The sequence below is a fragment of the Mesocricetus auratus genome, unplaced genomic scaffold, assembly GCF_017639785.1.
Source record: "Mesocricetus auratus isolate SY011 unplaced genomic scaffold, BCM_Maur_2.0 Super-Scaffold_100003, whole genome shotgun sequence".
Classification (NCBI taxonomy): Eukaryota; Metazoa; Chordata; class Mammalia; order Rodentia; family Cricetidae; genus Mesocricetus; species Mesocricetus auratus.
Genome location: NW_024429188.1, coordinates 25,817,831 through 25,889,919, shown reverse-complemented (window position 1 = coordinate 25,889,919; position 72,089 = coordinate 25,817,831). Strand labels below are relative to the sequence as shown.

Sequence of the window (72,089 nt, the reverse complement as noted above, 5' to 3'; positions counted from 1 at the left end):
ACTCCTTTGACCAATGACTCAATGATGTTATTTACCATCCCTGGTAATAGAGGCTTGACTTTGTGGCATAAGATGTCTAGTTGGAGTATTATCTTCCTCATTATATGGTAATGTCATTTAAATTCCTTATCTCTATCATCTATCTATCTATCTATCTATCTGTATTTTTGCAAACTTCTACAACAATATGTTTCCATGTGGCTTTTCATATAGCCTTTAGTGTTAGTTTCCCCTACCCACATTTCCTCCTTTAAGTTGCACTCCAATCTCCATCCCTAACCTCCTGTACTGTTTCTCCTTTATCCTTTTAGAACACTGTGTTCTATTTTCTATTCTTTGGACAATACTCTCCTTCTCAACCTGGTCCCTTACTAACTACCTAATCTCTACAGTTATACTGATTATAACATACTTACGTAAAATTTAAAAGGTAACATCCCTATACAAGAACAAAATGCAATATTTGTCTTTTGGGATCTGGATTACTGCACTCAAAATGGTGGCTTATCAATACATGTACCTTCAAACTCCATCATGTCATACTTCTAAATAGCATAATTATATTGAATTGCTTAAATTTACTGCGTTTCCATTATCCACTCATCAGCTGATGAATATCTAAGCTGTTTCCAATTTCTAACTATTATGATTAGAGCAGCAATGAACATGGAGAAGGATCTCTGTAGAAAGCAGTGTGTCTTTGGATATATATATATATGTATATATATATATATATATATATATCCAAACACTGATTTTCATATTGGATATAGCATTTTGTACTCTTACTAGCAAGGAATAAGTATTCCCCTTTATGCTCATCCTCAACAGTAAGTGCTGCCATTTGTTTTATTAGTCTTGGCCATTATGACTGGGATGAGATGAAACCACAGAGTAGCGTTAATTTGCATTTCTCACATAGCTAAGAATGTTGAAAATTTTATCTGTTTCTCAGTCATTTGTGTGATATCTCTTGATACCTCTCTGTTTTACAGCCCTTTTTAATTGGGTTATTTGATTCTTTTTATGTTCAGATTTTTTAGTTCTTTGTGTTTTCTAGATACTAACCCTCTATCAGATGTATGATTGATAAAGGTATTTTTCTCATTCTGTAGGATGCTGTTTTACACAAGTGATGTTCCAGGAACTTTTCAGCTCCATAATGTCCCATTAACTGTTGGTCTTGATGCCTGTGCTGGTGGTAACCTGCTCAGAAAGTCATTTCCTGTGCCAATGAGTTCAGTCTTCCCCCTGATTTCTCTTCTGCCACAATCAGAGCAATTTTTTTCAATTATCTGTTGCTTTTTTTCACCTTTGAGAGAATGGCACCTAATCCAAGGATTTTGGGAGCACTTCAAGTGGGATATGTGCCTGAGGCATACTGGATGTATGTGGCTAGTAGGTTCCCAGCAATGAGGAGCATATATAAATGTCCTTCCTCAAGGTGAATCTATGTAGAGGCTAAGCAATTGTGCAATAACTGAATGGTTGTCAAAACGGCAACGTAGGAATGTGCCTCATAGCTTGGTTTTGCTCATCATCACTGTCTACATAACCTATTAGATGCAATAGTTAATTCATGCATTGCTTACAGCACATGGAGGTACCTCCTGCCTTGATCAACTTTTTTATGATCCTGAGATAACTGCCAGAGTCAAAATTATGGAAACCCTCCAGCCCTTCTCTGCTACGTAAAAGTGGCCCTCTGCCAAGCATGTTTGTGAACTTAGATGGAATAATGATCAGTATGTACATGGAAAAGGCTTGGGTTCAGCAGGCAGATATGTAGGGGGAGGGAAGGGCATGCATTCTGTGTGAGTTCCCTGCAGAGGAAGAAATGTTTTGGAGAATCCAGAAGCCATGGTAGAACATGCTGTGTGTATTAGGTGTTGAAAGGCTCTTGCCTGAGAAACTGAAAACCCAACAGGTAGACATACATGAATGACTTTTTTCCAGTGTCCATACTAGATCTATGTACCTTCTGTCAGGTTTGAACGCATCATTGGAGCTAGTACCATGTTTGGGTGGCTGCTAGTCTCTCCCATAGCAGCTGCCAGCATTATTCTATGATGTGTAGTCTCTAAAAGTATGTCAGGGTATGAATCTAAAGTGCAGGCATATCTTTTGTTAGCCCTGACCACCCTGTTTTACACTTGGGCATGGGGTCCTATGTAATAGCCTTATTCACAATGTCACTGTGCAGTGATAATACCAGTGTTCATCTATGAGGCCAGTGTTCATGGATTGGGTTTTGTTTTTGTATTTCAATGTGACTTTGAAATAATTTGAGCTGAGCATGTCATGTTGTATATGGTGGTTTCTTGCTGATACAGGATCAGCCCCTGTACCCAGCCAGTGTCCATGGTTTTGTTTCTGAGGTTTTGGACTTTTCTTTCATCTTGGGATCCAATTCCTTTAGGTTTCTTGTAAGTACTATTCTGTTACATGGAGCTATGCTATTTCTACCAGTAGTGTCTCAGTCTAATGAAATTAAACCTTGTGAGATCTTTGACCTACATGCCAAATCCTCTGATTAAGACTGGGAGGATATATGCGGCCAAAAGTTAAGGCAGGCAAAAGTTGAGGTGTGTATATGCAGCAAAGATCTTGGGGAGCGAACCAGGAATAAGGGTAACTTGGCATCATTGGTACAGAAATGCTTTGAAGCAGAATTGTCTTAATGATGCCCCCTTTACAATACATCTTTGTAGTTTTCTTGGCAGGACTTGTGGGAATGGATTCTCCGCTTCCTGCAAGACAGTGCAGCATGCTAATGCAAGGGGGCAAGACAGTGCAGCATGCTAATGCAAGGGGGCAAGACAATGCAGCATGCTAATGTAAGGGGCAAGACAGTGCAGCATGCTAATGCAAGGGGGCAAGTCAATGCAGCATGCTAATGTAAGGGGCAAGACAGTGCAGCATACTAATGCAAGGTTTGGAGCCTTGGCTTGAGTCAGAGTCCTATGAGCTATGGTGACTAGTGCCCTGCAGGACGACAGATATCTTGGCCTGGAAGACACTGAGAGATCCCCTCCTGTTCTCCTATCAGAAAGCAGAAGAGAGTTTGAGTGCAGAGGCATCCCACACAATCTGTAACTGGTTTTTGGGCTCCTTATCCCTACACAAAGCATATTTTCTGGAACCTGAAGTATGTGATGGTCATTGGTGTATGGTAGTCACTTAGGATTTCTGCCAAGTTCGTTTTGAGGGAAAGAACAAGAAGGGTATATTTTGGAAAGAGCTACTTGAAGAGGAAATTAAAGTATCAGCTAAACAGGCAGATCTCAGTGAGTTTGAGGCTAGCCTCCTGAATTACCAATAATGCTCTCTTTTCAGGATGTGTTAGACACTTTCCTATTGTGTGATAAGATCTTACAAAAAAGGTAATTATATATTTTGTACTTACAGATTAGAGTCTATGATAATCATGGTGGGAAGCGTAGCAGCAGGTAGGCCAGATTGGTGGGAGCAGTACCTGAGAGCACCTACATTAAGAGACAACTATTAGGCAGATAGAGAGACACTTGGTGTGGAGACACCAGACCTTGAGCAGAAACCCACTTCCCCTTCGGCCTGGGAGCAGGCAGCTGTGTAATGTTTACTGAAAACAATTCAGTGCTATAAAGCTCTTGATAGGGCTCAGATAAGGGCTAGCTCACTGAGATACCATGACTTTCACACCCCCTACGGCTAGATGCCGCTTCCTGTTCCCTATTCCCTGTTCTCTATTTCAGCTTTTTACCCTTGCACTGTTTTGTTTCTTGTAATTTTTGCTATGTCCTTTCCTCTCTTTCTTGCATTTGTTGAATTTTTGCCTTGTCTTTTCTTCCATTTCTTGCATTTTTTTATTGTTCTTTCCTCCATTTCTTGCAATTCTTGCATATTTCAGATTATTTTTCCTCCATTTCTTGTATTTTTTGTTTTTTTCTTCCATGTCTTTAAACGATTTTCTGATATCTTCTTTGAGGGCCTGTATCATTTTCATGAAGTTGTTTTTAAGGTCTTTCTTATTTGCTTCTTCCACAATGGACTGTTCAGGTCTTGTGGGTGTAGATTCTCTAGTTTCTGGTGGTGTCATATTGGTTTTTTTGTTGGTGGGTGTGTTTTTTTATTGTCTCCTTCCCATCATTTCTTCCTGTGGGTGAAGAAGGAGTCTCTTCCTCCCCTGGTGGGTATGTGACCACGGTTCCTTTCTAGTGGGTGGGAGCAGTTCCAATACCCTAGTGGCTTTCCTCTTGCATGGATGGAGGCCGTCCTATTACCGGGGCCTTGGCAAACTCTGGGTAGGCTGGACCCTTGCCTCACCTGTCCTGTAGCTGTAGATTAGGAATTGGAAGCTGGCAGTCTTTGGGTGGGCTGACTCTCGTTGGGGTGGGATCTAGATCTGCTGTGTGCAGTCCTCAGGTCTCTGGTGTTTCTGCTCAGGCCACCAGAAGTTAGGCTTCCATGGATTTATTTCTAATTATTCTGATCTTTGCTATGGGTGGTGTTCATTTAGCATTCCTGTATATGGTCCTGATCTCTTCAGGTTATACCATTCATGGAAATATTGGGGGTATTAGCAACACTTTCACTTCAGGAAATTGCACCAAGAATGCCAAACCATCCTGTGATGACTACAGAGTATGTATCACTCTGACCAGTTGCCTACCACCACACGTTGAGGTGGTGAACCACTCTTTGCCATTACAAGACATAAATGAGTCTTTCAACCTGAACTGAAGTATATAGCCTTGAGTTCAAAGGTTTCAAATGCGCCTTATGTTTACTTTACTGAATGGTGGGCTTATGTGCATCTACTGGTGCTAGTAGGCACCTCATTACTCTTCACATAACCAAGAGAAACACCCAGTTTTAAAGGTAGGAAAGCTCTCCAGACCAACTCCATTTCAAGGCAGCCCTCCCCCCCCCCCCCGTTACACACTGCTCTATGATCAGAGTGGAAGAATACGCAGGCAATGCCTAACTTTGGCGCATGGCATAGGCTTGTATCCTGTGTTCCAGTGAACAGGGGAGGCAGCATGTCTTCTATGTGTGTCCACTGGAAAGGAAGCAAGACATCAGATTGTCTAGAAGTCATTGGAGAACATGCTGAGCATGTAGCAGGGGTGGAAAGACAACCTAAAATTCACATAGGGAAGGATTGTTAATCAACAGTAGAAGCTCTTTAGGGACACAGACTTCAGCAGTACTGGCATGTAGTCCTAAATGAGGCATTTGCTCTTGTCAGAAAATGGTATGACTAAGCAGGCACAGGTAAGAGCTGTGTAGTCAAGTGATCTAGCCTAAAGGTGGAAGACCCCACAGGTTCTTCATTTCTCCTGCACTCACATACTGGAATGCTTTGAACAGAGTTCCCACACAGCATTGGGACTAGGCATACATGAATCCTAAAGAAACCCAAACAGTAGCTAGTAGAAAGTTCAGAAGCCTTGAAAATAAATCTATGGACATTTGGTCCTTGAGCTTTGCCCAGGTTTATTGACTTTGCTGTGGGAACTTTTTGACATAGGTGTTGGAATGTTATCATTTCTTTTGACTCCAGGACCAAGGGTAGCACACATGAGATTCAAACTTGTCAAGCTTGTGCTGACAATGTGAAGCTATTCTACAACAAATTAGCAAATACAGAGCACAAAAATCAAGTGTCTCTCATGTGACAGGCAAGCAACTATGTCAGTTAGAGCCTAAACCCAGAAATGATTTCAATCATAGGAGAGGGAGGTCAGTTGGTAGCCATAGGGAAAAACTTACTCATGTGTGGGCACCTGTGAGGGTTCCAGTTTCTCAACAAGAGGTCATAGTTCAAGGGTGTAGGAAGTAGCTGAAACAATCCATTGCCTTATCTATGGACACCAACAATTGCTGACAGGTATACTGATTGGAAGTTACAAGTGAAGCCTACTGGTTATCTTCCACAGGTCTGGCCATGACACAGCTGGGAACATCACCAACCAAAATTTTCTGAAATGACAGATTACACAGGACCATGAACTGGGGACAAGAAAAGATACAATGGAGGAAAGGAGGGATGTACTTTGGAACAAAGCAACAAGGACAAATAAAAGAATTTTGAGTGGAGGTTTGTGTTTTTTCAATACACAGGGTATGGGCCTTAATACCCATATAAGAGGGTAGCTACAGGAAACTAGCAGTAGATTCAAGAAGGAAGCCCACAGCACGGCTAGGGACACTGTGTGCAGCCCTCTGCATTTAAATATTTCCTTGCTTTCTGCTGGGAGAACAGGAATAGACACCAGTCATGTTTCCTGTATTCCTTAGGCCTACATGTAGACTCATGGGCAGTGAGTAGTTAGCATCATCACAGGACCCTGGAACACATGGTTCCTATGTTTTCCAGACCAATATCATTAGAGCACTGCCAGTATCAGGAGGTTGTGACAGCCCAGTCTTACATGGGTTATCAGAGCCCTGTATCACCCACAGGACCCCAATTAACATTTGCTGAAATGACATATTGTACAGGATCCTTGGGACAAGAAAATATGCAAAAAAAACCCACTTCATTTTCAGGCCTGTCTCCATGCCCCTGGGCATGGACATTGGCACTTAGTCATCCCCTTGGATTGCCATGCACTCATACTCTGTCACAACCTCTACTGTCTCCTGACTACCACCCCACCTCCTACACCCATGGTCTTCATTATATTTTTATTTCCTTTCATTAAAGAATCCCAAGTCATCCAGTGACAGAGAGGGAGAGCAAGGGGTCAAGACTGGGCTGGTTTAACCCACAGAATCAGTTGACCTGAACAACCGGGAACTCTTAGAACCCAGATGGATGGCTGGGAGGCCAGCATGGGACTGATCCAGACCCCCTGAATGTGGGTGTCAGTGAGGAGGCCTGGGTAATCTATGGGGCCTTGGGTATTAGATCAGTATTTATCCCTGGCATACAAATGGACTTGGTTGCCCATACCAGAGTGAGGGATGCTCTCTCAGACTGGACTCTTGGGGAGGGCCTAGGCCCTGCCCTGAACGAAATGACAGACTCTGGAGATGCCCCATGGAGGGCCTCACCCTCCCTGGGAAAAAGAGTGGGGATTGGGTGGGGAGCTGGGGGGCCGGGCGGGGAGCCAGGGGAGGACAGGAGGAAGAGAGAGCTGGGATTGACATGTGAAACAAGCTTGTTTCTAATTTAAATTTTAAAAAGGAAAAAATTTAAATTAAAAAAGAGCCCCAGATCACTCTGGGACTTGTAACATTCTTTTTGTTTTGTTTTGTTTTTGTTTTTGTTTTTATTTCACCAGCATTTTTTAAATGGAATGGGCTCCCAAAGGGACTTGTAACATTCTTTTTTCTCTGTTGCCATGTTGCAACCCATGCACACTTTCAAGAGAAAGCAGCCTGATGCCATTCCATTATGCTGATGGGCACCTAGACAAACTCCAGAGACCCAGTTCCTCATGACTCCCCTAAGCAGGGCAGTACCACACCAATACCCTTACCTTATTCAGTCTCTTTCTGCTTGAGTTTTGGAATTCTCAAAAGAAACTCATAATTTGGCTTCATTCCAGTGTCTCTCACAAAACTCAATCCTATAGGCAAGGGACAAAGAATGGATGCTTTGATAGAACAAATATGTTTGCCACACATCCATATGTATTCACACAGAGGCATACACACACACACACACACACACACACACACACACACACACACACACACACTCACACTCACATAGATTCCCTGCCACTGGTTTCCAGGGATCATATGTCTTTCTGAATTAGTAGGGAATGGCAGTTTTTATTTGGAAAATACTTTTTGCTGTTAAACAGGAGGTTTTCGTCTCATAATGGTTTGAGCCACCAGAAGCCAAGCGCTCCTTGTTGACACATTTTATGCTACCCAGAGGAAAAGGAATGCTCTCCTGTGACTTGGAGACAGCTCTGTCTTCCCTTTTCCTCTATCCATCTCCACACAGCACAGTCAAGGGAACCCTTCTGAAAATAGCAACTAAGTTCTTGGGAGCCAGCCTTCCCTGAGTTCTCACCAGCTTCTGGCCACACTTCAATAGGCTACCTGCCACAGTCCACAGAATTATTATCAAGTGTCTTGGTTGCCTAGTCACAAGCATAGACACCAATCCGTGAAGGCCCATATCCCTGTCCTGTAGGATCCTAGTACTGCTTTGTATCAGAGCTAACCTGGGTTCCTGCTGAAGGAAGAGTCCCCAAGATTCTTACACTAAAGGTCTACCACCATTACTGAATGAACTTTTGGCTCATCTTTCACATCTTTTACACTAGCAGCTTGTATTGCCATGAGTCCTGGACTCTGAGGTTTTGCTTCTTCTCCAAGGCATGTATAAAGATTTCCTTTTCCCTCCTCTGCTCACTGGTACACTGAATCCCAGCCAATTCCATATGCCAAATTTGTGATCATTTGCTACCCAATTCACCACATATGGTCACAGAGAAACTTGCCACCAAGTTCACTTTACATCACAGAGGAAGACTGAAGGAGATTTTACACCTTGACACCCCTCGATGGTCTTCTGAGTAAAGCAAGGTAACCCAGTAAGGACTTGTTTCCAAGTGCAACCACCAAATTATGCATCAGGTGTTATAGATGGTGTATTTGCTAGGTGAGCCTCTAGCAGAGAATTGGCACATGGACCTGTTCCTGTCTTAGCTCTTGTAGTTACCCTTCCATCCATAGCAACTTTTGCTGTCTTGAAAGAATTGCCAGGGAAACTTTCTCTGGTGTTTGCCACCATTCTCCTTAACATAGAAATTATTACAAAATAGCCAGCAGACAGAAAAGACTCTCCAAGGGGTACAGAATCAATGAGGGAGAATAGGATTTCAGTAGTTGGGAATGGCCCCAAGAGCCTATAATATATCAGATTCAGAGCCCCAGGGCATTGACTCCCTAAGGGAAGGCCTTCCCATTCCCTTGATGTTTGTTCTCATGATGTTTTTCTACTTTTCTCTCTTTGGAGAATCTTTGTTTTGTGTTCAGGACTGGAAGGAATCTCTTTTATATTGAAGGAGTAGAGGCTGATTAGCATTCATGTCTGATATCTACAACTGTTACTTTTGTGTCCAGGACCCTCAGCAGTTTTACTTTCACTCTCCAGGGCCTGCCATTTTGGTTTCCACCCAGTCAGGCAAGTAACTATTAGTTACTGCAGAGATTCTCATGATCTCAGCTGCTCTCTCCCTCCCTTACTCCCTCCCTCCCTCCCCTTCTCTCTGGGGTTATTATTATCATGTCCCCTGCCCCAGAGCACCCTGAAATACCCTGAAATCATACTGTAATTGAGCCCCCACTCTCTCTCCAACTGACACTTGACTTTTCTTTCTGAGAGGTCTTCTTTCCAGTATTTTAATAGTTTGTCCCATAGAATTAACTCAGTTTGATGTCTAGAATTCCTCTCATTTCCAAATTCCTGTAAAATTCTACTCAGATTCATCCTGAGGATGGACAGTGCCTTGCACTCTATTCTCTTGCATATCAAAAGCCTACATACACCCAGGATGCATCTTTAAGTTCTTTCAAACATTCCAGGCTTGAGTTAGGAATGGGATAGCTCTCATAAAGAAGAAAAGCAAAACTAAAAGGAAAGTAAAAACAACAACTAAAGATGTAGAAAAGAGAAAGAGAAGGAAAGTAGATTCGAAATAGGTAGGGAGGTAGGCTGAGAAGAAGCGGGGAAGGAGTGAAGGAAGGACAGATAAAAGAGCTTTGGTTGGAGGGTTTCTGTGATTCAAACACAAAGGACAGAAGCCAGACTGTGTAGGGTAGGGTGTAGCTCTAGTAAATTAGCAGTAGTGGAGGGAGCCCAGAAAAGTGGTAGGACATTATGGGATACCCTGAGCACTTGAGTATTCTGTTTTCTGGTGGAAATACAGGATAGAATTAGAGCAAATGTCCCACATGACTGAGCCCCAGAAGAGGACTTCTGTATCCTGAGTACCAGACCCCTCCATCTCAGTACCTTGGAGTTTGTTCATCTTGTGTCAGCCAGGGCAAAATCTAGTAAGCCACACATCTTAGAAGCCTGGAAGTTATGTGCTACCTGTGCTCACTACAGTCCCCTCCTGAGTCTTCTCAGGACTGTAGACGCCTCCTTGCCTGTCTGTCATGGAGCAGTGTTCCTTGCTCAAAAATGATTCAGGGAAACTAGCATGATAATTCTTGTTCTAGTGAGAGTTTTGAACCAAAAGTGCCAAACTACCCCTAACTCAGGTCCACTCCATGCCACCTTGTCTGAGCAAAACTCCCCAACTGGTTGCCTGCCACCAGACTCCCAGGTTCTGACCCCACTATCTAGGTCACTTCCTGTCAGAGATCACTTCTCAGTTTGAATCAAATGATCCAACTTGGGTGTAGATGGCCACACAGTGCCCTCAAGAATGGCCTCCAGAAGCCGGGCGTTGGTGGCGCACACCTTTAATCCCAGCACTCGGGAGGCAGAGGCAGGCGGATCTCTGTGAGTTCGAGGCCAGCCTGGTCTACAAAGTGAGTTACAGGACAGTCTCCAAAGCTACAGAGAAACCCTGTCTCGAAAAAAAAAAAAAAGAATGGCCTCCAGAAAGAATGTCACTCCCTCAAGGTACTAGAATACACATACAAGAACCCTATGAGAAAACCATCTCTTGCTCAAAGACAGGCTAGTAGTATCACAAACAAAACCATGGGCACTGGGCACTGGGCTCTGGGCACTGGGCACTGGGGCACACTCCAAATACTCTATCAGCAATGGAATTCTGATGTGAGCATTGGTTCAGGACCTTGAGGTCTTATCTTGACCCCAGAGTCAAGGGTGAATGACAGAGAGGTGTCCCTGCAGAAAGCATGCGAACTATTTGGATATAGGGCACAACTAAGTTACTAGAGACCATAAGGTGTGCAAAAATATGTCTCTCAGCTACTCTAGAGAGATAAGCACCTTCCTCAACCAAAGTATAGGCCTAGACCTTGCTTCAGTTCGTGATGAACACAGCAAAACTCACCCTGGTGTGCACCTCCAGTCTCTCAAGCCAGAGCCCAGACTTTGAGGTGAGAAAGTAGCCCACTGCCAAAGCCCTTTGGTCATTTTTCCATAGAAACAAGCCAGGGACGTTTGGTATCCTGTCCTGGGTTCGAGTGTAAGCTTCTGGCCATCTTCCACAACTCAGGCCATGTTGTGGCTGGATGTATTCCCCCAAAACATCTGCTTAAACAGTACATTATTCAGGACTCTGGTCTGGTGACATGGAAATATTCAAAGAAGAAAAATTGCATCCCATTTGCTTCCTGCCTGGATGGCAATGGCATGCACATGGACCTCCAACCATCTCCTTGTGATAACCAGGAAATCACTATGAACTCACTTTCCGTTATAACCTCCTTGCACTACTACCCAACCTCCCTTACTCAGAAGTCTTTAGCATATTTTTACTTCCTTTCCCTAAGGACCAGATGCCCTTCTGGGACTTGAACTATTCTTTTTTCTTCAAAGATAACAGTTACCCATGGCTACAGCCTAACACATACAACAGAAAGCAATTTGATGACAGAAAGTATCGAGAATGACTCCTAGACAAATTACATAGATTCTATTCAACTTGTCTCTATTCAGGATGTCGGTATCACACACCCCTGCTATACTCATTTCCTTCTGTGTCCAGAACCATTGTTTCCTTATATTCATTAATCACCTGTGACTATTAAAATCTTTCTGCCCCCACTCTAAATGTCTCCTGGATCTGGGTAGAAGGGGTATGGTATAGATGTCTTATTTATGGTGGAACATTCTGCAGTCATTGTTAGGAATACAGCGGTGCAGGCTGGAATCGCGAGTGGCAAGACTGCGGTCCAGCGGCACAGCTAGTGATGGACAACAGGCAGATGGGAAACAGAGACCTGCCTTCTGTCACCTGCTGTTCGTGGACCACGTTCCTGCAACCTGTGGTCCCAGCCAGCACAACTGTATTCCTAACAGTCACGGAGAGAGTGGACAAACTTGTCCTGTTCCTGACTATAGCATAGTCATCTGGCTGTGGGGTTTTCTTTTCTTTTCCCTTGGGAGACATTTAATGAGTGCTTCTATTTCACTAGGAGTTATAAGTATATTTAAATTGTTTATTTCAAGTTTAATAAGGGGTACCCATCGAGAAGATTATTCTTTCCAATTAGATTTTCCAATTTGGTAGAGCAGAGACCTTATGATTCTCTGGATTCCCTTAGTGTCTGTTGTCATGAGTCCCTTTTTGTTTCTTTTTACTAATTTGGATTTTCTCACTCCATCTTTTAGTTTGGCAACAGACTCATAAATCTTATTGATATTCTCAAAGAACTGATTCTTCATTTAATTGATTCTTTGTATTGTTTTTCCTTGTTTCTATTTTGATTTCAGCCCTGAGTTTGACTATTTCTTGCTGTCTACTTTTGTGTATAATTTCATTTTATAGAGATTCTAAGTGTGCTGATGAACTGCTAGAACATGATCTCTCCAGTTTTTATTTTTAATGTGAGACTAAGTGCTATGAACTTGCCTCCAAGAACTGCCTTCATTGTACCCAATAATTTTGGGAATGCTGTCTATTCATTTTCAATGGATTATAGACCCTCTTTATTTCTTTCTAATATATCTTGACCCATTTTTCGTTTAGTAGAGTTTTTTTTCATTTTCCATGAGCTTGTAAGATTTCTGTTGTCTCTGTTGTTGCTGTCTTCTGACTTTAATCCTTGATGGCCTGATAGGATGCAGTGTATCATTTGCATTTTCATGTACATTTTAAAAATAAATTTTTCAAAATTTATCTGTATGTGGTCAATATTGAAAAAAGTTCCATGAGCGACTGAGAAGAAGGACTTTTTAGTGTTTGGGTGAAATTTTCTGTAAATATCTGTTAGGTCCATTTGAGTCATGAACTTATTTACCTCCATCAGTTCCCTGGTTGTCCTGTCTAATGGCAAGAGTGAGTGAGATACTGAAGTCTTCCACCATCATTGTGTGAAGGTCAATATATGATTTAAGCTGTAGTAGTGTTTCTTTCATGAACTTGAGTGTCTATTGCAATGTCATCCTGGTAGATTTTTCCTTTGATGAATATGTAGTGCCCTTAACTATCTCTTCTGATTAGAATTGGTTTGAAGTCTATTTTTGTTGGATATTAAAATGACTACACTGGCTTCCATCTCCAATCCTTTTATCCTGAAACAATGTCTGTCCTTGATGTTAAGGTGTGTTTCTTGGATACAGCAGAAGGATGTATTCTGTTTTTGAATGCAATCTGTTAGTCTTTGTCTTTTTATCAGGGTAATTGAGCCCATTGATATTGAGAGATGTTAATGCATATGTGTTGATTTCTGCTATTTTCTTGTTATTTTGTGAGGTCCTTCCCTTTTGATTTGCTGGTCTGGTATTATTTATTTATTATATTTTCTTGAGTGTGGTTAACTACTAATATTAGTGAATTTTTCACTTGCTGTTTAAGTTCACTAACAAGCTGGCTCTGGCAAAGGGATTTGGCCCTCACTTCTGTTCCAAGCATGCTTGACCCAAACCTGTTCTCCAAAGTACTGTTTTGGGTCATGTTTCAAGGTCAGAGCTCCTAGAAGCCATTCAGTTTTATATTCTTGCCAGCACCATACCACACATGACAATGAATTAAACTGTCAGAGTTTAGAGAGTTGATCTGAGCTGAACAGCTGTAAGCATAGATACTCACACCCAGACAAAACCTGTTGCCTCTTCTCTGGCATGCCAGCACAATGTATAACCTGATTCCACCTTGGTTTTTGGTGATGATTTGGTCCTTGAAGACCTTTCACTACAGACAAAACTTCTTACCTTTGGGAAATTGGTTCTGTCCTTCCATACTTGACAAACTCAAAGCATCCCTGAGTGCTTTTCTCACTTATGGCTACATGCTCACCTTCTCTGCTTTATGTTCTCTAGAAGCTTGATTGTGGAAGAGCTCATCAATGTTAGCACATCATTGGCATGCTTGTCTTCTCTGATGTTCAATTTTGACCATGGGGTCAGCATGACTCTTGAGGGTCCTCTTCCAGTGCCCAAATCAGAATATTTTTGTTGCACAGTGAAAGGACCTTGGGTCAACCCCCAGGCCCACTATCAATGGTTTTGTTTCTGATGTCACTAACATTTTTCTAGCAAGGAATATTGTAACTTTAATATTATATTATATATGGCCTCAGAGTTTTGCAGGGTCCAATCCCACCAGTGGAAATGAAGAACGTGAAGAATCTTTTTGCTTTAAATTCAGAAATCCCAAATCAGTTTGGAAGCCTCATCTCTGGCATGAAATGAACAAAGCAACTGATTGCCAAGTGGGAATTTGGCAGCAGTCAATTAGTTTGTGTGTTTTGCTCATCAGAAGGGGGTGGAACTGTGTCAAAGATAACTTGGCATTCTTAGTGTAATTCTGTCCTGAGGTAAACTTATTTTGAAAATACCCTCAATATGTTCCTGTGTTTTTACAGCAAAACTTGAAGTTCCCTCTGGTCACAGTAAGATAGTAAAAGGGATCCTGTACACAAGAGAAGCACGTGGAATCCAGAGTTCAGGTGACTCATGATAACTTGGGTAACTGCAAGCTTCTGAGTTAAGTAGGGTTCCAGACTTCTTGGGCTGGTATTCAGAGAAAACTTATGTCCCCAAGTCCTGTGGCAGCAATTCCTGGCAGGGAAAGTAGGTGCTCAGTTTCCAGAAGTCAGAATTTGGGGCTCCAGAATGCTGGCTACTTCCTAGTCTTCTCTTTCTTTCGGCCTAACAGAAAACTGGGCTGATCAAAATTCCTCTCAATGTGAAGCAGAAGTGTTCTATATTGGGCATTGGAAAAGGCCCCTCACAAGTGGGAGCCAGGCATATCAAAGATGTGCTGACACTGCCTGGCCACAGGGTCCCTACCTGTTTTCTAGATTTCTCCATCTACAATATTTGCACATTAAATTGGGGGGCACACAGAAATTCCACCAAAATGCCTATCTGGCTTTCCTTAATTACTCTTCCCTTCCTCCCTGCCTCTCATACTGAATCCTTACCTATTCCACATCCCGTCTTTCCTTCTCTTTATCCTTTCTAGCATACTTTGTTCTTTACTTTCTTTTGTTCCCCCTCTATTCTTTTCTGAGAGAATTACAATGGAGTTCAGAGAGAACTCCCATATCATAAAATAATTCTATAATAGAATATACCACCAGCACAACCCAAAGGTGTTGGGAAGCATTCCAAGGATAGAAGGCAGTTGGGGCATCTGGAAAGTAGAACAGCAAGGAGCAGAAAGGTAGTGCCATTCCTTCCTCAGGGTAAAACAGAGAAGAAGCACTGACAGTGGTGCATGTGTGGAAGCTAGGCAGGTTTCATTGCCTATGGCTTCCCTAGCAGTATTACCTCCTACGGCAGCTTAGCCAAATTTAGCTGATGACATTTGGAGGCTCTCCCTCACACAAATATCTGGCTTATGATTCTTGGTGAATCTCCATGATGAAGGTTAGGGAATAACTTCAACACCCATCATGCATCAGGTCAGCCCTTAATGCCAATCTGCTGTTTGATTACAGGTGGAAGAAGCCATGGACAGGGACCACAGTCACTAAAAACAAGCCATACCAAAAAAGACCCAGGATATCCACCAAAACAAACTTATTCAACAAAGCAACATCTGGAGGCATCACCACCCCTGATTTCAAGCTCTATTATAGAGCTGTAGTCCTGAAAACAGCTTGGTATTGGTACTAAAATAGACATGCAGACAAATGGAATCGAATTGAACACCCTGATATTAATCCATACATGTATGAACACCTGATCATTGAGAAAGAAGCTGAAAATATACAATGGAAAAAAGAAAGCATCTTCAACAACTGGTGGTGGCATAACTGGATGCTGGCATGAACAAGAATGGGGATAGATCCATGTCTATCACCATGCACAAAACTTAAGTTCAAATGGATCAAAGACCTCAACACAAATCCAGCCACACAGAACCTCTTAGAAGAGAAAGTGGGTAGTACCCTTGAACGAATTGGTACAGGAGACCACTTTCTGAACGTAACACCAGTGGCACAGACTCTGAAGTTAACAAATAATACATGGGACCTCCTGAAACTGAGAAGCTTCCATAAGGCAAAGGACACACTCAACAAGACAAAAAGGCAGCCCACAGAATGGGAAAAGATATTCACTAACCCCACATCTGACAGAGGGCTGATCTCCAAAATTTACAAAGAACACAAGAAGCAAGTCTCAAAAACACAAAAGGATGCAATTAGAAAGTGGGCTATAGAACTAAATAGAGAATTCTCAGTAGAGGAGTCTGAAATGGGCGAGAGGCACTTGAGAAAGAGTTCAACATCCCTAGCCATCAGGGAAATGCAAATCGAAACAACTCTGAGATAGCATCTCACTCCTGTCAGAATGGCTAAAATCAAAACATCAATGACAGTTTATGCTGGAGAGGGTGTAGAGAAAGGGGAACACTCCTCCACTGCTGGTGGGAGTGCCAACTTGTACAGCCACTTTGGAAATCAGTATGGAGATTACTCGGGAAAATGGGAATCTGTCTACCACAAGACCCAGCAATTCCACTCTTAGGTATACACCCCAAAAATGCACATTCAAACAACAAGGACATCTGTTCCACTATGTTTATAGCAGCATTATTTGTAATAGCCAGAACTTGGAAGCAGCCTAGATGCCTCTCAACTGAAGGAGTGGATAGAGAAAATGTGGTACCTTTACATAATGGAGTACTATTCAGCAGAAAAAAAAACAATGTCATCCTGAAATTTGCAGGCAAATGGATGGCACTAGAAGAAACCTTGCTGAGTGAGGTAACCCAGTCACAAAAAAGACAAACATGGTATGCACTCTCTCATATATGGATTTTAGACACAGATCTGGGGAGTGCCAGCCTACAATCCCATAGCCAGACAGTCTGGGAAAGAGAACCTTCATCCAATGACTGATGGAAGCAGAGGCAGACTCCCACAGATAAACACTGAGCTGAACTCAAGTAACCCAGTGACAGAGAGAGAAGATTGATGAGCAAAGGGGTTAAGACTGCGCTGGTTTAGCCCCCAGAAACAGCTGACCTGAACAAGGTGTAGCTCTTGAATCCCAGACTGGTGGCTGGGAACCCATCATGGGACTGATCAAGACCCCATGAATGGGGGTGTCAGTAAGGAGGCCTAGGCAATCTATGGGGCCTTGGGTAGTAGATCAGTATTTATCCCTGGGATACAAATGGACTGTGGGTGTCCATCCCACAATGAGAGATGCACTCTCACCCTGGAATCTTGGGGGAGGGTCTGGGTCCTGCCCTAGATGAAATGTCAGACTATGGACACCCCCATGTAGGGCCTTACCCTCTCTGGGGAAAGGAGAGGGTGTGGGGTTAGTTGGTGGGAGGGCATGGGAGGAGGGGAGGTAAAGGGAGAGGGACCTGGGATTCACATGTGAAACAACCTTGTTTCTAATTTAAATTTAAATTTAAAAATAAAAATTAGAAAAAGAAGAAGAAAGGGAGAACTGTGTGTTGCACCAGACGAGGCTTGTTTCTTCATCTGTGACTTGCACATTGTAGCAAATAGATGAGAGAGAGAGAGAGAGAGAGAGAGAGAGAGAGAGAGAGAGAGAGAGAGAGAGAGAGAAGGCAGACATAAACAGGTCCTTAGAGCAAAGAAAAAAGCAAGAAATTATAGAATCAAAGCCACCAGTAACGAGAAAGCAGATTTGTTGTAGGTGGGAAAGGGCAGGGCTATTGCAGGCTGAGCAGCCAGGTATCATTTCTGCATGAAATAGGTACCCTAGTGGGCCCTGCCAAAGCACGCCACTAAGCAAACATGCCACATGCTAAAGAGTTAGTGTAAAGAAATTAGAGACAAATAAGTAAACGGTAATGAGACTGCATGAACTCTGCCTAGCAGGTGCTTTTAAAGGCAGAGGCTGGGCTCATTAGGACTAAGAAATGCACTCTTTAAGCTTAGTAATGTTGGCTACCAGTCTACATGGTGTGGTCACAGATAGTAGTGATGTTGCATAATTTTGAGCAGGTACCCAGTTAGCAAAGCATTCACACAGAGCACAGTCATTCAGAATCACATGGGTGTGACTACACCATAACACATCTTTTTCATGCATATGAAACAGACAGAAAACAAAAACTCTGAGTCATATGCTGCTTGTCTTGGGCCAGGCCACAGTGGGAGGGGTGCTGGGCTTTGTCAGGAATGGAGTGAACAGAGACAGAAACAGCAGGTCAGAGAAATGTGGATCAGTATCACAAGCTGCCTAGCAAGGAGGGGAGGCATAGAGAGATAGGGAGGAGCAGGACACCCCTCCAACTATTAGATCACTGGCAAAAGTTGCAAAGGTCCTATGAAGTATCAGGACATGGAAGAGGTATCTGGGAAGGTGCAGTTCCCACAAATGAGATATAGAAGATCCAAAGCCTGTAATCTCCAGCATTCCAGAGATTAAGGGAGGATTGGGTTTGAGAGGGCACAGGGTACTTCTGTGATTCTTCAAGTACAGAACAGGGGCAAGGGCTCTGAGCCTGGGGATCATGGCTGCCCAGTGCTGGAGCTTTCCTAGGAAAACCAAAATATGAAACGCTGTGTTGGAAAGACAAATCCTTAGTCACCAGAAACATGACCAGAAAAGGGGAGCTTACTAGATGTAGCATTCCAGTGATCCTTAGTTGGAAAAGGGACCAGGTTGGAAGTTTCAGGGTCCCGGTGCACCTCAAACTGCTGGTGAGCAGGAGGAATTGTCAGGAGACTCTGCTGAGATTCATGGTAACAAATGTCATGATATATGGTCAAAGTGGAACCTTGGTACATCCCATAATTGGTGAGGAACTTATATACCATGTAGGCAGAACTTACATGGGAAGTTTTATTGGGGGGAAGGAAAGGAAGTGAGGGAAGGAAAGGGAGAAAAGAGAGAGAGGTGGGGGGAATGACCTGCTCATCTTTTTAGAGGAACTGGGAAAGAAGGACTGAGTGGAGCCTGTCTCTTACAAGGATCATTTGCAGCTGCATACAGAGCCAGGGTACTGCTTGCCATCTGGGAATGGGTAACACACTCTGCCAGGCCCCCATGGAGCAGGGCCAAGGTATGCCTGGATGCTAACATTTGGAGTTATGTTTCCATAGAGATAAGTGTTCATGACAGCAGAGCAAAAGCACAGAAGCAGGATTGAGGAAAGGATCAGGAAATTGAGGTCTCATATCTTGAAGTGAATGCACAACGGAGAGAGAGAGAGAAACTAGAAATGGCATGAGTTTTTAAATTTTCAGTTGACATGCAGCCAAAATTTCTAAACCTCTCTAAACAGTGAAAACTGATGATTATCAAGTATTTAAATATAAGATCCCATGGTGATCATTCTCATTCAGACCAACATGATGAGATGATGAGTACTTTTGTTTTATATATATTTATAATTTAACACTCAGCATTCATGAATTTTTCTTGCAGTGCTGGCTAAGGAACTCCAGGGTTTTGCCATGCTAGGCAAGCACTATACCCTGAAGTCACATCACCAAAGCACATTGTAAAGTGCTTAGCAATTTGGAGTCAAACACATTCCTACCGCTGTAGACTCATCATCAAGAATGATTTCCAGATATTTATCTTTCCAGAAGGACTAGGAAGCATTTACTTTATACCTCCTCCACACAAGAATGTTGTCAAGGGCAGAATTTAATTTTTTATAATTTTATATTCACATGTGAGTCCTTACAAGTCAGAATATGCACTGTCTGCAAGCCCACATGGTCCAGAAAAGTAGGGAGTTTTAAGGGAATGTAGGACTACTGGGAAAACAAGAATAGGCCTCATGAATGTGGAGCTTATTCTTACTCCCATAGCCGTGACCCCAGCCTATGACTGGGTACTGTTCAGGGAAAGAGGAAAAGAGTTGGGCATTTATCCCAAGTAGAACCAATCTAAGATAAGGAGAGGGAGCCAAGAGAGAGGAGAGTAACTGGGAGGCCTATAACATTTCTGAGTAAGAACTCCTAGGCAGACTCCAAGCTCTCTGGCCCCTCCATTGATGATAGATAACTGTTTGATTGTTCCAATAAAGTTTCTATTTTTTATGAGTGATTAATACTGATAGGTTTGTCAAAAAAGTTATTCAAATTTTTTGTTTCACTGTATTTTGGTCATATTCTGTCCTCTCCTCTCTGATCTTCCCAACATCCTTACCCACCCTGATTTATGATATTTTTCTGTCAATCTTTCTGTCTGCTTGTCTCTTTTATCTCTTCCTATCTCTCTAAAAACAAAGAAAATGACAGAAAGAAAAAACAAAGTGAAAAAAACTATGAACACCTGATCTTTGACAAAGAAGCTAAAACTATACAATGGAGAAAAGAAAGCATCTTCAAGAAATGGTACTGATATAACTGGATGTTGGCATGTAGGTTATCTATTACCATGCACAAAACTTTAGTCCAAATGGATTAAAGACCTCAACATCAATCCAGACACATTGAACTTCTTAGAAGAGAAAGTGGGACGTACTCTTGAATGAATTGGTAGAGGAGACTACTTCCTGAACGTAATACCAGTAGCACAGACACTGAGATCGACAATTAATAAATGGGACATCCTGAAACTGAGAAGCTTCTGTAAGGTAAAGGACACAGTCAAGAAGACAAAACAGCAGCCGACAGAATGGGAAAAAATATTCACCAACTCCACATCTGACAGAGAGCTGATCTCCAAAATTTATAAAAAACTCAAGAAGCTAGACTCCAAAACACCAAATAATTGAATTAAGCAGTGGGCTACAGAACCAAATAGAGAATTCTCAATAGAGGAGTCTAAAATTGCTGATAGACACTTGTGAAAGTGCTCAACAACCTTAGCCATCAGAAAAATGCAAATCAAAACAACTCTGAGATAGCATCTCACTCCTGTCAGAATGGCTAAAATCAAAAACACTAATGACAGTTTATGCTGGAGAGGATGTGGAGAAAGGGGAACACTTTTCCACTGCTGGTGGGAGTGCCAACTCATATAATCACTTTGGAGATCAGTATGGAGATTCCTCGGGAAAATAGAAATCTGTCTACCACAAGATAGGTATATACCCCCCAAAAATGCACAGTTGAACAACAAGTACATCTATTCTACTATGTTCAGAGCAGCATTATTTGTAGTAGCCAGAACCTTGAAGCAACCTGGATGCCCTCAACTGAAGAGTGGATAGGGAAAATGTGGTACATTTACACAATGGAGTACTATTCAGCAGAAAAAAACAATGGAATCCTGAGATTCGCAGGCAAATGGATGGCACTAGAATAAACCTTCCTGAGTGAGGTAACCCAGTCACAAAAGACAAACATGGTATGTACTCACTCATATATGGATTTTAGACATGAACCAGGGGATTGTCAGCCTATAATCCCATTGCCAGAGATTTTGGGAAGACAGGGAGGACCGTAAGAGAGATACACAGGATCTTCTGAGGGGAATGGGAACATGGGGGTAGTGGAGGGGGGAGGGAGCTGGGAGAAAGACAGGGGAGAAGAGGATGGAAGAGGAGGACATGGGAGAGCAGGAAGGTTGAGTCAGAGGAAGAATAGAGAAGAGCAGGATGAGAGATACCATAATAGAGGGAGCCATTATAGGTTTGACATGAGATCTGGCACTAGTGAGATTTCCAGAGATCTACAAGGATGGCACCAACTGGCATTAAGGCTGCCTCAAATGCCCTCCCCCAATAATGAGATTGATGACTACCTTATATGCCATCCTAGAGCCTTCATCCAGTGCTTGATAGAAACAGAGGCAGACACCCACAGCTAAACACTGAACTGAACTCCTGAAACCTAGTTGCAAAGAGGATGGAGTGATGAACAAAGGAGTCAAGACCCGGCTGATGAAACCCACAGAGGCAGATTACCTGAACAAGGGGGAGCTCATGGCTCCCAGACTGGTGACTAAGAGGCCAGGATGGGACTGATCTAGACCCTCTGAATGTGGGTATCAGTGAAGAGGCCTCAGCAATCTATTGGGCCTTAGATAGTAGTTCAGTATTTATCCCTGGCATACAAATGGACTTTGGGAGCCCATTCCTCATGGAGGGATGCTGTCTCAGCCTGCCTAGGATGATATGACAGACTTTGAGGATCTCTCATGGAAGGCCTCACCCTCCCTGGGAAGCTGAGGGGGCATGGGGTGGGAGATTGGTGGGGGACTGGGAAGGAGGGGAGGGAGAGGAAACTGGGATTGACATGTCAAAAAGTTTGTTTCCAATTTAAATTAAAAAAAAGAAAAACAGTAAGAAAGTAAAACAAGAAGCACAAAGATAAACAAATAAGAAAATCACACCATAGATTCTACTTTGTGTGGCCTACTACTTCTTGGCCTGGGGCCTGCTCTGGAGTGTGGATAATATACACAGTGACAGTCTATTAGAGAAAAGTGATAATCCCTTTCCTAGCAAATATCAATTGCAAAGTACATTTTTGTTAGTGGTAGAATTTCTGTCCACTTCCCGTTCTCAGTGTTAGAATCTTGTCTGATTTAGACCTGTGTCAGATTTGTTTCCTCTCACAGTCTCTGTATGTTCATGAGTATCATCCTGATTATGTTTGGAAGATACTGTTTCCTATGGGCCATCTAATGCCTTTGGCTCTTACAGTCTTTTCAATTCCTTTTCTACATAAATACCTGAGGGGATGAGACATTCAGAGAGGGTCGTAATAAAGATATCCCTCTTATGGTCAATTGCGCCAATGTCTCACTCTCTGTATGTTGTTCAGTTTTGGATCTCTTTGATAGTTAACATATATTGCAAGAAGAAGCTTCTCGGCTGAGGGCTGAGTAATTCCCTACTCTGTGGACATAGCAAAATGTCATTAGCGATCATTATATTGCTATATATATATTTATCAGAATGGTGGTAGTATGTTTTCCCTGACCTCATGACTGACCTGATCTCAGGTTTTTAATCACTTTAGCCTTGATACAATTAAAAAACAATTGATTACTCCCCTGACATTTGTGCCGCCATTGCACAAGTACATCAAGAGAGCAGGGTAGTATGTCACAGAATGACCTAGCTGTGTGAAATAACTTATTTTACCCTCTGGTAGCATGCAAATTACTTTCTAGTACCTTGAAAACTAGTCAGTAGGATTGAAGCTTCTAGCTGGGCACCAATTTGATTTCTCCATGTTCAAAATTATAACTAAATTTGAAATCAGGTTTTGAATAGTAGCCAAGACTTGTCATAGATTATGATATTTTGAGAGGTTTATGGAACCCTTTTGGCCCATACTCAACAATGTATAAGCCATTCCTGGCAGTAGAGGTTTTACTTGATGGCATAAGATGTTTAGTTGGGTCTCTGTCTTCCCATAATATGGTGACTCTACATAACTTCCTTTCATATATGTACGTATCTTAAGAGGCTTCTACAATAGTCAACTTCTGTATGGCTTTTCAAATGGACTTTTGTTTTTGTTGTACCTCTCTAGAATGCCTGCTTTACCCCACCCTCCCATCCACATCTATATTTAATACTCCTGTTCTAGTTGTCCCTTTATCTGTTTATAACACTATACTCCTCGTCCCTTTCCTTGAAAGATCTGCTACCCCTGGGTCACTTAATAGCTACCTAACATAGAAAAATCATATATCTAATGTTCAGAAGCTAGCATTGAAATATAAGAGAAAACATGTAATATTTGTCTTTCTGGGACTGGGTTATCTTACTAAGACCAATTGTTTCTAACTCAATCTATGCATCTGAAAATTCCATAACTTCATTTTTAAACAGCTCAATAAGATTCTATTGTACAAGTGTGTCATATATTCATTATCTGTTCATCAGTCATTAGGCATGTAGCTGGTTCCAATTTCTGGCTATTATGAATAGAACATCAATGAACATAGATGATCAAGTATCTCTATTGTAAGATGTAGATGTTCTAGATGGGTATTCCTGGATCTTGCAGTAGGTTGATTTTAAACTTTTTGTGGAAACCTCAGTATCATTTACAGAAGATCTATATCTGTTTGCACTCCCACAAACAATGTATAACATTTCCCCCTATCACTCATCATTGAGAACATGTGCTGTCATTTATCTTATTGATCTTGACTATTTTTGACTAATGTGCAGTATTGGTAAAACAAGTGCTACATTCTTTTTTGTTGCATTTGCTTAACTCTAAAGCTGTGCTACTTTGCCGGTCTAAAACATCTGATGGATATAATAAAGAACTGAACAGCTAATAATAAGATAAGAGAGGGATAGGTGGGGCTGCTAGGCAGAGAGAATAAATAAAAGAAAGAGAAGAAATGGGATAAGACAAGAAGGAAAGAAGATACCAGGTGTCAGCCACCCAGATATACAGCAAGCCACAGAAAAAGTAAAGATATACAGAAATAGAGAAAGGTAAAAGCCCAGCGGTAAAAGGTAGATGGGATACTTTAAGAACAATTGACTATAAATAAGATAAGCTAGGGCTGAGCATTTGTAAGTAATAGTAAGTCTCCATGTGATTAATTGGGAGCTGGGTGGTGACCCCACACACAAAGAGCAAAGAATAACAGAAAACAAAAACAAAAAACAAAAATAAAAGCCAAAAAACCCTACAGACTGAGATGAAATGAAATTTTAAAGTTATTTTGTTTTGTATTTCCTTGATGGCTAAGGATGTGGACCATTTTAAAAATGTTTCTCAGCAATTTGTGTTTCATATTTTGAGAACTCTGTTTAGTTCCATACTACATCTTAATTGGATTTTGTATTATTTATATTTGGTGGTTTTAGTTCTTCATATTCTAGATACCAAACTTCTATGAGATATAAATTGGTAAATATTTTTCCCATTTTGTAGGCTTTTGCTTTACATGAACAATGGTATCCTTGTTGCACTTCAGTGGTTCATTTAACCAGATCCTATTCATCAGTTTTTAGTATTAATATCTGTAACACCAGTGTCTTGTTCATATTGTCCTTTCCTGCACAAATGAATTCAACACTATTCTCCAGTTTCTTTTACATCAGGTTTAGGGTATTTGATATTATTCTGAGGTCTTTGATCTATTTGGAGTTAAGTTTTGTGCAAGGTGGTAGACATAAATAAATTTCATTCTTCTATACCCAGCTATCCAGTTGTATCAGCACCATTTGTTGAAGAAGCTATCTTTTCTCCAATGTGTACTTTAGGTTTCTTTGTCAAATTCAGATGTCTGCAGGTATGTGGAATTGTTTCTGAGTCTTAATTTCTTTTTCATTGAGCAATGTGCCTGTCCTATACCAATAACATGCTCATTTTATTGCTTTATTTTTCTAATAGAAATCTAAGGATGATGATACCTGAAGTAGTTCTTTTATCCTTCTGGCTTTTGTTATTTATCCTGTTTTGTGTGTGTGTGTGTGTGTGTGTGTGTGTGATTTCCATATAATGTTGATGCTTGCTTTTATTCAATTTCTGTAAAGACTTGTGTAGGAATTTTCATGGGTATTGCATTGAATCTGTAGATTGGTTATGGTAGGGTGCCCACTTTTACAATATTCATCAGTATGTTAAATAGTTCCATCTTCTGGAGTGTTTTTCAATTTCTATCTTCAGTGCCTTCCAGTTTTTATTACAAAACTCTTTCATTTGCATAGCTAGAGTTATCTCTGTATATTTGCATATAGGAAGGCTATTGATTTTTTTGTGTGTTCGCTTTATATTCTGATAATTTTCTCACAGTATTTACAAGCTATTGAAGTTTCCTCTGGTGTCTATACTGTTTTGTTATGTATTTAATCAAATAACCTTTGGTCAAGGACACTTTGACTTCTCCTAAGCTCCATGATTTTCTTAAGTTTTTAAGTATCTTATTGAATGGAGATGGAGAGAATGGAAAACAGTTATTCCTGATCTTGTAGGAAATGCTTTAAATATCTCTCTATTTATGTTTGTGGCTGTGGGCTTTCTGTAATTTGCCTTTATTGTGCTGTGATGTCCCTTGTATCTTTGGTCTTTCTAGGATTTTTATCATGAGTGCATATGGGATTTTGTTTAAATCTTTTCATTCCTCCAATGAGATGATCATTAAGTCTTTTAGTCTGTTTATGTGTAGATTCATATTTATTGATTTTCATATGTTCAACCATGCCTGTATCTCTAGGATGAATTCAACTTGATCTTAATGAATAATCTTTAGGATATGTTTTTAATTGGTTTGCAATCATTTCCCTGAAAATTTTTCTATCAATGTACAGAATGGATATTATTCTCTAATTTTTTTCCGGGTCATTGTGTAGTTTTCCTACCAGGGTAATAGTGGCTTTGTTCTCTTTTGTAGAATGTTTTGAGGTGTGCTGGTGTTACTTCTTTGATTATTAGAAAGAATTCTGTATTGAATCCATGTGGCATTAAGTTTTTTTTTTGTTTGTTTGTTTAAGAGATTTTCATTTACTAGTTATACGTCACTAGGGGATAAGGGTCTGCTTTAACTATTTAATTTATCTTGATTTAACTTTGATAGGTTATGTATATGAATAAATTAATATATTTATTTTAGGTTTCCAATTTGGAGGTATACAAACTTTTAATGTATGTTCTTATGATTCTCTGTATTTCTTTGGCGTCTCTTGTAATGTCTCCCTTTTCACCTCTAATTTTATTAGCTTAGATCATATTTGTAATTGATGCTTCTGGGAATGGAAAAATCAGTGCCTTCAACAGAGTGACATTGGATTTATTAACCACACTCCTACGCAAACCTCATGCTCAAAAGTAGCTGGCCAACACAAATTGAACTCCATGGTTTTCTTTTGTGTTTTGAAAATACATTTTGTTTTGTTTTTAGGGAGAAAAAGACAGGAAATCACTGAACAGTCTGGTTGTAGAGGATGGGGGAGGGAAAATAATATGATCAAATATAGTATATGAAATTCTCAAAAACTGAAAAAAATGCAACAAATGAGATATTTTAATTAATCCTATATTTTAATGTTCTTCATGGGTAGGTTATAAAAGAAAAACAGTGGATGGTTACCCAATTTGAGTTAACTATGAGAATTTTCTCAGTCTCTTGAGAAACCAATGACTTTCCCATGTGTATGTTTTACAATAGAAAATGATGACTGTAACTGGGTTTCTATGACTGCCTGCTCCCAAATCATGACATAGAGACCTCTTATTAGTTATGAATTCTCAGCCTTATCTTATGCTCATTTCTAGATACCTCTTTTAAATTAATTTAACCTGTTTCTCTTCATCTGTCTTGTGTCTCAGGACTTTTTACCTTTCTTTCATTCTGTGTGTCCTACTTTTCCTGCTTCCTCTGTGTCTTACTAACTAGCTCTGAGAATCTCCCTCTATTTCTTCCCCATTCTCTCTCTCTCTCTCTCTCTCTCTCTCTCTCTCTCTCTCTGCCACTCTCTCTCTCTCTCTCTCTCTCTCTCTCTCTCTCTCTCTCTCTCTCTCTCTCTCTCTCTCTCTCTCTGTCCTCTCTCTGAACTAGATTCCTCCTACTGCTTATTCTTTCTTCCTGCCAGCCTTGCCTATTCCTGTACCTACTGGCCATTCAACTTTTTATTAGACCTATCAGTTACCTTAGGCAGGCAAGGTAAAACAAACACAACACATCTTTACATAGTTAAAGAATTATTCTATTCCATAACTGATGGCAAGGAAATATTCCACCTTTGTTGACATACATGACTAATCTTGGAGAGGGTATTTTGGATGATTTTGTGTATGTTCTCATTCTCTAATAAGGGAAAAGAGGCATTAATTTTATTTTAATCACATTTTCAATGGGGCTGCTAGTCCCTCTAACTCTGTGTTATAGATGATACCTCACCTATATAGTACACTATTGTTGAAGGGTTATCTGGCAACCCAGTTGGGCATAACAAATGAGTTTTATTGTGATATTCAGGGTCCTATGGGCCCACTCATGTGAACCTTTCTCTCTATGACTGACATCATAAAACACCAATCTAAGTAGTGAGTGATGACAGTGATTCTTGGCCAATCCCTAAGAGTAACTAATGTGCATTTCAGAGAGATGGAACTGAAGGAGGGTCCGATGAAATTGGGCTGATCTGGGAAAGAAGGATGGGCCTCTTTTAAGAGGGGCTTATTCTTGCTCCCAGAATTATTAATGCCCTGAATTTTGTTACAGTTACATGCTGCTAAATTCAAGGAGGGAGGAAGTTGACATAGGACATATAATAGTAAAGAGTAAACTAGAAAGAGGGATGACCTCATTATCAAAATCTAATAGACATTCTGTTAAACTAAGACTACCCTAGGCAATAAAAATATATAAGGGTGGGTGGAATTCATGCTTGGAGATAGCTAAATACATGTTTTACCAATGAACTATACTGTAGCCTCTCAGATAGATATCAGTGTTGTCATTCTTGAGCAGTTAATGTAATTAAAGTTTCACACCAGGACCTGGAAATCTCCCTTCTTAATCAATGTCAATTGTGCTTCTTAAAACACTCATATTAGAGGCAAATTTAAACTACACAATAAGATGTTCTTTCAAAGAACAGAAAATAAGCAGTATGTCAGTTGGAGTCCTCTGAAACTGGGCACCCAGAAGTGGTTCTAACTTTATAACTTTGTTCCTGTTCCTCATTCAAATTTTTATTAAAGTATTTTCTTGTTTTGGTTTGATTTAAATACTATGCTGATACATAGCCCAAGCTGGTCTGGGACTTACTATATAACTGAGATAGCATTAAAGACACAGTGATCTTCCTTCTATTACAGCCTCCCAAATACTGACATTCCAATTTTGAACTGACCTTCCAAATTAGAAATAAGTATTAATGTGTGTTCTGCATGAATCACTATGATTCATCCTGAGTAAGGTTGTTTACTGTATCTTGAAAGCCCAAATGCCCTACCTTTGCTCCTCAATGCCATAAGAACACAAAACACAAAAACCACTAAAGAGTTCCCAAAGAGTTTAGGTAGCCCCAAAATATGTCTCTAGATGTGTGGCAGAGACTGAATTAGCCTAATAGGCAACTGGAGACCATGTGAGGGGTGAAATGATTTAAAGAACTCAAGGAGTTGAGAGAAATACTGAGGCTAACTTTCCTTGGGGTAAGACAATTCTTACTGTATCACAGAAAGACAGCAATGCAATAGTGCTTAGGGAAATTTAGGAACACATGCTCTATTTTTGTAGGTATAAGAGGAATGTGGAGTTTCCATGCCACATGTATGATGTGTCATATATACTAGATGTTCGTGATCATGCTATTTGGTTCTTGTGTAGGAGGAGAGTAAGGGATCTTGCATTTTAAGGGTGAAAGATAAGTTTTTGATAACATAGGGAAAGGGCTTACAAGGAAGCCAGGTCATTACTGTGTATCTGTCATGAAAAATATGTAATGGTTCCCTCCTCATAGTTTGAATTCCAGGAGCCTGGGGCTGGTACGCATTATTTGCTATGACATAAGAGATAGGAGTGCCTGGGGACTGCCTAGGGATTGCTACAGAGCCTCCCTTCCTGGCAAGAGCAGAGTACCCCAGATACCTGGCCTTCTCTTCCACCAACAGGACAAGGGGACCAGGTAAACCTGGCCCTGTAACCGGGCCTGCTTTCCAGTGACTGGAGACTGCCTGGGGACTGCTACAGAGCTTCCACTCCCAGCAGGAGCCAAGCATCCCAGATAATTAGCCTTCTGTTCCAACAACAGGACCAAGGGACCAGGTAAACCAGGCCCTGTATCTGGGCCTGCTTTCCAGCAACTGGGGACTGCCTGGGGACTGCTACAGAGCCTCCCCTCCCAGTGGTAGCCACACACCGCACCCCAGATTCCTAGTCTTCTCTTCCACCAATGGGTCCAGGGGACCAGTACCTGCAGACCGCCAGTGGGAGCCTACCCACCCCAGATTCCCAGTGTTCTTCACCCACGAGACCAGGACTAGGGATCAGGAAGAGGAGAACTACCAGAGTATTGGACTTGCTTGCACCCACCAAAAGGGAACTCTATTCTTCTAACCACTAGACCAATAAGGGGCTCTTTCTGCACCTACTAGAAGAGGAGATGGGAAAGAGACAATACAAAAACGCACTCAGCAACAGAAAAACAAATATGACACTGCCAGATTCTAGAGACTCCATACCAGCAAGACTCCAACATTCCAATGCAAATGAAGGAGAAGAGAACGACCTTAAAAACAACTTCATGAAAATGATAGAGGACCTAAAGGAGGATATAGGAAAATCCCTCAAAGAAATGGACGAAAAAACAAAGTAAAATTGCAAGCAATTGAAAACCAGCAAACCAAAAACTGCAAGAAATGGAAGATAAAGCAAACAAAAATTCGAGAAATGTAAGAAAAACAAACCAAAAAATGCAAGAAAATGGAAGAAGAAACAAACCAAAAAATTCAAAAAATGCATCAAACGGATGAAAACACAAAGCAAAAACTGCAAGAAACAATTCAAACAGTGCAAGGTTTGAAAACTGAAATAGAGACAATAAAAAAATACAATATGAAGGAAGGCTGGAAATAGAAAAACAGGACAAATGGCCAGGTACTACAGATGCAAGTATAACTGTAGGGGTGAGCCCACAAAGCTATCCACCCTAGGAGCAGATATAAGGAAATTTAGGATAAAAGGAAGTGAAGGAGAAACGAATCTCTCTTCTTCTTCTTCTTCCTCTGGAAGATGGACATGCTTCTGACTCTCCATCCTTTGTGGGTAAGTTCTTATTTTGGTAAATAAAACTATTATATTGCCTATTGTATTGGCCTCTCTCATCAGCTGGTGGCTGAAGTGATTTAAATTCTACACCTCTGTGGCAGGCCAGCCAGCCAGCTGGCTCAGCCCCGAGGTGAGTGCCACCCCCCTCACCTGCACTCCCAAGCACCCACCATGCCAAATTCACCACGATCAAGTAGGTTTCATCCCAGGGATGCAGGAATGGTTCAACATACAAAAATCCATCAGTGTAATCCACCATATAAATAAGCTGAGAAAAAAATCACATGATCATCTCACTAGATGCAGAAAAAGCCTTTGACAAAATCCAACATCCATTCATGATAAAGGTTGTAGAGAGATCAGGGATAACAGGAACATACCTAAACTTAATAAAAGCTATATATAGCAAACCAACAGCCAACATCAAACTAAATGGACATAAACTCAAGGTGATTCTGCTAATATCAGGAACAAGACAAGGCTGTCCACTCTCTCCATATCTTTTCAATGTTGTACTTGAAGTTCTAGCTAGAGCAATACAACAACAAAAGGAGATCAAGGGGGTACAATTTGGAAAGGAAGAGGTCAAACTTTCACTATTTGGAGATGTTATGATAGTTTACATAAGTGATCCAAAAAACCCTACCAGGGAACTCCTACAGCTGATAAATACTTTCAGGAATGTTGCAGGATACAAGATCAACTTAAGGAAATCTGTAGCCTTACTATATTCAGACGATAAAAGGGCTGAGGAAGAAGTCAGAGAAGCATCACCCTTTACAATTGCCACAAACAACATAAAATACCTTGGGGTAATGCTAACTAAACAAGTGAAAGACATGTATTACAAGAACGTTGAGTCTTTAAAGAAGGAAATTAAAGAAGACACCAGAAAAATGCAAAGATCTCTCATGCTATTGGATAGGTAGGATAAATGTAGTAATAATGGCAATCCTGCCTAAAGCAATCTACAGATTCATTGCAATCACCACTAAAATACCAGCAAAATTCTTCACAGACCTCGAAAGGACAATAATTAATTTTGTATGAAAAAATAAAAGACCCAGGATTACCAAAACAACTTTACTCAACAAAGTAATATCTGGAGGAATCACCATCCCTGACTTCAAAGCTGTAGTCCTGAAAACAGCTTGGTATTGGCACAAAAATAGACAGGTAGACTAATGGAATCGAATTGAAAACCCTAATATTAACCTACACATGTAGGAACATCTGATCTTCAACAAAGAAGCTAAAAATATACAATGGAAAAAAGAAAGCATCTTCAACAAATGGTGCTGCCAAAACTGGATGCTGGCATGTAGAAGAATGTGGATAGATCCATGTCTATTGCCATTCACAAAACTTAAGTCCAAATGGATCAAACACCTCAACATAAATCCAGCCACACTGAACTTCTTAGAAGAGAAAGTGGGTGGTACCCTTGAACGAATTGGTACAGGAGACTGTTTCCTGAAAATAACCCCAGTGGCACAGACAGTGAGGTTAACAATTAGTACATGGGACCTCCTGAAACTGAGAAGCTTCTGTAAGGCAAAGGACCCAGTCAGTAAGAAAAAAGGCAGCCCACAGAATGGGAAAATATATTCGCTAACCCCACATGTGACAGAGGGCTGATTTCCAAAATTTATAAACAACTCAAGAAGCAAGTCTCTAAAATACCGAAAGATCCAATTCAAAATTGGGGTGCACACCTAATTAGAGAATTCTCATAACAGGAGTCTAAAATGGCCGAGAAACAATGGAAAGTTCTCAACATTCTTAGCTATCAGGGAAATGCAAATCAAAACAACTCTAAAATACCATCTCACTCCTGTCAGAGTGGCTAAAATAAAAAACACCAATGACAGTTTATGCTGGAGAGGTTGTGGAGAAAGGGGAACACTCCTCCACTGCTGATGGGAGTGCCAACTCATACACCCACTTTGAAAATCAATATGGAGATTTCCCTGGAAAATGGGAATCAATCTACCACAAGACCAGCAATTCCACTCTTAGGCATAAGCCCCAAAGATATCTGTTGTACTATGTTCATAGCAGCATTATTTGTAGTAGCCAGAACTTGGAAGCAACCTAGATGCCCCTCAACCGAAGAGTGGATAGAGAAAATGTGGTACATTTATACAATGGAGTACTATTAAGCAAAAAACAAAAAACAAACAAACAAAAAAAACCAATAGAATCCTGAGATTTGCAGGCAAATGGATGGCACTAAAAGAAACTATCCTGAGCGAGGTAACCCAGTCACCAAAAGAAAAACATGGCATGTACTCTCTCATATATGGATTTTAGACATAGATCTGGGGAGTGCCAGCCTACAATCTTATTGCCAGAGAGTCTGGGAAACAAAACTTTCATTCAATGGCTTATGGAATCAGAGGCAGACTACTACAGCTAATCACTCACCTGAACTCAAGGAATCCAGTGACAGAGCGGGAGGACTGATGAGCAAAGGGATTAAGACTGGGCTGGTTTAACCCCCAGAAATAGCTGACCTTACAAGGGTTACTTCTCGAATCCCAGACTGATGGTTGGGAATCCAGCATGAGACTGATCAAGAACCCCTGAATATGGGTGTCAGTGAATTTCTAGGCCTTGCCCTGGGTGAAACAACAGACTATGGACACCTCATGGAGGGCCTCACCCTCCCTGGGAATTGAGGAAGTACTGGGGGGTGGTTGGTGGGAGGGCGTGGGAGGATTTGAGGGGAAGGAAGAGGGACCTGGGATTGACATGTGAAGCAACCTTATTTCTAATTTAAATTTTAATTTAAAATTAGACCCAGCAATTGCACTCTTGGGCATATATCCAAATGAGGCAAATTCATACAACAAGGGCTTCTGATCCACTATGTTCATAGCAGCATTATTTGTAATAGCCAGAACCTGGAAGCAACCTAGATGCCCCTCAACTGAAGAGTGGGTGGAGAAACTGTGGTACATTTACACAATGGAGTATTACTCAGCAGAAAAAACAATGGAATCTCGAAATTCGCAGGTAAATGGATGGCACTGGAGGAAGCCATCCTGAGTGAGGTAACCCAGTCACAAAAAGACAGACATGGTATGTACTCACTCATATATGGTTTCTAGTCATGGATAAGAATAGTGCCAGTCTGCACTTCCACTGATAGAGAGTCTGGGAAACAGGAAATAACCTAAAAGATATGCATATATGCATAGTACCAAAGAGAAGAGGATTGAGACAAGATCCTCTGAATGGATGGGGAACACGGTGAGGGGCAGGGGGGGAGTGGGAGCTGGGAAGAAGAGAGGGGGAGAAGAGAAAGAGAGAGTAGGTCATGGGGGAACAGGAAGTTGAGTGGGTGGGGGTAGAATAGGGGGAAGAGGGAATCATAGGTTAGAAGACAGATCAGGCACCAGAGTGACCTCTAGTGATCTACAAGCTAAGCAATAGTGGAGAGACTACCTAGAATGCCCATTCCTGCTAATGAACTTGATGTCTATAACCATCTGGGAGCCTTCATCCAGTGACTGATGGAAGCAGAGGCAAACACACAATTAAGCACTGAACTGAAACCAAGGAACCCAGTGGCAGAGAGAAAGGAGTGATGAGCAAATTGGCAAAGAATGGGCTGGCAAAACCAGCAGAGACAGCTGATCTGAACAGGGGAGAGATCTTGGACCCCAGACCGACAGCGGGGAGGCTAACATGGGACTGATCTGGACCCCCCAAATGTGAGAGTCAGTGAGAAGGCCTGGGCAACCTATGGGGCCTTGAGCAGTGGATCAGTGTTTATCCCTGGAATACAAACAGACATCGTGCGCCCATAGCACAAAGAGGGTTGCTCTCTCAGCCTGGACTCTTAGGGGAGTGCCTGGACCCTACCCTGAGTGAAATGACAGACTCTAGATATCCCCTATGTGGAAGGAATTGGCAATAGGGTGGGAGGCTGGGAGGGAAGGGGATTGTGGGAGGAGGGGAGGGAGAGGGAACTGGGATTGACATGTAAAACAAGGTATTTAAAATTAAAATAAAAAATGATAAAAATATGAAAATAAAAAAAATTTAAAAATATTTAAAAAAGAAATTAGAGATAGGCACAGCATCAGACAAGCATGATCTAATGAAAAATTTGTGTGGTTCATACAAAGGAGGATAATTTTTATGGGTTCTGAAACCTTTTTCTGACTTCAATTGGCATCAAGCACACATATGTTGAACATACATACATGCAGGCTAAAATAATCAATTTAAAAATGGAATAAATAGAAAATATGTGTTTTCAGATAAAAAGAATAAAAATAAAAAGTACACAAAAGAGAGGATGAAAAACAAACTCCAGATTCACATGTCCCAGAAGAAAAACAAAACCATGAACAATAATGATAATTAATATATCATCAGTAGCACTAATTATGATTACTAATCCTTGTGATTGCAACTGGTCAATGACGATGGAGTTTCTTCTGTCCCACCAGGTCATGCAGCCCTTTAGTCCTAAATAAACACACAGAGGGTTATATTAATTATAAACTGTTTGGCCAATGTTTGAGGCTTCTTACTGACTAGTCCTTAATTACTAACCCATTTATATTAAACTGTGTATTGCCACAAGTCTGTGGCTTACCCATAATGCTCCAACATATTACTCCTTCAGTGCTTCCCCATGACTCACACCCTGAGTTCATCTTCCAAGAATTCTCTTAGTTTGGTAGCCTACCTATACTTCTAGACTGGCTATATTTTGCCTGTTCATTGATCAAAACAGCTTTATTCATTAACCAATAAGAGAAACATATACAGAGAGCCATCATCCATTATATGAGAATGATTTAGAAGAATTTAGAGATAATGAATTTAAAATAAGAATTATAACTATCTTTAAACAACTTAAAGAAAATAAGACCTGAATGCAATAAGATATTAAACCCAAGATATAAAAATTGAAATCAATAAAGAGATGAAACTGATGAATAAATTCTAAATGAAATTGTGCTTGAAATTAAAAACTCAATAATACAAATTAAAATCTCAGTGGAAAAACTCATTAACAGAATGCATCACAGAAAACAGAGTGTGAGTGCTAGAATAATTGGTGTACAAATTGCATAATTTAAGAAAGGTAAAAATAAAGGAAAATATGAATGCAATATTTGAGAACGTTGGAACTCCAGAACAAGTCTACAGCTTTCAATGATGGCATAGAAATATGGTATCAAAGGCATAGAAAATATTTTAGTAAAATCATACAAGAAACTTCATAAACCTAGAATTGACTGCCTAACAGAAGAACAACAAAATCAAACTCCAAAATGGTAGATGGGAAGAGATGAAATAATCAGGTCAAAATTTAGTGATATAGAAAACAAACAAAACCATAAAAATTTATTTCAATAAAGAGCAGGATATTTTTTTACAAAGATAAAAAATTGAATCCTTTAGCAAAAGTATTCAAAAATGAAAAAGAAATTTCATTTTAATAAAAATAAAAATGAAAAAAGACAGTAACTTCTCCCAGGTCTAGCCTGGTAAGTGTAGTTCTCAGCTTTCATCAAGGAAACTTCCACTTGTAACAGGTTGAGACACTACCATAAAAACACAAACAATAAAAATTTAGAGTTGTGGAGCCCAGTCCAAATGGATAAATCTATCCAAGCAGACAAAACTAACAGACAATGATAAACGCAAAAGATCCTGCACCTAAGGCTCAAGAAACACTGCAGAAGATGGGTGGAGAGATTGTAAGAGTCAAAGGGTCAGGGAGTTTGCTATGAGATCCTGTCTCCTTTTATGTTAGAAGCTACACTCATAAGTGCTCACCAACATGATTTAAAACATGAGTTGAATAAAAACAACAGCAACAGACATTCTAAAGTAGATGGGAGAAAGTACATGAGGTCTTGACCCTAAACAAAGAACTACAGGCAATTAAGGAATACTGAGAAAATAAAAGGTCTTCCCAGAGCAGAGCACACCAATTGATTATCTAATACTGAGTGGTCAGCCCTAAAAAACATTTCACAAATTGACATTATATACTGATCAGGTCATATTTACATATTACGAATATATATACATGTATATGTATGCAAAAATTACTGAAAATTAGAGGCCATGAATTTGAAAGTGAACAAGGAGGGATATATGAGACTTGAGTTGCTATGGTGACTTTCCTCCATTATGTACTGCAAGCTCTAAGATCAAACATAGTTACTCTTTACTAAGTGACTTTTGTTCAGTGTTTTATCCCAGAGTGAACTAGCAAGCACATAAAATTATTAGGAATGAGGTTCTTGCATCAATGGCCTCAAGGATGAAAAGAGGAAAAAATGGGAGCAAGCATCTTCTGCAATGGACTTATACATAAGCTGCTTCCAGTTGTAGGCTGGAGCTGTCTCTCTAAGGTAGATTAAAGAGTGTGTACTGCCACACTGGGGTGGGACTTGAGAGGCCATCTTTATTCCCACCCTATCTTCATTCACTGGGGATTCCATCAACCTTGCTACAGACTCAGTTTTCCTTCTTCTTGTGAGACTTCTCAGCCCTCTCTTCTAATTTGCCCCATTCTTTTGTTTCCAAAAGATCAATCATTTCTTTTAGGTTTTCTAGATTAATAGAGTATGGGTTTTTTAAATATTCCCTTATGAAATGTCCAGAGATCTACAAGGATGACCCCAGTTAATAATCTAAGCAATAGTGGAGAGGCTACCTTAAATGCCCTTCCCCTTTAATGAAATTGGTGGCTACCTTAAATGCCATCCTAGAGCCATCATCCAGTAGCTGATGGAAGGGCAACTAAGAGAACAATACAAAAAATTAAATGAAACAGGGTTAGTTCTTTAAAATCTCCACAGGATAGACCAACCTTCTTGAAAACAAACTGAAAGGAGAGAGAGAAGACCCAAATAAACAGAATCATAAACTAAAAGGTAAAACGAACAGCAGACAGTGAGCAAATTCAGATAATCATAAGAGCATAGTTTAAAGACCAGTACTCCAGCAAATTGGAAAATCTAAAAAGAAATACATCATTTTCTCAATAGGTACCACTTACAAAAGCTAAATAAAAACAAGTAAAACAACTTAAGTAGACCCATAACATCTATGGAAATAGAAGAAGTCATTAAAGCCTGCCATTCACAAAATAACAACAAAAATGTTGGCTGTTTTTTTATTTTAATTTTAAATAGCTTGTTTTACATGTCAATCCCAGTTCCCTCTCCCTCCCCTCCTCCCTCACTCCCTTTCCCCCCAGCCTCCCACCCTATTGCCAATTCCTTCCATATAGGGGATATCTAGAGTCTGTCATTTCACTCAGGGTAGGGTCCAGGCACTCCCCTAAGAGTCCAGGCTGAGAGAGCATCCCTCTTTGTGCTATGGGCACACGATGTCTGTTTGTATTCCAGGGTTAAACACTGATCCACTGCTCAGGGCCCCATAGGTTGCCCAGGCCTCCTCACTGACACTCACATTCTGGGAGTCTGGATCAGTCCCATGCTGGCCTCCCAGCTGTCTGTCTGGGGTCCAAGAGCTCTCCCCTGTTCAGATCAGCTGTCTCTGCTGGTTTTCCCAGCCCATTCTTTGCCGATTTGCTCATCGCTCCTCTCTCTGTCTTACTGGGTTCCTTGGGTTCACTTCAGTGCTTAAATGTGGGTGTTTGCCTCTGCTTCTATCAGTCACTAGATGAAGGCTCCTGGATGGTTATAGACATCAAGTTCATTATCAGGAATGGGCATTCGAGGTAGTCTCTCCACTATTGCTTAGCTTGCCAATTGGTGTCATTTCTTTAGATCACTAGAGGTCACACTGGTGCCTGATCTGTCTTCTAACCTATGATTCCCTCTTCCCCCTATTCTACTCCCCCACTCTACCTTCCTGTTGCCCCATGACCTACTCTCTCTTCCTCTTCTCTCCCTCTCTTTTTACCAGCTCCCACGCCCCCCACCCGTTGCCGTGTTCCCCATCTGTTCAGAGGACCATGCTCATTCCTCTTCTCTTGGGTACTATGCATAACTTTTAGGTTCTTTCCTGTTTCCCAGACTCTCTATCAGTGGAAGTGCAGACTGGCACTTTTGTGTTTGGATGGAATGTTCTATAGATGTTTGTTAACCCTGATTGGATCATAACTTCTGTTAGTTTCTTCGTTTGTTTGTTAAGTTTCTGGTCCTGTCTAGTGGTGAGAGTGGGGTGTTAAAATCTCCCAATGTAAGTGTGTAGGGTTTAATGTGTGATTTGAGTTTTAGTAATGTTTCTTTTAGAGTGTGTATACCTTTCTATTTGTGTCATAGATGTTCAGAAATGAGACTTCATCTTGATGGACTATTCCTGTGATGAGTATAAAATGTCCTTCATCATCTGTATTGATTGATTTTAGTTTGAAGTCTAAGTTGTTAGATATTAAGATTGCCACACTAACTTGTTTCTTGTGTCCATTTGATTGGAAAATCTTTTTACTCTGTGGTAACATCTGTCTTTGATTTAACACTGAGATGTGTTCCTTGTATGCTGCATGGCTGGATTCTGTCTTCGTATACATTCTGTTAGCCTGTGTCTTTCTATATGCAAGTTGAGACCATTGACTTTGAGAGATATTGCTGACCACTCATTGTTGATTCTTGTTTGTTTTGGAATTATCGGTGGTGGTGTTATTTTGTGTGGGTTTCCCCCTCTTTTTTTCTTTTGATTTTTGTTAAAGTGGGGTTATCTATTGCCCATATTTCTGTGAGTATAGTTATCTTCATCAGATTGGAGTTTTCCTTATCGTACTTTCTGTAGGGTTGGATTCCATGCTTTTTGTCATGGAATATCTTGTTTTTTCCAACTGTAGTAATTGAAAGATTTTCTGGATATAGAAGTCAGAGCTGACATCCATGTTTCCTTAGAGTTTGTAGAACATCTGTCCAGAACCTTCTGGCTTTCATAGTTTCCACTTAGAAGTTGGGTGTAATTCGGATAGGTCTGAATTTTTATGTTACTTGGCCTTTTCTTTTCCTCAATGTATGTTTTATTTAAATTAGAAACATGCATGCTTCACATATCAATCCAAGTTCCCTCTCCCACACCTCCTCCCTTGTCCCTGCACCAGCTCCCAAACCAGGCCCCCACCCAATCCCCACTTCTTTCCCCAGGGAGCGTGAGGCCATCCTTAGGGGGATTTCCAGAGTTTGTCATTTCATCCAGGGCAGGACCTAGGCCCTTCCCAGTGTGTCCAGGCTTAGAGAGTATCCCTCCATGTGGAAAGGGCTCCCAGAGTTCATTCGTATACCATGGTAAACACTGATCTACTACCCAACGCCCAAGAGATTTTTGAGGCTTTTTCACTGACACTGCATTCATGGAGTCTGGATCAGACCCTGTTGGCCTCTCAGCCACAAGTCTGGGGTACAAGAACTCCCCTTATCCAGTCAGCTGTCTTTGTGTGTTTTACCAGCACGGTCTTGACCCCTTTCCTCATCACTCCTCTATCTCTGTCACTGGGCTCCAGGAGTTCAGTTGAGGGTTTAGCTGTGGGAATTTGTCTCTGCATACATCAGTCACTGGATGAAGGTTCTAGGATGGCATATAAGGTAGTATTTAAACTTATCATCAGGGAAGGGCTATTAATGTAGTCTCTCCACTATTGCTTAGTTTGCCAGTTGGAGTTATCCTTGTAGATATCTGGAAATCTCACTGTCAGCTCTCACCTCAAACCTATAATGATTCCATCTATTATGGTATCTCTCATCCTGGTCAACCTTCAAGCTACCGCATGCATACTTCTCCCCTCCTCTTATCCCCCTCTCTTTTTCCTGGTTCCCTGTCTCCTATCCCATGTTTCCAATCTGCTCAGAAGTTCTTGCCTCATTCCACTTCTCTGTGGTATCATGCATATCTCTTGGGGACCTCCCTGTTTCCCAGACTCACTGGCACTGGGATTGTTGGCTGGCACTCCTCTGATCAATGTCTAAAATCCATATATGAGTGACTACATACCATGTTTGCCTTTTTGTGACTGGGTTACCTCACTCAGGGTGGTTTCTTCTAGTGCCATCCATTTGTCTGTGAATTTCAACATTCAATTGTGTTTTTTTTCCATTGAGTTGTACTCCATTGTGTAAATGTACCATATTTTCTCTATCCAATCTTCAGTTGAGGGGCATCTAGGTTGCTTCCAGGTTCTGGCTATTACAAATAATGCTGCTATGAACATAGTTGAGCAGATGTCCTTATTGTATGAGTGTACATCTTTTGGGTATATATGTAAGAGTAAATTGCTGGATCATGTGGAAGACTGATTTCCATTTTCCTGAGGAATCTCCATAATGATCTCCCAATTGGCTGCACAAGTTGGCATTCCCACCAGCAGTGGAGGATTGTTCCCCTTTCTCCACATCCTCTCCAGCATAAACTGTCATTAGTGTTTTTTATTTTATCCATTCTGACAGGAGTGAGATGATATCTCAGAGTTGTTTTAATTTACATTTCCCTGAAGGCTAAGGATGTTGAGAACTTTCTCAAGTGTCTCTCAGCCATTTTAGACTCCTCTATTGAGAATTCTCTATTTAGGTGTGCACCCCAATTTTTAATTGGATCCTTTGGTGTTTTGAAGACTTACTTCTTGAGTTCTATGTAAATTTTGGAGATCAGCCAAAATGTGGGGTTTGTGAATATGTTTTCTCATTCTGTGGGCAGTCGTTTTGTCTTGTTGACAGTGTCCTTTGCCTTACAGAAGCTTCTCAGTTTCAGGAGGTTCCCTTTATTAATTGTTGATTTTAGTGTCTATGCTATTGGTGTTATGTTCAAGAAGCTGACTCCTGTACCAATTTGTTCAAGGGTATTTCCAACTTTCTCTTCTAAGACGTTCAGTGTGGCTGGCTGGAAGTTCAGGTCTTTGACCCATTTGGACTTAAGTTTTGTGCATTGTGATAGATATGGCTCTATATGCTGTCTTTTACATGCAAGCATCCAGTTACTCCACCACCATTTGTTGAAGATGCTTTCTTTTTTCCGTTGTATAGTTTAAGCTTCTTTGTCAAAGATCAGACATTCAAAGGTATGTGGATTGATATCATGGTCTTCAATTTGATTCCATTATTATACCTTTCTGTTTTTTGCCAATACCAAGCTGTTTTCAGGCCTATAGCTCTATAATAGAGCTTCAAGGAAGTGATGGTGATGCGTCCTGAAGTTCCTTCATTGTACAGGGTTGTTTTTGCTATCCTGGGTGTTTTGTTTTTCCATATGAATTTGAGGATTGTGCCTTCGATATCTGTGAAACATTGTGTTGGTATTTTGGTAGGGATTTCATTGAATCTGTAGATTGCTTTTGGTAAGGTTGTCATTTTTACTATGTTGATCCTACCTATCCAAGAGCATGGGAGATCTTTGCATTTTCTGGTATCTTCTTTAATATCTTTCGTTAAAGACTGAAAGTCCTTGTTATACAGATCTTATACCTGTTTGTTTAAAGCTACCCCAAGATATTTTATTTTGTTTGTGGCAATTGTAAAGGGTGATTTTTCTCTTATTTCTTTCTCATCCCTTTCATCATATATATATATACATATATATATATGGGCTACTGATTTTTTTCAGTTAATTTTGTATCCTGCCACTTTGCTGAAGGTGTTTATCAGCTGTAGAAATTCCCTGGTAGTATTCTTTGGTTCACTTATGTAGACTGTCATATCATCTGCAAATAGTGAAAGTTTGACTTCTTCCTTTCCTTTTGATGTCTCATTGCTCTAGCAAGAACTTCAAGTACAGTTTTGAAGATATATGGAGAGAGTGAAAAACCTTGTCTTGTTCCTGATTTTATAGGAATCACCTTGAGATTCTCTCCATTTAGTTTGATGTTGGCTGTGGCTTTTCTGTATATTGCCTTTATTATATTTGGGTATGTTCATGTTATCCCTGATCTCTCCAAGACCTTCATCATGAAGGGGCGCTGAATTTTTTCAAAGGCTTTTTCAGCATCTTATGCGAGGATGATGTGTTTTTTCTTTTTCAGATTGTTTATATGGTAGATCACATTGATGGATTTTCCTATGTGAGCCATCACTTCATCCCTGGGATAAAGCCTACTTGGTCATAGTGTATGATTTTTCTGATGTGTTCTTGGATTCGATTTGCAAGTAGTTTATTGAGTATTTTTGCATCAATGTTCATGAGACAGACTGGTCTGTAATTCCCTATCTTGGTTGTGTCTTTATGTGATTTGGGTATTAAGGTAAGTGTAGCCTTGTAAAAAGAGTTTGGTAGTGATCCTTCTGCTTCTATTGTCTGGAACAACTTACAGATTATTGGTATTATCTCTTCCTTGAATTTCTGGTAGAAATCTGCACTGAAGCCACTTGACCCTGGACTTTTTTGGTTGGAAGGCTTTTTATGACTGCCTCTATTTCTTTAGGGGTTATAGATCTGCTTGAATTGTTTATCTGTTCTTGATTCAATTTTGGTAAGTGATATCCATCCAGAAAATCATCCATTTCCTTTACATTTTTCAATTTAGTGGCATACAGGTTTTTAAAGTAAGACCTGATTATTCTTTGTATTTCCCCAGAGTCTGTTGTTATGGCCCAGTTTTCATTTCTGATTTGTTTAATTAGCATGTTATCTCTCTGTCTTTTGTTTAGGTTGGATAAAGGTTTGTCTTGTTGATTTTCTTGAAGAACCAACTCTTTGTTTCATTGATTCTTTGTATTGTTTTCTTTGTTTCTAATTTATTGATTTCATATGTCAATTTTATTATTTCCTGGCATCTACTACTTCTGGGTGAGTTTGCTTCTTTTTGTTCCAGAGCTTTCATGTGTGCTGTTAATTCTCTAGTGTGGCAATTCTCCAGTTTCTTCGTGTGGGCACTTAGTGCTACTAATTTCCTCTTAGAACTTCTTTCAAAATATCCCAAATGTTTGGGTAGTTTGTGACTTCATTTTCATTTAATTCTATGAAGTCTTTGATTTCTTTATTTCTTCCTTTGCCCAGGGGTGATGCATTTGAGCATTGTTCCATTTCCATGAGTTTGTGAGGTGTCTGCAATTTGTGTTGATGTTGAATTTTAATTTTAATCCTGGTAGTCTGACAATATAAAGGGGCATATTCCATTTTTGTATCTTTTGAGGTTTGCTTTATTGCCTAGTATGTGGCTGATTCTAGATAAGGTTCCATGTGGTGCTGCGAAGAAGGTATTTTATTTTTGTTCGAGTGGAATGTTCTATAGATATCTGTTAAATCCAATTGGGTCATAAGTTTTGTTAGTTCCATTGTTTCTTTGTTGAGTTTATGTCTGCTGGACCTGTCCAGTGGTGAGAGTGGTATGTTGAAGTCTCCCACTCTAACTGTTAATATGTAGTTTCAGTTCTAGTACAGTTTCTTTTATGAATGTGGGTGCCTTTATATTTGGGGCATATATGTTCAGAATTGGGACTTCTTCCTGATGGATTTTTCCTATGATGAATATGAAATGAGCTTCTTTATCTCTTTTGATTAATTTTAGTTTGAAATATATTTTGTTAATTATTAGGATAGCTACACACACTTGCTTCTTACATCCATCTGATTTTAAAATCATTCCGCAACCCTCAACCTTGAGGTAACGACTGTCTTTGAAACTGAGGTGTATTTCTTATATGCAGCAGAAGCATGCATTCTGTCATTGTATCCATTCTGTTAGCCTGCGTCTTTTTATAGGTGAATTGGGACCATTGATATTCAGGGATATTAATGACTATTGATTGTTGATTTTTGGTGGTGGTTTTGTGTGTGAGTGTTTCCCCTATTTCTGTCTTCTGCTAAAGTAAGATTATCTATTGCACATGTTATTTTGGGTGTAGTTAACTTCATTGGGTTGGAGTTTTCCTTCTAAAACTTTCTGTAGGGCTGGATTTGTGGATACGTATTGTGTAAATCTGGTTTTGTCATGGAATATCTTGTTTTCTCCATCTTTACTGATTGAGATTTTTGTTGGGAATAATAGTCTGTGCTGGAATCTGTGGTCTCTTAGTCTTTGTAGAACGTTTATCCAGGACCTTCTGGCTTTCAGAGTTTCCATGGAGAAGTTGTGTGCAATTCTGACAGGTTTGCCTTTATATGTTACTTGGCCTTTTTCCTTTGCTTCTTTTAATATTCTTTCTTTATTCTGTATATTTGATGTTTTTATTATTATGTGGTGAGGGGAATTCTTTTGGTCCAGTCTATTTGGTGTTCTAAGCTTCTTGTAGTTTCATAGGCATCTCCTTCTTCAAGTTGGGAATGTTTTCTTCTATGATTTTGTTGAATATGCTTTCTGCACCATTGAGCTGGGTTTCTTTGCCTTCTTCTATACCTATTATTCTTAAGTTTGGCCTTTTAATGGTGTCCCATATTTCCTTGATATTTTGTGTTAAGGATTTGTTGGCTTTAAGACTTTCTTTTGTTGATGAATCTATTTCCTCTGGTTTATCTTCAGTGCATGAGATTCTGTTTTCCATCTCTTGTATTCTGTTAGTTATCCTTGCATCTGTAGTTCCAGCATTACCTCAGTTTGTGTTTTTTTATTGTATCCATTTCAGTTTTCACTTTTTGAACTGTTTGAATCGTTTCCTTCATCTGTTTGGTTGTTTTTTTTTCTTGACTTTCCTTGCTTTCTTTAAGAAATTTGGTGATTTCTTGCATTTTTTGGTGTTTTTTTCTTCCATTTCCATAAGGGATTTTCTCATATCCTCTTTGAAGGCCTCTATCACTTTCATGAGGTTGTTTTTAAGGTCATTCTTTTCTGTTTCATCTCTGTTGATATGTTCAAGTCTTGCTGGTGTAGAGTTTCTAGACTCTGGTGGTCTCATACTAATTCTTCTGTTGTTGGCTTTTTTTTATATTGCTGTCTTCCATCTCTTCTTTCAGTGGGAGCTTGTGGGGTCTCTTTCTATCCTGGTGGGTTTGAGTTTAAGGATCTCTTCCAGTGTGTTCAAGCAGGTCCAATACTCCAATGGTTCTCAAGATGGGTGAAGGTGGGTCTGAGACACTTTCAAGCACAGGGCAGAGACCAGAGGGGACTGAAGACTCAAGCACAGGGCAGGGGCTGGAGGGGACTGAAAACTTAGGTGTTGCCAGACTCAGGGTGGTCATTTCTGGCAGGATGGGTCCACACTACGGGCAGAGCTCCACCAGGGAGAGGAAAGCAGGAGGATGTCAGGAGTTGGGGCCCAGAGAAGAACCCCTACTCACCTCAATCACAGGGCAGGAGCTGGAGGGCAGTGAAGACTGACATATGGCCAGACACAGGGTGGTCCTTTCTGGGAGGGTGGATCCTCTCTAGGTACAGAGAATGCCTAGGGAGACGGAAGCAGAGGTATATCAGGAGTTGAGGTTCAGAGCAGGGTCCCCACATACCTCAATCACAGGGCAGACACTGGAGGGCACTGAAGACTCCATAAAATAATTTTAAGGCCCGTCTCTTCTGCTTAATCTGCATTGGGCTTTTCAGATCTTGCTGTCGTGGGGCCTCTAGACTCTGGTGGTGCCATATTGGTCTTTTTATCGCTGAGTGTGTTCTTATACTGTTGTCTTCCCATCCCTTCTTCGAATGGGTGCAGGTAGGGTCTCTCCCTCACCAGTGGTCTCCTGATGGTATATGTGGGCCAAGACTTCAGTGTCTGTAACTCTAGATGGTCTGGATTCTCCTGGCATTCTACACACTCAAGCAGAGCTCCATTGGCATAGGAGGTACCAACAGTGGTGTGTGGCAAGACTCACATCCTTCCTCTCTGGGCGGGTACACTCAATTCTAGAAACAGGTTCAGGCAGATCAAGGGAGGGGTAATGGACAGGAGCTGGGGCCCAAAGAGAGCACACACTTACCTGAAGTGGAGCCAAGAGCAGTTATATATTTTTGACATTTTTTAAAATTTAAATTAGAAACAAGCTTGCTTAACATGTCAATCCCAGCTCCCTCTCACTTCCTTCCTTGCTCACTCCCCACCAATCCCCCCAAAGCCCTCACCCCATATCCCCTCTGCTCCTCAGGGAGGGCTTTCCATGGGGAATCTTCAAAGTTTTTCATATCACACCAGGTAGGGCCTAGGTCCTCCCCCATGTGTCCAGGTGGAGAGAGCATCCCTCCACGTGGAATGGGTTCCCAAATCCATTGATTTTTTTTCTTCTTTTTAATTTAAATTTGAAACAAGCTAGATTCACATATCAATCCCAGCTGCCTCTCCCTCTCTTGCTCTCTCACCCTCCAGCAACCTCCCAACCCCCCACCCAATCCCCACTCCACTCTCCAGTGAAGGTGAGTCCTTTCATGGGGGAATCTGCAAAATCAGTCATATCATCTGGGGCAGGGCCTAGGCCCTCCAACATGTGTCCAGGCTGAAAGACTATCCCTCCATGTGGATTGGGTTCCCAAAGTCCATTCGGATGCCAGGGATAACTACTAATCTAGTACCCAGGGCCCCAAAGATTGACAAGGCCTCTTCATTAACACCCATATTTAGGAGGTCTGGATCAGTCTCATACTGGCCTCTCAGTCACAAGTCTGGGATCCATGAGTCCCCCTTGTTTAGGTCAGTTGTTTATGTGGGATCCACAAGGCTAGTCTTGACTCCATTGCTCATCACTTCTCCCACTTTGCAACTGGGATCCAGAAGTGCAGTTCAGTGTTTAGCTCTGGGTGTCTCCCTCTGCTTCCATCAGACACTGAATCAATGTTCTAGGATGGCATATAAGGTAGTCATCAATCTCATTATCAGGGGAGGGCATTTAAGAAGCCTCGATGCTGATGCCAGTTGGTGTCATCCTTGCATATCTCTCAAAATATCACTAGTGCCAGATCTCTCCTCAAATCTATAATGACTCCTTCTATTTTAGTAATTCTCATCCTGCTCTTCTCTATTATTCTCCTGACTCAACCTTCTTCTTCCCCCATGTCCACCTATCACCTCTACTTCTCCCCCTGTCTTTCTCCCAGCTCCCTCTCCCCTCCCCTCCCTGTTGCTGTAACGATAAATGGCCCACTTGTTGACAATTGCATGGGGACCAGTGAGAAGAAAAATGTTAGTGTAACAAAATCTTAAGTAGATTAGACAGTCTCTGTTTGACAGGAGAAGCTTGATTAAGTTCCTGACTTGAGTTCTACTGTTTATTGAAGCTCTCATCTGAAGGTCTGGCCAGATAGTAGAAAGTGCACTGGGTCAGTTCCTTGGTCTGGACATGTGTTGAATGATGTAGTTCCAAGCCGGTTTCAGGATGGTGCTTGTCAGGTGGAGTTGATGATATAGGGCAGTTCAGATACATCAAGTCGAATCAGGTGGAGTCGATGAAGTGGAGTCCCATTCTCTTTCTAAATTAGTTGAAGACTGCTGTCAGGATATCCCTTGTTCTCTGGAAAACTCAAACATTAATGTTAACAAAAAAATTTTAACTTTTATATGTATGCATACTGGGAAAGGTGACAGTAGGGAAGACGGTAAACAGGAAGGAGATTAGACATTTCAGACATAGAAATGCACAGATGACAGTCCTTAATTTTGATTTCTTCTGTCTTATATCAATGGCTCTTTGATATAATACAGAAATTCTGAATTTTATTAAAAAATAAGCTTGAATTTAGAGTAGAATTGCCAATCCAGCTCCAAAGCCAGCTTAAGTTAAATGAATGGGGACTAAAGCATATTAAGAAACAACTAGAAATGGGTATTATAAAAAACAATATAGAGAGATTTAGACTTTGATACCACACAGTGAGTTATTGTTTGTTTGATGGTCCTCAGAGTAGCTATCCATTCTTCTTCAGGTAGCCATACATCCAGTATTTTTTCATTGAGTTTTCCTGTGAAAACAAAAAAAACACTTCTCTTTCCTTTTATGAGGTCACATTACCCATGATAGAATATGACCTTGTAGATGAGCTGTCATCTTTCCTCCTCCTGAGGTGTCTTCTGTTTGGATCATATTTTGATTAATTTTGATGGAATCCAAAGTTTTTCTTCTCCTATGGAAACAAAGGCAAACCCCCTTCCCCAACTTAACACATACACTGGTTTCCAGACTGTGGTCATAATATCCTTAAAATGCACTGGATGGTTCAGCTCAGAAGTTTTGTCTGTAGCACAGTGTCTTTCTGCAGCAGTTTGTCCTTTTTCATTAGCATGAAAAAAATTCAACGTTAGTAAAGTATTATGTAACCTGTGTTTGGCAGTCTTTGTTCCTCCAGGCTGTTTATGAAGCATTTCTTTTAAGGTTTGGTTAGATATTTCAACCACTGCTTTTCCTGTGGGATTGTAAGATATAACAGTTACATGTTTTATATTATAATATTTGAAAAACTGTTCCAATTTACTGGAGACATATCCTGGAGCATTGTCAGTTTTTCTTTGTGCAGGTATAACCATAACAGCCATCACTTCTAAGAAGTGTGTAATAACAGAATAAGCCTTTTCAGAGTTGAGGGTAGTAGCCCATTGAAAGACTGAGCATGTGTCTATGATATGGTGTACATATTTCCAACTGCCAAATTATGGAAAGTGAAGAACATCCATCTGACAAAATTCATTCCTGTGAAAACCATTGGGATTGCTACCTGCTGGTAACTGAGTTTGACTGCAGAATGAGCAAGTGGGGGCAATTTCTTACTATTTCCTTGTATTGATACCAGGTGATAGAAAAATCCTTGTTTAAACCTTTGCTGTTTACATAGTGTTTCTTATGAAATTCTGAAGCTTCCAACACACTTCCTATTTATAAATGATCAGTCTCATCATTGCCATGAGCTAGAGGACCTGGCAGACCTGTATGGGATCTGATGTGTATTATATATAGTATGAGTTCTGTTTCTGATGATTACCTGTAATTGTAAAAAACAATGAGGTTAACTCTGTGCCATCATGAACAAATTCTGCAGTCTCAATGTACAAGACAACTCTCTATATATACTGAAAGTCTGTGACTACATTTAGAGGCACTGTAAAGTGTTTAAGTACCATGACAATGACATATAACTCTGCCTTTTGTACAGAGTTGTAAGGGATTTGAACTACTTTACTTATATTTCCTGATTTATACTCTGCCTTACCTGATTTGTGTGCATCCGTGTTGAATGTAAGAACTCCAGAAATAGGTGTTTATCTCATGATTTGTGGAAGAATCAAAATTGCTTTCTTTATGAATTTGATTCTCTCTGTTTTGGGATACTTGTTACTAATCATTCCCAAAAAGTTACTGCAAGCCATTTGCCAATACTCATTATCCTTCCATAAGGAGGAAATATCCTCATTAGTTAAAGGTAGAGTAATTTCTGCTGGGTCTCTTCCAGTCAGTTGACGAAGCCTTAACATACCTTTTAATATCAAATCCAAGATATTTTCTATATACATTTTCAGTTTTATATATAGTTCATGTGGCAGAAATAATCATTCAAGTATGATGTCTTCCCTCTGCATTAAAATTCCTGAGGGGTATTCTCTAGATGGTAAAATAACAAGAATGCAGTCCAGTTTTGGATCCACATGGTCCACATGTACTTCTAATATTCTCTTTTCTACCCATTCTAATTCTGTCTCAGCCTCAGCTGATACTACTCCTGGGCTATTTAGGTCTTTATCTCCTTTTATGGCCATTTTCATGTGTGTAAAATCATGCCATTCTACTCCAATAATTGTCTGTAGTTGAGAGATTTATCCTAATAGTTTTTGAAGATCATTAAGATTTTCGTAACAATCTTTTCTGATCTTTACTTTCTGTGGTTTAAATTATGCATGTAATACTGACACAAAGTCGGGCTATTTAACATACCTGTTACCAAAACCTTCTACTGAAATCTTTGTACCAGTTGGCAATTATTATAGGTAGGTACTATGAAGGCAAACTTTTCTCTGTCTTTTTGTTGTAATGGTATAGTAAAGAAGCAATCTTTTAAATCTGTAACTATAATTGGCCAATCATTATGTATTAGAGAAGGTAGTGGCTTCCCAGGTTGTAGAGAGCCCATAGGCTGAATTACCTTCTTGATGGCTCTAAGATCAGTAACCATTGTCCATTTTCCAGACTTCTTTTTGATAACAAAAACAGGTGAATTCCATGCACTAGTTGATTCCTCAATATGTATAGCATATGGCTTCAATCTTCCCTCTTTCCTTCAGCCCCAATAAAGTCAATCCATCTAGTGCTTTGCTAACTTAAGATAGTGTTCTAAGCCCTACATATTTAATTTTTACATCTTTTTGAGGCAATCTCAGTGGCCAAGACTTCTGACTCATGATAGTGATGTCAGTGCCAATTTCTAAAATGCTGGTAATCACCTTATTAATTACTTTAACTGGTAACTTGGGGCTGCGATCCTGTATAGAAGTTTGTCAAAATATACGTTTTGTGTTTCCTCTAGTTATAATTGATTCATCCTCTGTAGGTAATGGACTATCCAGAGCCGTATTATTTGCAATGGATCTTCTAATTGTCCTGGGAGAGGCTTTCCTTCAGTGTTACTGGGAAAGACCGGACCACCTTGGATCTGGGAGCCTCCAAAAGGCTCCTTGACCCATTTCCCAGCTGTAAAGGTTTACCTTGTCTGTGGTCGACCAGCATTCCTTGGTCCAGTGTCTGCCTTTGCCACACTTCCTGCAGGGACAAGAAAGCTGAGGCCTTCTGTTTAAAGCATTCCCAGCAGAATCGTTATTTCTAGGAAGGTTTCGCTTACAGTTCCTACTCAGATGTCCTATTCTACCACAGTTAAAGCACTTAGCATTTTTATGTCTGTTGAAATTCTTGGAAATTTCCTCCCCTACCCAGGCCTCTATATTTTCATGGTCAAGGCATTTGGCATCCTGATGCCTCTTCAAACTTGTAGAAATTGCTTCAACTACACAAGCTTCTGTACCTTGACTTTTATATTCAAGGTTAGCTGTATATAGGACCCATTCCTCCAATGGCTCTGATCTTATTTTTTTATTTTGTATTAAAATTTTTTTTATTTTTAAATTTAAATTCAAATTAGAAACAAGGTTTCTTCACATGTCAATCTCACGTCTCTCTCACTTTCCCTCCCCACCTCCCACCCCCTCCCACTACCCACCCAACCCAATACCTCCTTTCCACAGAGAGGGTGAGTTCTTCCATGCTGGTATCCATAGTCGGTCATTTCATCCAGGACAGGGCCTAGAACCACCCCCAAGAGTCCAGGGTGAGAGTGCATCTCTTATTGTGGGATGGGCACCCAATGTCCAATTTTTGCCAGGAATAAATACTGGTCAACTACCCAAGGCCCCTTAGATTGCCTAGGCCTCCTCACTGACACCCCCATTCAGGGGATCTTGATCAGGCCCATGCTGGATTCCCAGGCATCAGCCTGGGATTCGAGAGTTAACCCTTGTCAGGTCAGCTGTTTCTGGGGGTTAAACCAGCCCAGTCTTAATCCCTTTGGCCATCAGTCCTCCCTCTCTGTTACTGGCTTTCTTGAGTTCAGCTCAGTGCTTAGCCGTGGCAGTCTGCCTCTGCCTACATCAGCAACTGAATGAAGTTTCTGTTTCCCAGACTCTCTGGCCATGGGATTGTAGGCTGGCACTCCCCAGATCTATGTCTAAAATCCATATATGAGAGAATACATGCCATGTTTCTCTTTTTGTGACTGGGTTACCTCACTCAGGATGGTTTCTTCTAGGGTCATCCATTTGCTTGCAAATCTCAGGATTCCATTGTTTTTTCTGCTAAATAGTACTCCATTGTGTAAATGTACCACATTTTCTCTATCCACTCTTCAGTTGAGGGACATCTAGGTTGCTTCCATGTTCTGGCTATTACAAATAATGCTGCTATGAACATAGTGGAACAGACATCCTTGTTGTATGAATGGGCATCTTTTGGATATATGCCTAAGAGTGAAGTGGCTGGGTCTTGTGGTAGGTTTATTCCCATTTTTCTGAGGAATCTACACACTGATTTCCAAAGTGGCTGAACCAGTTGGCACTCCCACCAGCAATGGAGGAGTGTTCTGCTTTCACCACATCCTCTCCAGCAGGAATTATCATTGGTGTTTTTGATTTTAGCCATTCTGACAGGAGTGAGATGGTATTTCAGAGTTGTTTTGATTTGCAGTTCCCGGATGGCTAAGGATGTTGAGCTCTTCCTCAAGTGCCTCTCAGCCATTTTAGACTCCTCTATTGAAAATTCTCTATTTAGTTCTGCAGCCCAATTTTGAATTGGATCTTTTGGTGTTTTAGAGACTTGCATCTTGAGTTCTTTGTAAATTTTGTATATCAACCCTCTGTCAGATGTGGGGTTAGTGAATATTTTTCCCATTCTTTGGGTTGCCTTTTTGTCTTGCTGACCGTGTCCTTTGCCTTACAGAAGCTTCTCAGTTTCATGAGGTCCCATCTATTAATAGTGGATCTCACTGTCTGTACTACTGGTGTTATGTTCAAGAAGCTGTCTCCTCTACCAATTCCTTCAAGGGTACCGCCCACTTTCTCTTCTAAGAGGTTCAGTGTGGCTGGATTTATGTTTTATGCATGGCGATAGACATGAATGGATCCGCAGTTTTCTACATGCCAGCCTCTAGTTATGCCAGCACCATTTGTTGAAGATGCTTTCTTTATTCTATTGTATAGTTTTAGCTTCTTTGTCAAAGATCAGATGTTCATACGTGTGTGGGTTAATATCAGGGTTTTCAAACAATTCAATTGGTCTACATGTCTATTTTTGTGCTAATACCAAGCTGTTTTCAGGACTATAGCTCTATAATAAAGCTTGAAGTCAGGGATGGTGATGCCTCCGGACATTGCCTTGTTGAACAGGGATATTTTGGCTATCCTGGGTCTTTTGTTTTTCCATACAAAATTGATTATTGTTCTTTCAAGGTATGTGAAGAATTGTGCTGGGAATTTAATGGGGATTTCATTGAATCTGTAGATTGCTTTTGGCAGGATTGCCATTTTTACTACATTGTTCCTACCTATACAAGAGCATGGGAGATCTTTCCATTTTCTGAGGGCTTCTTTAATTTCTTTCTTTAAAGATTCAAAGTTCTTGTGATACAGGTCTTTCACTTGTTTGGTTAGTGTTACCCCAAGGTATTTTATGTTGTTTGTGGCAATTTTAAAGGGTGATGTTTCTCTGATTTCTTTCTCAGCACTTTTATCATCTGTATATAGTAGGGCTACTGATTTTCTTGAGTTGATCTTGTAGCCTGTCACTTTGCTAAAGGTGTTAATCAGCTGTAAGTGTTCCTTGGTAGAATTCTTTGGGTCATTTATGTAAACTATCGTATCATCTGCAAATAGTGAAATTTTAACCTATTCCTTCCCAATTTGTATCCCGTTGATCGCCTTTTGTTGTCATATGGCTGTGGCAAGAACTTCAAGTACAATGTTGAAAAGGTATGGAGACAGTGGACAGCCTTGTCTTGTTCCTGATTTTAGAGGAATTTCATTGAGTTTCTGTCCATTTAGTTTGATATTAGCTGTTGGTTTATTGTATATAGCTTTTATTATGTTTAAGTATGTTCCTGCTATCCCAGATCTCTCCAAGACCTTTATCATGAAGGGGTGTTGGATTTTGTCAAAGGCTTTTTCAGCATCTAGTGAAATGATCATGTGATTTTTGTTTTTCAGCTTGATTGCATGTTGCATTTCATTGATGGATTTTCATAGGTTGAACCATCCCTGCATCCCTGGGATAACACCTACCTGATCATGGTGAATGATTGTTTTGATGTGTTCTTGGATCTGATTTGCCAGTATTTTATTGAGTATTTTTGCATCAATGTTCATGAGGAATATTGGTTTGAAGTTCTCTAGCTAAGTTGTGTCTTTGTGTGGCTTGGGGATCAATGATATTGAAGCCTCATATAAAGAGTTTGCCAAAGACCATTCTGCTTCTATTGTGTAGAATATTTTGAGAAGAATTGCTATAAGCTGTTCTTTGAATTTCTGGTAGAATTCTACACTAAGGCCATCTGGAACTGGGCTTTTCTTGGCTGGGAGACATTTGATGACTGCTTCTATTTCCATAAGGGTTATAGGTCTATTTAAATTGCTTATCTGTTCTTGATTTAATTTTGGCAAGTGATAGCTATCCAGAAAGTCATCCATTTCCTTTAAATTTTCGAATTTTGTGGAGTACAGGTTTTCAAAGTATGACCCGATTATTCTCTGAATTTCCTCAGAGTCGGTTGTTATGTCCCTCTTTTCATTTCTGATTTTGTTAAATTTCATGTTCACACTCGGCTATTTGGTAAGTTTGGACAAAGATTTGTCTATCTTGTTGATTTTCTCAAAGAACCAACTCTTCATTTCATTGATTCTTTGTATTGTTTTCCTAGTTTTCTACTTTATTGATTTCAGCCCTCAATTTGATTATTTCCTGGCATCTACTCCTCCTGGGGGAGTTTGCTTCTTTGTGTTCTAGAGCTTTCAGCTGTGCTGTTAATTCTCTAGTGTAACTATTCTCCATTTTCTTCATGTGGGCACTTAGTGCTATGAAGTTCCCCGTAGCACTTCTTTCAAATTGTCCCATAGGTTTGGGTATGTTGTGTCTTCATTCTCATTGAATTCGAGGAAGTCTTTAATTTCTCTTTTTATTTCTTCTTTGACCCAGGAATGGTGCAGTTGGGCATCATTCAATTTCCATGAGTTTGTAGGTTTTCTGCAATTTGTGTTGTTGTTGAATTCTAATTTTAAAGCATGGTGGTCTGATAAGATGCATGGAGTTATTCCAATTTTTTTGAAGCTGCTGAGGTTTGATATGTTGCCAAGTATGTGGTTGATTTTTGAGAAGGTTCCATGTAGTGTTGAGCAGAAGGTATATTCTTTTTTATGTGGATGAAATGTTCTATAGATGTCTGTTAATCCCAGTTGTGTCATTACTTTTATTAGACCCTTTGCTTCTTTGTTGAATTTCTGTCTGGTATTCCTGTCTAATGGTGAGAGTGGTGTGTTGAAATCTCCCACTACAAGTTTGTAGGGCTTTAGATGTGATTTAAGTTTTAGTAATGTTTTGCGAATGTGGATGCCTTTGTATTTGTGGCACAGATATTCAGGACAGAAACTTCTTCTTGATGGATTTCGCCTGTGATTAGTATGTAATGACCTCCTTCATCTCTTTTGATTAATTTTTTTTAAAGTCTAATTTGTTAGATATTAGGATTGCTACCCTTGCTTGTTTCATGGGTCCATTTGATTGGAAAATTTTTTCCCAACATTTAACTCTGAGGTAATGTCTGTCTTTGAGTGTGAGGTGTGTTTCTTGTATGCAGCAGAAGAATGGGTTCTGTCTTCGAATCCATTCTACTAGCCTGTGTCGTTTTATGGGTGAGTTAAGGCCATTAATGTTGAGGGATATTAATGAACATTGATTGCTCATTCTTCTTTGATTTGGAATGGTTGTTGTTGGTGGAGTTATGTGTGGAATTTCACCCCTTTGTTCTTTTGGCTGTTGGTAGAGAGGGATTCTCTAATGCCTATGATTTTCTGGAAGTAGTTAACTTCATTGTGTTGGAGTTTTCCTTCCAAAACTTTCTGTAGGGCTGGGATAGTGGATACCTATTGCTTGAATCTAGTTTTGTCATGGAATATCTTGTTTTCTCCGTGTATAGTGATTGAGAGCTTTGCCAGGTATAGTAGTCTGGGCTGGCATCCATGGTCTCTTAGTGTTGGTAGAATATCTATCCAGGACCTTCTGGCTTTCAGAGCTTCCATGGAGAAGTCAGGTGTAATTCTGATAGGTCTGCCTTTATATGTTACTTGGCTGTTTTCCTTAGCTGCTCTTAATATTCTTTATTTATTCTGTATATTTGGGGTCTTGATTATTATGTTGTGAGGGGACTTTTTTGTGGTCCACTGTATTTGGTGTTCTGTAAGCTTCTTGTACCTTTATTGGCATGTCTTTCTTAAGGTTGGGAAAGTTTTTTTTCTATGATTTTGTTGAATATGTTTTCGCCCCTTTGAGGTGGTTTTCTTCTCCTTCTTCTATACCTATTATTCTCAGGTTTGGTCTTTTCATAGTGTTCTATATTTCCTGGATGTTTTGTGTTAAGGATCTGTTGGGCTTAAGATTTTCTTTGGTTGATGAATCCATTTCTCCTAGTTTGTCTTCAACACCTGAGATTCTCTCTTTCCTCTCATGTATTCTGTTGGTAATGATTGTATCGGTAGTACCTGACCATTTGCCCAGCTTTTCTATTTCTAGGATTTCTTCAGATTGTGTTTTTTAATTGTCTCTATTTCAGTTTTCAACCCTTGCACTGTTTGCAGTGTTTCTTGCAATTTTCGGTTTATCTTTTCATCCATTTGTTGCATTTTATGAATTTTTGTTTTGTTCTTTCTTCCATTTCTTGCATTTTTTGGTTTGCTTTTTTTTCCATTTCTTGCATTTTTTCGTGTGCTTTTTCTTCCAGTTCTTTAATTTTTTGGTTTGTTTTTTCTTCCATTTCCTGCCTTTTTTGGTTCATTTCTTCTTCCATTTCTTGCATTTTTTGCTTTGTTTTTTCTTCCATTTCTTGCATTTTTGCTTTGTTTCCTCTTCCATTTCTTGCATTTTTTGCTTTGTTTCTTCTTCCATTTCTTGCATTTTTTGCTTTGTTTTTTCTTCCATTTCTTGCATTTTTGCTTTGTTTCTTCTTCCATTTCCTGCATTTTTGTTTTGTTTCTTCTTCCATTTCTTGCATTTTTTGCTCTGTTTCTTCTTCCATTTCTTGCATTTGTTGCTTTGTTTTTTCTTCCATTTCTTGCAGTTTTTGCTTTGTTTCTTCTTCCATTTCTTGCAGTTTTTGCTTTGTTTCTGCTTCCATTTCCTGCCTTGTTTGGTTTGTTTTTTCTTTCATTTCTTGCATTTTTTGCTTTATTTTTTCTTCCATTTCCTGTGTTTTTTGCTTTGTTTCCTCTTCCATTTCTTGCATTTTTTGCTTTGTTTCTTCTTCCATTTCCTGCCTTGTTTGGTTTTTTTTTCTTTCCTTTCTTGCATTTTTTGCTTTATTTTTCCTTCCATTTCCTTTCTTTTTTGGTTTGTTTTTTCTTCAATTTCTTGCAGTTTTTGGTTTGTTTTTTCTTCCATGTCTTGCATTTTTTGGTTTGTTTTTTCATCCATTTCTTTGTGGGATTTTCCTATATCCTGTTTTAGAGCCCCTATCATTTTCATGATGGTTGTTTTAAGGTCATTCTCTTCTGCCACTTTTGCATTGGAATGTTGGAGTCTTGCTGGTGTGGTGTTTCTAGAATCTGTCAGTGTCATATTTGTTTTTCTGTTGCTGAGTGTGTTTTTGTATTGTCTCTTTCCCATCTCTTCTTCTAGTGGGTGCAGAAAGAGCCCCTTACTGGTGTGGTGGTTAGGGGACCAGAGTTCCCTTCTGGTGGGTGCTAGCAAGTTCACTGGGACACCGGCCCAGATGTAGGGCCTGTTTTAAGAACAGCTGGTCCCCTGGTCTCCCTGGATCTGCTGGTTTCCTGGTCTCATTGGTGGGATAGAAGAGCTGGAGTCTGGGGTGTTTGGCTCCCATCAGGATTGGAAGCTCTGTGCAGTTCCTAGACTATCCCCAGGCACTGGAACACAGGCCCGGATTCAGGGCCTGTTGTACCTGGTACCACATGAACATCTGGTCCTCTGGTCTCCCTGAATCGCTGGATCAGCTTGTTTCCCTGTCTTGTTAGTGGGAGACAAGACCTGGAATCTGGAGTGCTTGGCTCCTGCCAGGATAGGAAGCTCTCTGCAGTTCTCAGGTGATCCGCAGGCAGTGGGACACAGGCCCAGATGTAGGGCCTGTTTTACCTGGTCCCACCAGAACTACTGCTCCCCTGGTTTCCCTGGGTCTGCTGGTTTCCTGGTTTCGTTGGTGGGAGAGAAGACCTGGAATCTGGGGTGCTTGATCCCCACTGGGTCTGGAAGCTCTGTGCAGTTCCTAGGCAATCTCCAGGCACTGGAACACAGGCCCGGATTTAGGGCCTGTTGTACCTCGTCCCACCGGAACAGCTGGTGTCTGATCTTATTTTTAATGGCCAAAATACCTGCTTGCAATGTTGATTTGCATTCTCGTATGCCAAAGATTCTATAAGGAGTAGCCTAGATTCTGAATTTGTTAATTCTATTGCTCTGGACAATCCTTCTAAAAATTCAGTGAACCTTTCCCTTGGACCCTGTACTACTTTGGTATAAGGTTGCATTTTCTCTCCTGTTTCATAAACCTTATCCAAAGTACAGCATAAACATAATATGTGCTCATCATATGCAGCCTGAACCTGTGGGTCAACATAAGCACCCTCTCCAAGAATCTTGTCTTGGGGTGCTTCATAGCCATTCTTTAATTCCTGAATCTCAAGGGCTTTTGCCTCTTGCCTCAATAAAGCTCTCCATTGTATTTGATCAAGATATTTCATCACAGCAATAGAAACGTAAGTAATACAAGGGTTTAGGAAAATCATGGTTGCACATACCTGAAATACCAGTGATCTGGAGTCAGAAATTGGATGTCCATTAGTTCAGGCTGACTGTGACCAAGATGCAAAAACTATCTCAAAAATATAAGCAAAAATCAGAAAAATATCATATTGCTACTAATCTCTTCATTCCCTTCTTTCCCGTAAATTATGTTCTGCCCCCATCTCTTCCTATTTTTTGTATTATTATAAAACCAAGATTGAGCTACTGATAAAGTTTAGAATTGAGCTATTTACTAAGCAACATTGAAAAATTTCCTTCAATATATTTTCAACATAATATGTACTAGCTGCATAATACTCCATTACTATTATCTATAGTGGTATACTGAAAGATTGTTCAACATGAGATTTAGGACATTTTCCCTTTCATCCCAGCCATAATCATGTTGGCTGCTCCATGCCCCTAGATCATTGTGAACATCTCTGGTGAGTTAACCAGGATCTTTCCTGGTATGTTGAAGCCACTACTTCTAGCACCTGGATCTAGATATGGCAATAAATTTTCTACAATGTCACCACCTCCAATGACAGGGTTAGAACCTGTGCTTCAAAGAGAAAGAAAGAAGTAATGGACAGGGATTAACCAGTCAGGTAAGTCTTGATTCTGTGCAGGGAAGCACACTTACAAACACACCACACTACTCACATGCTGTGTAAGGAAACACGATAAAAGGAATTGAAAATGTTTAGTGGTTAGTAAACCTCTCACTGTGCTTGCATACTAATGGATGAAGCTGTGGAGATGATCTTATTGGGAGATGGGATTTAATGATGCAATAAAGGACTCCGAACTGTGAAGCAGATAAGTCACCACCCAGCTGATTGTGAAATCCACCAGCCTCAAAGGATGCATGAGGGGAGCTGTGGTGTCTTCCTTAGCTTTGCCAGTCCACTTTTTAGCTAGCTCCACTTTCTGCTAAGTAACTTCCCAATAATTTGTTTGGGGACAGTGTCATTGGTAAGTATAGGTTCCATTCATTTTTTGTTGTATATATAATTAATGTTTCTAAATATGTATATTAGAATTCATGACTGACTTTGGAAAAGTAGGTTCAGGCTATATGTACATTCACAGTGATATGGAAATGTCATGATTGTTCATATTCCTCACCTGAAATGATTTCCTGATTGAATGTTATCTACCATGTCTCACTGCCCTGGCTGGTAGCATCTGCCACTGTACTATCTGAATGTGGAGGTGAATGCACCAGGATCCATTTTTGTGGAATTGCAAGGTGGTTGATATTTTGAGACTAGCATTTTAGTGTAATGTACACAATTCTGATCCATTTGCCACCCATGTGCTGATTTCTCTCCTCTTCAAGTATGTAAGTAAGAATCATATTCTATCTTTTGTACAGTTAGTCCTTAATTTACTGTGGTCCTATCAGTCAATGTGGCCTGTATTTGTAAAAGGCTCTTGTGTTGAACCAATCATTGCCAGGTGTTAATGCTAACTACAGAGAATCTGGACACTGAAAGAAATAGGATGTTGCACTGTTTCTGAAAATGAAGTCCGTTTTCTACTGGTAAGCTACTATTGTGCATGGGCTCATCTCTGGAATGTGTTTGATATACCCAGTGATAGTCTATTGCATAAAACTTATTTTCCCTTTCCCAGAAAGTACCCATGGCAAATAACTTCTTGGTAAGGAGTGGACCCCATGATCACCTCTCCTTCTCTGTGCTGAGATTTCATATGGTTTGAACTTGTGCAAGCCTTGCACATGCTGTTACAATCTCTGCAAGTCCATGTATGCACCAACCCTATTGAGTATGTAAGATGATGTTTTCTTAGACTCATCCATCACCTCTATGTGTCTTGTTTATGCCAATTTCATGTGTTTTTCTTGTTGTTGTTTTCTGTAGTTCTGTAATACAACTCGAAACATGGAATGGTGACACATTCAGCAGCACTTTTATTATTTAGAATTGTTTAATCTGTCATAGGTATTTTGTTTTTTCATTTGAAGTTAACAACTGCTTTATCAATTTATGTGAAAAACTGTGTTAGGATCTTGATGAGAACTGCGCTGAATCTATATGTTGCTTTTGGTAGAATGGCTATTTTTACAATATTAACCCTACTGATACATGAGCATGGGTGGTCTTGCCATCTTTGGAAGAATTCAAAGTACCATTGATTGCATATGATATTGATTTATATGTAAAACTCCTTAAAGACTCCACCGGGAAACTTCTTCAACTGAAAACCAATTTTAGCACAGTAGGATGATGTGTAACTAACACATATAACTAAGTAATATGATTATATACAAATTAATAGGCTCAAAACTTTCTCGCAATAGCTGTAACCAAGCAAGTGAAAGACTTGTATAATAATAACTTTAATACATTGTATAAAGAAATTAAAGAAGCTGGGCTGTGGTGGTGTATGCCTTTAATCCCAGACCTCAGGAGGCAGAGATAGGCAGATCTCTGTGATTTCAATACCAGACTGGTCTACAAGAGCTACTTCCAGGACAGCCCCCAAAGCCACAGAGAAACCCTGTCTCAAAAAAAGAGAAAGAAATTAAATAAATCAGAAGGCATTTTATCATTTTTTCTAATTCCTTATTTATGTGCCTGTTTAAATTATTGATCTCTTCCTGGCTAAACTTTGGTGGTTTGTATGCATCTAGAAATTTCTTCATTGCTTTTTGGTTTTATAACTTAATAGAATATAATTTAAAATTTTCCTTTATTCTGAATTCTTTGATGTTGGTTGTTTCCCCTTTCAGCTAGGAATCTCTTCATTTGGCATTCTCTTTCATTTGGTTAATTGTGCCAATTGTCAATTATTCTTATCTTTTCAAAGAACCAGCTCTCAGATTTATTGCTCTTTTATTGTTGTGGGGGATTTGTTTGTGTTTTCACTCTGAGAATGCTATTGGAGTGAACCATAGAGTTTTCTGACTGACTCAGAGGAAGACAGAAGGACACAGAGATAATAAGGAGGGACTTAAGAGATGCATGACATTTTTTGATCAGGGAAGGTGGAGAAGAGGGTGAGGTGACTGGTTCTCCATTGCTTCATGGACCAATGAGGTTAATTTCCTAATATTTGACTCATGAACTTTATTGAATAATGAAATATTATAAGAAGCTGAAATATTTTATATTCTTTCATTGATTATATTTCTTTTATTTCTGGTCTTATTTGCATCGCTTCTTTCCATCTAATTGATTTGGGATTAGTTTGTTCATGTTTTCAGAAAAGTATGTTTTCATCATTAACCATCTATTTGTTTTCTTTCTGATTTTTTATGAAGGGGTCTAAACTATGTCCTTAACTCTTAGGACTGCTTTGGCTGTGTCCAGGGAACTTATTGTGTTTTGTATTCCTTTTCAATTAGTTCTACTATGTTTTTCTTTCTTTTTTTATTTGAACAATTCACCTTTCAGTAATGTGTTCTTAAATTTCCATATGATTGAGTCCTTACTAGAGACTCAATTTTATTGAATGGTATCATGGTCAGAAAGAATTAATAGAGCTATTCCAATTTTCTGAATTTGTGTAGATTTGCATTGTGCTCCAGTAAGTGGTTTAGGAGAAGCATTTTACAGGCTGCCAAGTAGGATGTGTAGCCCTTTGATGTTTGGGTGGAATATTCTGTTGGATCCATTTGATTTATGATGCAATTTAATTCTGATGATTCTCTATTTATTTTATGAGAAGATTGCCTGTCTTTTGGAGAAAGCGTGGAATTAAGTACACTTAATGTTATTTAGTTGATGTTACTCTGTCATATATTCTCATATTAAGATTTATACCAAGCTGTATGTACCAAGATTTGATCCATGTAGGACAGTAAACCCTTATTGGTAATGACAAGTCTTTTTAAAATTTATATGCTAATTATTTATATTATTTTAGAAGTGATAATGTAATTAGATCACTTTCCTCTTCCTTCCCTCTCCAAACCCTCCAATAAATCCCTCCTTGCTTTCTTTCAAATATGCATTCCTTTTTCATTAATAATTGTTACATGTAAATGTATATATGTATATACAAACACAACCTGCTCAGTCTGTATAATGTTATTTGTATGTATCTTTTTAGTGCTGAACATTTGATATTGTATAGCCAATTGGTGTGCTCTTTCTTGGGTAAGACTCTTTTACAGCTTTCAGCATTCATTCTCTGACTCTAGTTCTCTGTGTAGAAATGAGCCTGGTGGGCTTTCTTAATTCACTGGGTCCTATCTATGACTGAAGAACTTGTTCTGCCCATGTTAAGGCCATCATGTTGGTGAAACTTTCTATGCATAGATCTCATAGATCTGACATTAAAAGAGAATATAGTCTCACAGCAAACTACCTCTTCCTCTGATTCTTTAAATCTTTCCGCCTCATTTTCCACAATGTTCCCCAAGACTTGACTATAGAAAGTATTCTATAGATGCATCCAGTAGGACTGGGTTCCATAATCATGATTTTTTATTGGTTGTGTACTTCTCTAATGGTTTCCATCTGTTGTAAAGAGAGGTTTTTTTTAATGAAGGGTGAGATGAGAAATATGCTTACCTGAAGGTATAATGACAAATACTTATAAAGCGGTAAGAGTTTATGCTGTTTTAATAAAGCAGTAGTTGCAGATTCTCCTCCAAGATCCATGACTTCGCTAAACCTGTGTACTTACCTAGGTTTCCTGTACCAAGCCTGGTTTGCCTCTCATAAGTGGGTCTTAAGTCCAATTAGAGAGCCATTGGTTCCTAACTAGGTATGTGCACTCCTCTTACAACTTTGGGCTTATCTCACTATTGTGGTTATTATTGTGGTTCATAGGAATCATAACTGGGTAGGACTGTTTGTGGTTTTTGTTAGATTGTATTTAGCTCTTAGAAGATGCAGTAATAGCTTAAAGGAGAAACTTTCCTTTAAACTGGACACATATAATTATACCTAGTTATATGTTTTATAGGTTATTAAAGTTCTTAGTGAGATAATAGTATGATTTCTTATGCTTTTTCTGACCTTTTCTTATGCCTCCATCTTTTTGTTTTTCTGTCCCTCACCCCTCCCTAATTTGGGCTGCCCCCTTTCCATTTCCCATATCAAATGATTACTTGTATCCTACTATTGCCATCTCTATTGTTCCCACACAGAATAACCCGGCTAAGGAAACTTTTGAACTTCCTGATTAAGGTAGTTAATTCAGGGTGTGTAGTCATATCTGAATATTTGGAGCTAGTATTCCATAAGATAAAGTGATATTTGGTGTTCTGAATCTGGGTTACCACACTCAATATGGCCTTTTATATTTTCACTCACATACCAGAAAAGTTTTTTTTTTATTTTTCTTTACAGTTGAATACTATTCCATAGTGTATATATGTATCACATATTCACTATCCATTTGCTGGTTGAAGGGCATTTAGATTGTTTCCATTTCCTAGCTACTGTAAATAGAGCTGCAATGAATGTGGCTGCACAAGGATCTATGGAGTAGGATGTCTTGTCCATTGTGAATACACCAAGGAATGGTATAGCTGGGTCATATGATAGATATATTTTTACCCTTTAAAAAAAAGGATCCTACACATTGATTTCCATAGTGACTGTAGCAGTGTACAATCCTCTGTAAGAATGACTGAGGACTTGCTTTTCCCTACACTCTAGTGTTTGTTGTCTACTGCTTTGCTGATATTTGCGTTTTAAGTGGAGTAAAATGAAATAATAAAGTTATTCTGATTTTGATTTGCATTTCCTAATTGCTAGGGATGATGGACTTTTTTGATCTATTACTAAGCTATGTTTTTCTATCTTTGTGAACTCTCTGTTTGGGTCTGAGACTCAACTAGATGAAAGGGTTAGGTTTTGTTCCTGAATTTTTTATTTCTTTATAGTTTCTGCATATTAATACTGTAACAGGTACATATATGGTAAGATTATCTCTCAACCTGTGGACTTTACTCTTAATCCTGCTTATTGCTAGTTTAGCTCTAAAGAATATTTTTACTGTTTTCCTTCTTTTTATTATTTTTTCATTCAATATATATTATGTGTTTACCTCCCCAATTCCTCACAGATACTACCTACCTCCTTACATGCCCACTTTATACTCTCTCTCTCTCTCTCTCTCTCTCTCTCTCTCTCTCTCTCTCAAGAAAGCAACAAACAATGTCGCCATCAAGAGAATAGTAAGACAAAAATTGAAAATTACAGCAATATGAAAAAGGTGCTTACTTCATCCAGCCTTGATATGAGGGTTAGTGTCTAGTCTTATTGTAAGTCGTTATGTCATATTTGGTTGATATACCTGGGAAGACTAAATTTTTAAAGGAAATGTAGAAGTGGATCTGGGAAAGAGGAGATGTGGGTGGGGTAAGACTGACAGGAGTGGAAGAAGGGGAAGCTGTCATTGGGGTGTGTATGATAGAATAAAAATGCAAAAGATAAACTAATTCACTATAGCTTGGGGTTATGTTATTAGTAATAATTATTGTGGTGGTTTGAATGAGAATGCTCCCGAGAGGCTCAGATGTTTGAATTTTTGGTCTCCATGTTGCAACTGTTTGGGAAATATTAGGACATGGTCTTGGAAGAGGCCTGTCACTGTTATGGGCTTTGAGATTTCAAAAGTCTTATGTCATTCCCAGTTACCTCTTTCTGATTCATATTTATGTCTCAGGTTTTGAACTCTCAACTACTGCTCTGGCATCATGCCTACATGCCTGTAGCCATAATGATTATGGAGTTTAACCCTTGGAAACTGTAATCCCCAAACTAAACTCTTCTATAAAAAAGAAACAAGAGCAATATGTAATTTATACCAGTTTTTCACTCTTATGAATTCCCACTGGCCATTGGTTGGCCTTAATTCTTTTAAAATTGAGTCCTATTCAGAAAGTCCTTTTCTACAACTATAGTATATAGGGCACTGCATATATTTTCTTCTAGTGGTTTCAGTATTTCAAGTTTCATGATCAGATCTTTGATCCATTTGGAGTTCCTTTTTATTAAGGGTGATATATATGAGTTTAATTTCATTCTTCTCCATGTGCACACTCAGTTTTCTAGCACCATTTGTTGAAGATGTTTTCTTTTATCTTGTTTAAGCTTTTGGCATCTTTGTCAAATATTAAATGACTGAAGTTACATGTACTCATATTTGGGTCTTTAGTTTAGTTCCATTGATCTACCTGTGGGTTCTTGTGTCAGTAACAAAGTTTTTATTACTATAGTTCTGTACTGTATCTTAAGGTGTGGAATAGTAATCCTTACAGCATTGTTCTATTTGAACAGGATTCTTTAGACTCTCCAGGATCTTTTTTTGGCTCCATATGAATTTTAGGATAATTCTTTTTCTATTTCTGAGAAAAATGAGATGGTGAATGATTGGGACTGTATTGAACCTATAAATAAAATTTTGCACTTATAGTCACTCACAATATTACTTACATTCATCTATGAAGATGGGGTGTTTTCCCATTTTCTGGTGTCTTTTTCTCTTTCTTCAGAGGTTTTAAGTTTTAATTGTATAGGTTTTTCACTTTCTGGGTTAGGCCTATTCCTATTTTGTTTGCTAGGCCATTGTGTATTAATCATTTCCTCTTTCTATCTGTCTGTCTGTCTATCAATCTATCTATCTATCTATCTATCTATCTATCTATCTATCTACCTATCATATATCATCTATCTTTGTATAGAAATCCTATTTATTTGTGCAAATTGATTCTGTATTCTGCCACATTGCCTAATTGCCAATTTATGGTTTTTTTCAGGTAGAATTTTTGAGATTCCTAATGTATAGTATTATGCCATCTGCAAGTAGAGATAGTTTGACTTCTTTCTCTACTGCATACCTTTTATTTCCTCCTGGACTTATTGCTCCAGATGGTATGTTAAGATGGTATCACACACACACACACACACACACACACACACACACACACACCACACATACATATCACACACATACATATGTATGTGTGTGTGTGTGTGTATTCTCATTTCAATGGGATTGTTTCAAGCTTTTTTATCATTTAAGTGGATGTTGACTTTGGGTCTCCCATATACAGATTTTATTGTGCTTACATATGTTCCCTCTAGTTTTAACAATCTTCTAAGACTTTTATCATGAAGGCCTGCAGGGTTTTTTCAAAGGCTTTTTCTGTGTTTATTGAGATAATGATGTGACTTTTGTCTTTCAGTCCATTTGAATGTGTTATTATATTTAATTGCTTGCATATGTAGAACCACCCCTACATTTCAAGGATAAAGACAACTTGCTTATGGTGGGTAATCTTTATGATGTATGTCTTTATTCTGTTTGCAAATATTTATTGAGTACTTTTCAATTTTTGTTCACCAGGAATATTGGCCTATCATTTTATTTTCCTGCCATGTCTTTACCTAGTTTGGATATTAGAGTGACACAGATTTCATAGAAGGAATTTTAAAGTGCTACTTTAGTTTCTATTTGTTGAATAGTTTAAGAAGTATGGGCTATAGACATTTTATGAAAGATGATAGAATTCTGCTATGAATCCATCAGGCCAAGGTATAAGGCATTTTAATACTAGTTGAGACATTTCATTGATTATGGGTCTGTTTAGGTTCACCATGTGTCTAGGTTCTTAGTTCAACTCTGGTGGTTTGACTGAATGTAGAAATTCAGCCATTCCATTTTGATTTTACATCATTAGGGAGTGCACATTTAAGAAATAATCCTTTATAATATTCTGAATTTCTTTGGTATCAGTTGCTGTATTTCATTGTTCATTTTGGATTCTGGTTTTATGTCCTCTCTTTTTTCTATGGGACCTAAGACTTCCAATCTACTTTACTTTATTAAAGGACCAGATCTTAGATTCATTGAATCTTTGTATTGTTTGTTTCTCTTGTATTGATTCCTGCACTGATTTATTATTGTTACTATTTGCTTTCAGTTGGATTTGCATTTGTTTTGTTTTTGTTTTTTTCAATTTTAAAAAGATGAACCATTAAGTCACTTATATTTTTGTTCTTTCTGGGTCCTTTAATGTAGGCACCTAGTGTTACAAATGTACTTCCTAAGACTTGTTTCAATGTGTCTCAATGGTTTTGTTTTATTATGATTTCAATTCTTTTAGTTCATGGACATATTTTATTTCTTTCTTGATTTCTTCCTTGCCGTTTAATCTCCATGAGTTTGTGTATTTACTAGAGATTTGTTGCCTGTCAATTTTAAGTTTTATTGGATTGTTATCAGATAGAATACAAGGAGTGATTTCAATCTATTTGGATATGTAAATATCTGTTTTCAATCTCAGGATGTGTCATGTTTTAGAAAATCTTTAATATGCTGGCTGAGTAGAATGTATTCTTTGATATTTGGGTGGAATATTCTGTAGATAAGTGTTAAGTGGTCAGTTAATTCTGATGATGACGTCTTTAATTTTTGTTTAGATTACCTGTGTATTGGAGAAATTGGTGTATAGAAATAAAGTATTAATTGATTGATGTTAGTTTTTGTGCTTAAATCATTAGTAATTTTTATGAAATTGGTTGCATCAGAGTTTGGTAAAAACAGGTTTATGGTACTCTTACCATCTTGGTTAACTCTTCCCTTGGTTAGAATGAAGTGGCATCCTTATTGCTCCTGGTCAGTTTTAGTTCGAGGTCTATTATGGGAGATATTAGCATTGGAAACTATACTGGCATCCTGGTCCTGTCCTTTAAATTTTTGGTTGTTTCTGTATTTAAAACAGACATGATTCTTGCAAGCAACAGATTAGAGAATTGGGTCCATGGATACTCAAAGGTATTACTGAAATATGTGTTAATAGTGATCATCATGTTGTTAGCTTTTGTGTTATTTGTTTCCTCAGTGGTATATTTTTTTACAGATTAGAAAAGGAATTTATCTGTTTCTATATGAGAACACAATCAAATCAAATATAGAGGCATTTTACAAAGTAGTTACCATCACATTTGCCTTCCTAGTTCCTCCCTCTGTCACATACAATAGTCTCTATGCACAATACAACACTTCAGTGGTATATTTTAAAAAATAATTATGTGTTCTATTTCTTTTCACAACTACTCTGCTCATTCTACTCTTCAGTCCAAAATACAGCTTTTGATGCATTCTTTATGTTTGCCTTGTTGGAGATAAGATTATTTAGGTTGTTTATATCATGGAAAGTTTTTCTGTCAATTATGGCAGATAGTTTTGTCTCATATATTATGTGTGCCTGAAGCATCATTTTTGTCTCTTTTCATTTATTTTGAAGTCTGTTTTGTTAGAAATTGGGGTAGAGAAAACTGATTGTTTGTTGTTCCTATTTGCTTAAGATACTTTTTTCATCCTTTCCATTTTAGGTGAGTCCTAACTTTGAAGGTAAGATGAGTTCATTATACACCACACAAAAAATTGTTTCTTTTTTCAACATGAGTGTTTTGATTGGGACGTAGAGACCACTGGTACTTAAAGTCATTATTGAAAAATGTTATCTGTAGTCATTTTGTAGTTTTGATATTTTGAGTTCTTAATTGTAGATTATGTTTCAATTATTATAACTCCATTGGCTTTCTTTCTAGAATATACTTTCTATACTTAGTACTGTCTTCAATTTAGTAAATTACAAAATATGTAGCATATAAACTCACTTCTGTTCCTTAGGCTAAAACCAAGGGAAATGAGAAGATATATATATATATATATATATGCTCATGCACAATGCACATGGTAGCATTCAATACAGGTAAATCTTGGTATTAATCCAGATATAGAAACTCAGTGCTTGAACAGAGAGTGCATGGAACATCCATACAATGAGAAACTAGTCAGTGTGGTAGTTGACAGTCCTCTTACACTGTCTATAGCACTGACGGACTTTACAAACCTGACAGTATTTGGAAGTGTTTTAGCTGTTGTCTTTAATACCAGCAATTGAAAAAAAGAAGTAGCAGGATTGCATCTAGCCAAAGGACAGACTGAGGACATAGTTATAGGTCAGCCTGGGATACAGAGACACACAAAAATGGATAGTTAAATGTGCTGAGACAAAATACCACAGCTTGAATATATGACTACACTTTTATCTTTAAGGTTGGCATATAATTCCAAGGTATGGATAATGCATAAATTATTCACTGTTGTGCTTCAAGTGGCTTCCTATTTTTAGCATGAAATTTCAGGCTGTCATGACAATCTGAATGGCCTAATATTTGGGGCCAAACTTCATTGTGAGTCTGTAAACAGTGGAAGATGAAAATATTAGATGGTATGTGGATTATCAACCTGCAAGTAAGTGTTACCACAAAGCCAGCCCTTCTGAATTTGATTAGAACATACACTCTGCATATTTCTTAGTCAAACACCCACCTGCTCAACAAAACCGTCTGTAGTGGTACTTCCCCCTCAGACGACAATATTCTAGGCCTAAAGAGTCCATCCTAATGATGCCCTGTGTTTCTTTACAGTTGCCAGGTGTTCAGTGTCACTGTTGTAATGGTCAGCAGGCATGCCAGCCGGCAGCTAGGAGGCTTTGCTGCGGCTACAGTAGCATGGATCCTTTGCAGTATATCTATTAGCCTCCCTCAATGGTGAGTGTGGTGTTTCCATGAACCCATGGATTCCAAGCCCCTCATGACATTAGTGGGGATGTGGAGAACCTGCGTGTACCACCAGGAAAGCAATTCCAACATTTGAAGAGTGTGTTACCAATATACCTACCAGGATAATTTCATTCCTTTGGATATTCGTGTTGCTCAACATCTGCTACTGATTTCCAGCATACTTGGCGTGATTGCGACAGTCTCCGTCATTAATGCTCTTTGGAAAATTTACTCAGGAAGAATCTGGAGGAAATCTTCCTACAATCCATTCTTCTTTCCAGGGCTTCTGAACATCATTGCTAGCATCTTAGTCTTCCATTCTATCTTGTACAATTATTTGTCCATCATTCGCAACGATGGGATTGCCTTCCCTCCATCTTTCCGAACACCATCTTCTCCAGACACCCAGAAAGCTGGCACTGCCCTGGCAATGGTAACTCTTTCTTCCGTCTTATTTTTAGTGGGTTGCACAATTTCCCTTTCTTTCACACTTCACCTGCGCTCCCGAATCCACTCAAACACTTAAATGTAAATTTCCAATTTACATAGATTTGAAAATCCAAAATTACAAGGAGTAATCACAAGTATTCTTGAGACTGCTACCTAAAATTCTCAAATCACAACTATGTTCAAGGACGGCAAGTGGATCTCCAGTTATATTCCTCTTTTGGTTGATTCAGTATTTCATTGAGTGGCTTACGGATTTTCATTAAACAAAATCTTGCATACATAGTCTTATGAGCTCTGGATTTTAATTACTGTTGCTGAAGGTAAATAATCTGGGAACATAGTAGATATGGAAATGAATGTCAGAATACATTGACACCTTACATTATCCTCTACATTCATAAAAATTAAATCAGGCCTATTTCCAATGCCATAAAAATTACAACTGTTCATCAAATGAATTTCTGAAACTATGTTACCAGTTGCTGCAAGGAATCTCCACAATGCATTTATCAAAATACTTGTGAAGATTTTTCCCATGTCTTTGCTCCCTCGTTTAGTCCTTAAATAGATTTTTCTTTTCCTAAAGTTTGAAAATTTGAAGCATCTCATCCAATCATTTATTCTTCTTGTACTCTGTTACTGGATTCTTGCCCCGCCAGGTCCCACTGCTTAAGCCCCACATGAACACATCGAGACACAACATTAATTATAAAACTGTTGGCCAATAGCTAGGGTTTCTTACTGGCTAGCTCTGTCTTAATCATTAACCCATTTCTCTTAATCTATGTATTTACACGTTGTCATGGCTTACTGGAGAAGGGCACTGACCTGTTACTCATTCCTCTGCTACATGGTGTCTCTAAATGGCACCTATCTGCCTACCTTTCCCAGAATTCTCCTTGTCTCATAGCCCCACCTCTCTTCCTGCCTCTACTGGCTATTGGCCAAACAGAGTTTTATTCATTAACCAATAAGAGAAACATATATACAGAAGGACATTCCCCCATCAGTCTTCCAACTTTGTTATATACAAAACATTTTCAGAC

At 39.4% G+C, this 72,089-nt stretch overlaps 1 pseudogene; it reads left to right on the top strand.

Moving 5' to 3' along the window:
* The first annotated feature begins 70,486 nt into the window (after window positions 1–70,486).
* Window positions 70,487–71,119, top strand: LOC101844744 (annotated as a pseudogene).
* The last annotated feature ends 970 nt before the right edge of the window (window positions 71,120–72,089 follow it).